The 60,948-nt window shown below is 39.5% G+C and overlaps 2 protein-coding genes and 2 long non-coding RNA genes across 4 annotated transcripts in view; all 4 read right to left on the bottom strand.

Moving 5' to 3' along the window:
• Positions 1-9,391: 9,391 nt before the first annotated feature.
• LOC134548767 (epidermal retinol dehydrogenase 2-like) lies at positions 9,392-19,453 on the bottom strand. Its single transcript, XM_063393788.1, has 7 exons — positions 19,317-19,453; positions 16,006-16,349; positions 13,301-13,432; positions 12,208-12,307; positions 11,266-11,410; positions 10,542-10,667; positions 9,392-9,988 (listed from the first exon to the last, which is right to left on the bottom strand). The coding sequence occupies exons 2-7, from the start codon at positions 16,324-16,326 to the stop codon at positions 9,895-9,897; spliced, it is 918 nt and encodes a 305-aa protein (XP_063249858.1). The 5' UTR covers positions 16,327-16,349; positions 19,317-19,453; the 3' UTR covers positions 9,392-9,894.
• Positions 19,454-22,185: 2,732 nt separating this feature from the next.
• LOC134548764 (uncharacterized) lies at positions 22,186-24,465 on the bottom strand. The gene is made up of 2 exons (XR_010079886.1): positions 22,977-24,465; positions 22,186-22,226 (listed from the first exon to the last, which is right to left on the bottom strand). It is a non-coding gene; the product is annotated as an uncharacterized LOC134548764 (long non-coding RNA).
• A 6-nt stretch (positions 24,466-24,471) lies between these two features.
• Positions 24,472-28,756, bottom strand: LOC134548759 (uncharacterized). Its single transcript, XR_010079885.1, has 2 exons — positions 28,485-28,756; positions 24,472-24,583 (listed from the first exon to the last, which is right to left on the bottom strand). It is a non-coding gene; the product is annotated as an uncharacterized LOC134548759 (long non-coding RNA).
• A 29,518-nt stretch (positions 28,757-58,274) lies between these two features.
• Positions 58,275-60,948, bottom strand: part of LOC134562159 (epidermal retinol dehydrogenase 2-like) — a 10,957-nt gene continuing 8,283 nt past the window's right edge. Inside the window, exon 7 of the mRNA XM_063419588.1 lies at positions 58,275-60,755. Within this exon, the coding sequence (XP_063275658.1) occupies positions 60,662-60,755 (94 nt within the window). The 3' untranslated portion in view covers positions 58,275-60,661. The remainder of the gene's footprint in view (positions 60,756-60,948) is intronic.

Raw genomic sequence — 60,948 nt, 5'->3', positions numbered from 1 at the left:
TGGTGAATCACCTGCTGAAGTGCTGAAAGTGCTGGCTTGGCTGCAGCTCCTCAAGCAACAGCGAACTGTCAAGGCAGACTGGCAAAAGAATAGTCTTCTGCAGCTGGGAGAATTTTTGTGACTGCACATCTTGATTTGCTGCTGTTATAGGTTGCACAGATATTATTGTGATTTCAAAAATGCCTGTTGAGATCTTGCTTGCTAAAAAACTTTCTTGTGCAACTGCTTATTCATGACAGGCTTTTCACAGGCATTGCTCAAAAGCTGTCTTTAAGAGACAATCGATTGGTGAATGGCTCATGTACAATGTAACTGGAGAAATGCTTGTGAGGGATGTTTCACTCTTTTCCTGTTGGTGACCTGAAAAGTACGGGAATATTCCAACCAGGGAGATTGTTCCAGAAAAATATGTGAGGTCTAGAAAATCCTTCTGAAATCTTGCTATTTCAAATTACTGTTTCCTGGATTGGTGGCAGTGGAGAAAGAAGGAAAACTAAAAAACACATGAAAAACTTTGCCAGGCTCTACAACCCTACATGTCCAACCAGCTGCTAGGGAGAATAAAATGGAAAATTTATTGTCACTATGTGGCAAATCTAAATGTCTTTTACAAACAGAGAGTCTTTGAGAGATACAAACCAATGTTAGTTTACTAAAATAATTTTAATGTGATCAATGTGCCTTTTTTACTATTTTATTCAGTGTTGGTATCTTCTTCACCTTAATAATCAAAGAATCACAGAATCTTTCAGCTTAGAAAAGACCTCTGAGGTCATTTAGTCCAACTTACGACCAAACACCACCATGTGAACTAGACCGTGGCACTGTCACATCCAATTTTTCCTTAAACACTGCCAGGGATGGTGACTCCACCACGTCCCTGGGCATTACAATTTCATTACAATGCTTAACAACCCTTTCTATGAAAAAGTTCCTCTTGATGTTCATCCTGAACCTCCCCTGGCAAAGCTTAAGGCTGCGTGCTCTCATCCCATAACCTGGGAGAAGAAGCCAACTCCCCACCTTGCCCCTTTCAGGTAATTGCAGAGAGTGATAAGGCCCCACCTGAGCCTCCTTTTCTCCAGGTTAAACACCCCCAGCTCCCTCAGCTGCTCCTCATCAGACTTGTGCTCCAGACCCTCCACCAGCTTTGTTGCCTTTCTCTGGAAATGCTCCAGAACCAAAATGTCCCTCCTGATCTGAGGGGCTGAGAAGTGAACACGGCACTTGAGGTGTGGCCTCGCCAGTGCTGGGTACAGGGGGACAATCCCTGCCCTGGTCCTGCTGGCCACACTATTGCTGATACAGGCCAGGATGCCACTGGCTTCTTGGCCACCTGGACACAGCTGGCTCATGTTTGGACGCTGTTGCCCAGCACCCTCAGGTTGTTTTCTACCAGGCTTCTTTCCAGCCACTCTGCCCCAGCCTGCACAGGTAGGAATAGTGTACAGTGTGTAGCAGTAATGTAAATGCCAGCTGCCTGTTCTCAGCACCAGTTGCACCAGCTGATGAGCAGACATTGTGAGGAGTTCATGCCCAAGCCTCTCTTGTGGCCCTATGGAAGAACCAGCATGTGGAGAAGAGCAGTGTCATGGCTGTGGTTTAGCTGGTTATCCAGGTCACCCTTTCCCAACAGATATTTCTTACCAACATCTTTGTCAGCATCTTCTAAGCCAAAACCCTCTTGCAAACCAATGATAGTTAAATTTCCTGTGATGTAGGGTGGAGAAAGCAGAGCCAAAAGGGATTATTCCAAGTTACATATCTGTATAACTTCTCACTGTGGCAAAGCCAGAGGGTTCACCACCTGGCAGGACCAAGGTAAATAAACAAGTCTATTTCTATCAATTCTTATTTTTGGAACAAGTCTGATGCTATTAAGATTTTTGTGAGGGACGATCTCTAAGGATGTGGCAGAATCCCAATAAAAGACAGGTTTGCTCATATAATCTCTCAATACGCCTTCAAACTAGTCTTATGATAAGCATATTGTTTGAAAAATAGATAGGGGATTTACTCAAAGACATTCCCTCACATATTTTCCCGTGAGTATTCCACATTAGTAATATTAAAAAATATTCAATTGTCGGGAATAGCCGACATTGGACTTGGCACCCTTTGAGGTTCTTAGACACAGAGCTAGTCATCCAAAACATCACCTCATGCAGAATGCAAATATCCATATATCTGCAGAGAATTAAGTGCAAGGCTGCACACACCTCTCCAAGTGCTGCCTACTCTAATCCCATTCCAGCCTCAGTGGAAAGCCACTGCTAAATTGTGCTTGCTTGGTAGCATGACAGCATATACAAATCTTAAATACAAACAATTATGATCAGAACTATACTGACTGTGATTTGCCTTTGTCTTTTTACCTCAATTCCTTTTCAAACCATCAGCCACTTTAGTGTTGGAAGTCTCCATACTACTAAAGCTAACTATTTACCATTATGTTAACTAAAATCTAAAGTTAAGCGTAACATATATGTGTGTAAGTTTATAGGTATTTATCTTTTTCTTCTAAGACAATTACTTTTGTTAAGCGACAATTACTTTAAGAGACTACAGTCCAGGTACAATCAATCCATTTTGCTAATCTCTAAAAATATCCAAGGTAACAGTAGTCAATTTATAGCAGTCCTTTCTCAATGCAGGCAAAATACAAAGGTTCTTAAAATTTTCCATCCAAGTCTCATTACAGTCCAGCTAGGGAGTGGCAATAGGATGAAAGCCAAGGAATTTCCAGAAATCTTAAAGTGCTACTAAGTCACTAACTGAGGCAGTGCCCTGACTATTTGCTTGATGAAAGATGCAGCACCATTCTGCCCCTAATTAGCAGATACTATCAATGCATCAAAAAAAAGAAAAAAATTCTCACCTGCTTACAGTGGGGAAAGAAAAAGGATACTTACTTCCCCATTTAGGAACAAACACAACCTTTTAGTACTCTTTGACCCTAGTCTCTGGAAAAGACTATTTTAGTTACCACATTTTCTAAGTCCCTCAATTCAAGTAATTCTTTATTCAGATTATAATTGGTTTATAATTTAAAAGATTAATGGATCTATTGATGTAAAAATATCTTTAAAAATATTAATAGGTGAAAATCTGGAGACCAGTCCCATGGCAGAATGTCTCCCAGAAGAGGTTTAATGTAATACACAGGGAGGAAGCCCTAATGAATCCTGAACTTCATTAGCCACCACAGAAGCTGTAATGGTTTACATGCAGGAATGTAAGAACAGACATTGTAGATTTCCTTGGGGTGATTTCCTGGATTTCAAAGTGGCAAGATCACGTGCTTTGTAGTTATGAGAATTTGTATATGGTGGTAAAGGCATAATTTATTGCTCTATTCTATCTCCTTCAAAATCCTCAGACAAAGAATTGGTGAGAAACCTGAACTTATCCGTTAGCTTATTCTCTTGATCTCCTTGGACTTCTACTGCTTCTACTTCTACTGCTTCTTTCTGGATTTTAAGACAACACTATTAGAAAGAAAAAACAAAAACCAAACCAAACAATCTATAACTCAGGTAGAGAACATGGATAGATATTCCTGGTATGTCTTTGTGGCTTTTTCTGCTGTAATACAACAAAACAGAAAAGCATATATATAAAAGAGAATAATACAGGACAGGCCTTCACAATGGAAATAATGCAACAGCTCTTCCTGTGAATGTGAAAAATCCATTGTTTCTGTGCCATGTTCTGCAAAATAATGTTTAAAAGGCTAGGCTTGTGGCTGCCTGAATAAAAATAAATGCTGTGAACGTGCCAGTGTCCTTAGTCTAGATTCCTAGCAGTCAGAGTGCTACCCCATAAAATGCTTGCTATAAGAGATTATTTAATATGACAGACAAGTCACTACCTGGCTTCAGAGGTAATCTCAAACCTGCTACAATATACTAAATTGCAAAAACTAGTTGAAAAGACTTTTAAAAGGGGATAGGCTTGGAAACCTTCTTGTCTCCCTCTTTATATCTCTGTGCAGACAGAATCAAAACAAAATCTAAACATTATACTTCACCTATGTATAATCAAAGCATGAATAGATATAGATAGATAGATAGATTTATATATATTCTATATTCCACTCTTCCAAAGTGCTTATCCTTTTTACAAAATACCTTGTTTGTGAGACACAATGCAAACCTACCCCTGTTTTAAGACAGGAAATTCTCTAGAACAGTAGAAACTGATCCAACCTTCAAGAATCCTGCGGACCAAAAGGAAGTCTTTTGATACATCCCATAAGGAGACCGCATACCAACTAATTACACATCAACAATATTACCCTCCTGTCTTTTCTTGCACTCTCCACATTTTTAGTGGACTCCTATTTAAACTGTTGAGTTCAAGTTCCTCACTTTTCTTATCCAGTCTTCTTTTCTAAGGTGGTTTTCCACTCTGGATACTGCAGTTCTTTTCCAACAAATGTAGTGCCTCTTTCCAAATCTAGGAAAGCGCAGATGTGAGGACATTATTTCTTGAATGTGAAGTGATTGTTTAAGTGCTCTCTCCTCTCCCCTCTGAATGTAGCTGAAAACGTGACCCATTTAGACAGACAGAGTTACAATCACGCACAAATTAAAAGCAAAGATACTTTGTTTCTTCAAATATCTGAATGCTAAGGACCAATCCATAATCCCTAAAATGTTGTTATAAATGTCATTGCAGATAAAATTATCTGGAACTAAAAGCATGAAAGAGGGCAGTCAGATATTTCATTGTCAATGTGGAAAAAATAAAGGTTGAATAAACTAGTTTCATAGCTGTCTTCCAAGTCTTTGGCTCAGAAGCAAGGCTAGAAACAGATTTCTGCCTCTTGCTGCCAGTGGAGATAATTGCTACAGCAGGGTCTAACTGCTTCAAATATTTTTATTTTCTTTTTGGTGGAATTAACTTGGTATTCCTTTTTTTAGGAAATTTTAACACAAAATTTTCAACTAGGCACCTTGTCAATTACTCCCATCGTCTTTTAAAGACTGACTAAATACCAGAGGGTAGAAATTACATACTTCCTGAAAGAAACACTTCAAACAGGCACCTCACCTGGCTATTCTAGCGATATTTGCTCCTTCTGGATACAACATCTTTGACGGATGTGATTACTTGGAATTGACAGCTCTCTCTTAATTTGTTAGAAGCTCCCCAAAACACAGGCAGGACATTCTGCTATAATTGTAGCATGATTCAAATCAGTTTTGTAACTTTATTAGCTGTGCATGGTGCATTGTGTGAGTGTGCTTCAGGGTTAATCTTTATCATGCCGGAAATATGCAGACAATAAATAATGCAAAGTGTGTTTTCCAGAGTTAATATAGAGAAGACCTTCCATGTTATCCTTCCAACAAGAATTCCCATTTCTGGGGAGCAATCATTGAAAACCACATGCTCAACAGATTCCTCAGCTATCATATATCACCTTGCACTAATCTCTGAGCAAGCTGCCTTTACAGCAATAGAGGTGATGCAGATACCTGCCCGGGGGGACTGCACCATCACCCAGGTTCCACAGCCTAGACCACGACACCTCCTAGGCCTGAAGTTTATGGTGCCAACAGGTCAAACCAGTTCAGCAAGAACCTCTTGAACTGCTGTTGGCTGCATGTGCTGACAGTGTTGCTGTTGCTGCTCCTCTTCTACCTCAGTTGATTCTTCTTTCTGTGCCAAAGCTGGGATTGCTGCCTGTGGACCCCAAAAAATGGACAGGCAAAAGTGTAACAATGAGAATTAGGGTTCTTCTCTCCTGGGCAGGGATTGTGGAAGACTACTCCACTACAAGTCCTGCAGAACAATGTTTTCTTCGATGTAGTTATGTGTGACCTTGGATAAGGGGTGAAATCTCAACACTGCTGTACTTTTGTTTTAATTGAGCAGTAACTACTCAGCAAATGCAACACTCCAAGGCACCTTGGCACAGAACTTCTGCCTTTGTCACTCTTTTGTCTTGAACATCTCTGTCCTGAGGATGCTCGTCCTTCCTAGTGTGATATTACCAAGGGCAAAGGAAGAAGGTATGATTTTTTTTCTGCCTCTCTTCCCTAGACAGAGCTATGTTTTCCTCAGCCATAGGCCACAGGTTATCTGTGAAGCTCTCACAGAACTTCAGGCTGTGAGCTTGGTGGCTTTGAAAGGCAGAGAAAATATCACCAAGCTGGAGACACCTATGACTAGAGACAAGGTGTGCCGTATGGTGAGTGGACAGAAGTCCCTGCTTGTAGTGCTCCCCCACCTACTGAAGCATTGATAACACATTTTTAAGTCTCACCTGAGATACAGTGATCTGGCATTTTCCTAGAATGTCTGATAACTGTGGCTCCAAAGCCATTTCTCTTGATTGTCACAGCAAAGAAAATGTCAGTGATGGAAGCTAAGTTATTTTGTTAAAATGCTTATTTTACAAAGCCTATGGCTTTGAACAGCTGCTTAGCAAAGACACTGGTGTCTTTGGAAGATCAACTGCTCCTAGGAACATTACCAGGGGCAATGCTTGGCTCCTTCCTAAAATGAAACCAGACCACCATGAACACCAGATTCCAAGCAGGTGCACTTAGCTCCTGGGTATGAATTCCAAATTCCCAAAATAATAATGGAGCTTGTATCTCAGCTCCTGTTTGTTTTGGGGTTTTTTTTCCTTCTCAGTATTGTTCAGAGGATTTAATCAAGTTAATTGTTCTTGGCACTATGTTCTCCATCTTTTGAAGCATTAGGGGACAGCAAGATTTCTGCTACTACAGGAATATGATCTCACACAGAAAAGAAATACAGCAGGCAATAAAACACCATGGGTTGCCTTTGAATCACCATAACCATGATCATTAGGCCAATGCAAATTTGGGACAGTCATTTTTGGGGAGAGACTATTTAAAATTTCAAGCAATGGCCATGAAACCAACAAGTCTTCTGTGGGATCTGCCAGGTTCACCATCCAGCATTCAGACATTACACTGTCACAGCTGAAATGCTCTTCCTTTTCAAGGTTTATCTTCTTGCTTGGGTGTCACAGTGGCCCATGATCTTCCATGAGTTTTCTTGCCGAGTGCAGAAGAAAACTAATCAGTCAAGATCATTGTTATGCTGGAGCTAAGCCACCTTTTATCTCAAGACATTTGTATCTCAGTTGAAGGTCCAAACACTCACTCCATGCAACCTCCTGAACACGGGGGAAGGACGTGTGCTGATTGACCTCCAGGATACAACTCCTCATCTGTCATGCCATCATAGGAGATGGGGGAGATACAAACCACCACAGGACAGACTCTTATCCTCCAGACACATGATGTAATTTACCAGTGACCATAATGTTTAATGTGGTAGCAGCACATTTATACGAAAGCAGTTATTTGTGTACTCCTACTAGGACAGCTAGCAAGCAGGGATTTTCTAGTGAAGCTCTGTAGGACATATTATGCATGTTCAGTCTAGTACAGAAATTGGTCTCTAAGAGAGATGAATATACTCCTAACTAGTTTTTGCATATACTCAGTGAGTCCAGTGAATGGCAGCAAAGATAATTAAGATACTGGACCACCTGCCATATAAAGAGAGGTTGAGATTTCTGGGACTGCTTAATCTCAAGAAAAGGCTCAGCCCCAGTGTTTGTAAGTACCTAAAAGGAAGTTTTAAAAAACTCAGATTCTTAGCGGTGTCCTCTAAAAGGACATGAAAAAGTACATTCCATCTAGACATAATTTTCATTTATTTGTTTTTAAACAGAGCATGAACAAACACTAGAACAACACTAGAACAGGTTACCCAAAGAGGCTGTGGAGTTTCCAATCTTAGAGAGATATAAAACTTAACTGAGCACAGGTCCTTTCCACAGATTCTGTGAAGTCGTAAAATCCCTTGGAGATGTATTTATCTGCCATAGATTATCAGGTAACATCCTCCTAGTGCTGTGACAAACATGAACCTGCTGAGAAACCCCAAATCCCATTGCCAGATTCACTGCTTCTAATTTTCCTCAGCAGAATGTGTTCACAAAGACACTCAAACTGAAAAGATACTTGTCCTCCCTAGAGCTGGAGTTTGATATTCATAGTGTTCATATGCATAGCTCACCTTTCCCCTTTGCTCCAGAACTCTGCATATCTGATACTTCATAGCCAGGAGGAAAAAGCATGTTCTGTTAGTATAAAAAGGTGAGGAGGCTGAAGACACAGAAACACCACACAGTTGTTAGTGGTAGAATTTGTGAACAATGCAATGTATGTATGGACTGCACATTGAGACAATCTCCTTTTTACTTGGTTAACTTCTGTTTCCTGAGGTGTACTGTAAAATTAGTAAAACTTTTTAGGAAGGAAAGCTGAAGATCTGAAAGGAGATTGAAACAAATCTCTTCTTCGTCAGTCTGAATCTAGCTCTCATCAATCCATTGTAAAGGTAAGGTAATTTTTAACACACTTGTTTTACTCAGTGTTTTTTGCTCATCAGTAGTGAAGTAGTTCTATGTGAACCTTTCCCTGCTAATAAATCTTACTATTTGTGTAGACAAGGGAAATGAAGGTAGTTTCTAGGCCATGATTTAAATAAAAAAGACTCCCCATTAAAATCTCCCCTTTTCTCCATACTGTTTCAATTGCTAGCAGAGAACTGTGTCATGAAGTGGACTTAGCATGCACAGAAGTGACATACACATAACCTTCCTTTTTCTTGTTTTGGATTACAAAAAGTCAAGGTAGCTTTCTAAACATCCATTGTCAAAAGGGCAATGCCTCCTCAGCATATGCTCAAAATAAATGGACAGTCCTAAGAGTAAAGGGAAAATAAGTCTCTGTAGACACCAGGCAACCTGTCACCCAACTCAGAGAAGCAGAACATCAAGCTGATACTCAAAGGATGGCTGTAATGATACCATTCAGTTCTGTCAATATAATTCCTTTCTGAAATAATCCCAAGAGAAACTCCTATTATAGAATCCAAAGCCTTTGCTTTTAGTAGTTTTAAGTTGTTGACAACTAAGTAGTTCTTAGTTGTCTCTGTCGGCAAGACATTGAATAGCCCACCTAGACTGGCAGTCTCATGCTTTATAAATACAAGTTTATTCTTCTTAGGAGATGACAATTTCAAATGGTTCTTAAAATACTGTACCTAAAAGATACGAAGATTTTGTTACAAAGTTGCAGTCATGGTATTAGCTTTTAAAATAAATTAGGCACAAAGTAGCAGCACAAATGCTTAATTTGCATAACCTTCCCTGTCCCTGCATTTAAAATAAATTTGCTTTTAAAATAAATTAGGCACAAAGTAGCAGCACAAATGCTTAATTTGCATAACCTTCCCTGTCCCTGCCCCAACATCCATTGTTATCTGTGAGTTGAGATATCACACCTTCAAAAATTAATAAATGTAATTGGTTTTCTTACCAACACAGTACATATTTTTATTTCACAACACTTTTATTTGTAAGAGTTAGAATCTGTTGTTTGAGGAAATTCTTGAATTCTTCAGCTTACCAGGGAATACTAAAGGCACCAGCAGTACAGCCCATCCTCATGGTTCCCTGAATGGCAGCAAGAAGTCAGATCCACTGGAGGCTTTTCTGGCTACCTGCTAAATACATGTGGTTTCTTGGTCTACCCCCTAAAGTTGCCAATTACTGGTTTGTGATGCAGGATCACATTTAAGGCATTATAAACCAAAGCAACTAAATTCAATTGATGTATTTTCATAGTGTGGTGAAAACAATTCACTGGACTAAAAAAAATAGTTCAGATGAAAGCTGTTGATTAGGAGTCAGTTAAAAAGCAAGTCTTAAAAATCTTGTTACTACAGAGAAATGAGGCACCCAAAGTTCACAGCTGCTAGTGAAGAGAACTTTTCCCACTACCACCTTTAACAACATCCACTTTGGAGCTGCTAGTCTCTGAATTTTGTGCTTTTTCACTCCTTCTTTGGTCGACCTGTGAAGGTATTCATGAAATCTCTGCTTGCAAAGTAGTCGAAAAGGAGAAGAGATGCTTTCACTGGTAGGAAGCTGTAAGGTAGGGACATGGAAACAGACGTCAGAAGCGTTGTGCAGTTTTATCACAGAATTACTTTAACCTGGCTAATACTGGCAAAGGCAGTATACTCTTTAGAATACAGACTCACTGGTGCTCTCAAAATATCCTTTACACTCATTTGGCAGCCTGAGTTATTAGACAGATCAGTATTCCAACCTGGCTTGCCACAGAGTCGAAAGTGCCTAAATGCTGGAGCAAGACACCAGATGGGTTCACAGTTGGACTCAGTGATCTTAGAGGTCTTTTCCAACCAATAATTCTCTGACATGCAGTTATGGAGAAGCAAGCCCAATCTTTACAGCCCCCAGTAAAACTGCACCCCAATGGAGTCAGCAAGGCACAGTTAGACGCTTCTGTCATTGTTCTGTGGCTTAAGGGTAGAATGAACCCATAGAAACAAACAAAAAAACCCTTCCAAAAATGTGCATAACTTAATGAAAATTCACACCAATAAGTAGAAGCCTCTTTTATACTTTAAGCATCCCTGGACAAAAAAAGAGAGACGGGAAAAGAAACATAAATTACCTTTTCAAAAAGTACAAAACATAAACCATGCGTGGTATAAACAACACTTCTTGGTTCTGCCGAACCGCGCTGATTATCCTGTCAGCCACATACTCTGGATCCAGATTAGGAAGCACATGTGGCCACCTGAAAAAGAAAATATTTATTGCTATAATGCAAATTGCTTTAGATTAACATTTTATTCAAAGAAGTCTCAATTTTACCTTATTCCACTAAAATAATAAATAAATAAATAAATAAGAAATAAAAAACAAGTCCTACGAACAACAGAATCTTCATTACGTTAGATTGAGTGGACATTGTTATTTTCCCCCAGTATGACCTCCCATGAGACAAAATCAGAGACCTCATATTAAGACACACCAGACTTTTATTTGGCTCCTAAACTTTGTCATTTTACATGCATACTGAGAAAAGCTCTGCTATCAATTTCAGGAGGAGAAAGAGGGTTTAGAAACCAGAGAGGACAAATGCAGCTTTGGAAAAATGGACATATTTGGCTTCTGCAGAGGAAAGGACACCAATATTCCAGCTTAAGTGAACAGTAAGGTACCTAGGCCTTTTGAGTTGCCCAGCCACTGGAAAGCACTGTTAACACCCATCAGAAGCCCTAAAAATTATACAAGCAGAAAAAAGCCTGGCTCATGATTTTCATAAAGGAAATAGGGGTGTATAACATGCTAAAAATGCGACTTTCATAAAAACCTCACAACAGTTTACTCACTTAGATTTAACACCATCAAACATTCCTGTGTTTATGACGAAAGGACACACAATTGTGGTTTTAACACCAGTCTTTCTCAGAACTCTCATCTCTGCATCAATTGACTCTGCAAAACCAATTGCTGCAAATTTACTTGCACAATAATCTGTAAAATAAAACATTAATTGCAATTAAATATTTAAATTTACAAATAAAACTTTACTGTCTAACATTAACCACTTCACATCAGAATAGGAATGGTTCAGGATTAGGTTAAAAATGGCTTTTGATGTGATTCACTCCCTTTCTTTCCTCTCCTAAATGAACTGTTGTTCTAGACTGGCAGACATAGGGTTTCTCATTAAATCCCTGCTAGCACTTTTTCACTCTCTAACGAACAATGGTAAATGAAATTATTTTTTCATACCATTTTTTCTTTAAATCCATGCACTCACTTATTATGCCTCAAATTCACATTGTAAAGACTCTCTAATGTGGTTTCAACTTGAAACTCAGTTTGTACTTATTATCACTCCCTTGGAGCTAGATCTCTTTTACTGCTATGTCACCTCATTTCATATTTCTCCCTCTCTGTATACATGTTCCAGAAATGCCTTCTGATCTTCCTCTAAATCTAAAGTGGCCTCTTCCCTACCAGAAACCTGCAAGTAAATTTTAACAACACTGAGGTTCTCAGCTTCCAAAGTTCTAAGTGGCTTCTAGATCCTTCTGCACCCTGGCAGAAAAACCTGTTTCACAGCCTTGCTGAGCTTCTGGAAAAAGCTTTGTGAAGAAATGGTCTACTTAAGGTCAGCTGTTTTGAAAGTCTGACTACTTGCTTTAACTATATAGAAAGACCCAGAATCTCAAAATCAGTTTGGTTCCTCCTCCCTCCAGGGATATTGACTGCAGAGTTTAAAATCAAACTAATTACCTCAATTAATATTAGCTTTAATGCACTACCTGAAACCTGATTGCTTCCACACAGGCCTGCACAGCTTGAAATGCTAACCAAGTGTCCATGGTTAGAGGCAATCATTGCTGGGAGGAAGGCTTTGTAAGTCTGCAAAGAAAATCAGAGTTGCAATGTAACATTTCACTAAGTAAGCTACATGCCATAACATTTTGAAGGTGTTGGTTGGTTTTAGAGCAATTCTCCCAAGTTTAAATAAGCTTTGCCCCTTCTATTATGGAAAGGATGTGTGTATGTATGTGGAGCTTGTTGTTTGAACACAAACCTTCAACAATGTGAGGAGTTCCCACCCTACCATACTACCAAAGACAGATGGTAACTTGATGAAAGGTAAATATATAGCTTAATCTAGTCATGAGGTTTCTTTCAAATGAGAATTAAGTGCTCACTGCAAATTTTGTGAAATAGCAAATATTTTAACTTCATGTTTTCCTTCTATTAAATTCATTAAATCTTTGTGAATAAATTTGTTTCTAAATAAACTGAAACATGATTGAATTTTTTTTTACAATTCTTTATGACAGAAGCACGATATAGGTGACCTGCCTTCACTGAAAGGAAGAAAAAGTACATGAGGTTACTCATTCTGGACAGAAGTTGCACTTACTATTATAAGAGGATTATCAGTACATGCAGTGTTTCTTATTGAAATTATCACAGCCACAGAACAACTAGAACACTAACAGAACTGAAGAACTGAAGTAGAATTGAACACTTCTCTGTTACTAGAGGCAGCAGCTATTAGGGTGGGCCTGCTTCATGGCAGTTAATAATGAGACTATAGCATATGACTAGCCTCAGATTTTATCAGATGGTGGACTTCAGTTCTTAAGAGAATTTCTAAATGTGAAGTGCTTCCACCTGCCTTCCACCTAGAGATTCCCAAAGGATCCTTTCTTCCACGCTTTTTTTAAAATTTTACAGATTCCAGAGCAAAATAAGTAATTTCTTGTATAATTTCTGAATGAACTTCCAAAGAGCTCTATATCCTTGTATGTTTTCCTCAGTTCCAAAAGGCAAAACTAACACTGAAAGCATGTTCAAAGGATGTCTTAGTATGTATATGCAAAATACAGGTGTTACCCAGAAGTGTGCCATTGTGTTCACTTCCATGGTTTTTTCCAGAAGTGAATCTGGAGAATCAAGGAATCTTTTCCCAATTACAATACCAGCATTGTTGATTAGAATGCTGACATCGCCAACTTCTTTTTTAACCTAAAACAAAAAGCATCAAGATAGTGTGCAATAAATACAAAACATTCTTTTTTCATTCTTTAACATGAAAACTTAAGATATATTACACATTTAACTATGTTGAACTTATGCTTGTTATGGATCCAAACACCTCAGGCTCTTGCACAGTGCACACATCTCACCTGATGCCTTTTTAAAGGTGATCTCTCAAATGGATTTTCTTCAGATTTGTGGAGCCCAACAGCTCCACATAAGCTTCTGCTTTCAGCACCTCTGTTTCAGAGGACAAATGTTCCAAATAAGTCTTTAATGCAGAAAGCGTAACTAATACAACAAATATTCTGCTACAGGAAACACATCTTAAAACTAAAGAGTAATTCTGGACTAGAATCTGGTACACTCTACCCCAGAAATTAAGTTGGCTAAGAAATAATACCTATACATTTAATTCAGTAAGAGGAAGTATAATTTTCATTTTAGCTCCAGACTGAGAACACTCATGAAGAGACTCATTTGAGAGAACTGTAGGCCAGCTGATAGCAAGATATTGTGTCAGCTCTCCAAAGGAGAATGAAAATATTTAATAAAGAATTTGAAGAATAGGTCATTGATCTGAGCTATCTGGGAAAAATGAAATGGGTACAACAGTGAAGAATCGGAGTAATTTATCACCTATCCTTTACTCTAGCTTAACTTCCTGACCTTCCTTAAGCTTCCTCCGATCTTGTCTATTTTTTTTAACTAAGCTACAGGAGTTGGGTACTTCTGGACTAGGGACATTAGAAATAAATTTTAAGCTATAGGTTTTAATAGCCAAAAAGCTGTCCTTCATCCTGTTGGTACAGAAAAGAAACAACGACCTGATACATCCAGAGCCTTTGAGTTTCCTTCTATCAAAGTAACTTTTTCATGTTGTATCTGTGTGGCTGATGAAGCACATAACAAAGGTTCTCATACATTTTATTTTGGCTTTAAGACTGTTTCATTGGGAGCAAAGTTTGCAAACACATCCTGCCCTGACAGCATGAATTGAGTTCACCACAGTCTTGCAAAACTCCAAGTCTGCATAAAGCTGAGTCATCAGAAGGGGAAAAAGGACCTGGAACCATGCTGCTGTATCTTGCAAAGGCTGATGCTGTACACTAAGAACCAAAGTCTACTACGCTGCAGGAAGTAAACAGTAGCACCGAGCACCACCTAACACTAAAGTCTTTTTGTAGCTGGTAAGACTGGATCATTCTACATCATCAGGAGGACGTGCCATTTCTGAAATAATGGTAGTAGGTTGTTTTCTTCTATGCAGATCAGCATGAGGATTATTAGTGAATCAGACAGTTGGTAAACTGCTGACAGAAGGTTGGTTATAAGTGAGGGACCATGCACTGGACCCTACTACAACTTCTTTGCTCTTGCCTAGCTCTTTTCATCATCCTGAACCCACATCGCACAGATCTACACCCTATTCTCTTCTTCAAATTTGGCCAGCATGGCTCAGCCACTGCTTTTCTATATGGGCCCAGAGTGCTAGCCATCAATTTAAATCCTCAAAACTAAAGGTTCATCTTCATCTGCTTCATTCCAGTATCCATCACAATACTCCTCCCCCAGTTCTCCCAGTTCAGCAGCAAGCACAGCTACAGGCCTGTGGAGAGACATGCCACTTTTGTGCAAGGACAGCGGATGTCCAGCTCAGCTGGTGTAACAGAACTGCAAGGGGGACCAAGGCTGATCAGCACTACTGGAATATAAAACCAACAGCACCAACCTCTAACAAGCTGCAATTCATGCACAAGCTTCACACGTCAGAAAGCTTGTCAAAGCTTCAATTTTTGCACAGATAGAAAAAGACAGAAGGCTAGAGCTTCTTAAAGAGCACCAAAACATTATTTCAGCCAACAGATGTTCCTGCAGATAGCTGAGATTTTTTTTTTTTGAAAAATTCATCCCCAGGCAACACTCACTGTGGAAACCTCTTAGTTCAACAGTTCAGTTTAGCAAATCTTAAGCGAAGGAGAACAGGTTCTTACACTTCAAACTGTTTAGCGATTTTAGCTTTTGGCAGTACTGCTAGTCTGCCCCAAATATCTAACCACATGCTATGTTTACAAAGCTCTTCTGAAATGAAAGAAAGAAATATTTAAGACATCAAGATACATTTATTAATTCAGATAAAGGAAATCTGCAAAAATCTCTTCACAGCAATGGAATGATTTGAAAATTGCCTAAGCAGTTAATCCTTTTTACAATGTATGGTCTTTTGGTAAAAGGCTGCCAGAACTTGAAATACTGCTTTAGCTTCAATAAATTGATTTTCCGCACTTCACGATTAAGTGCCCGCTCAGTAATTGAATGAATGAATGACAAGCTACCCACTTAAAATGAACTACTGAAAAAGAGAGCTGGCTCTTTTTATTTTTTAAGGAATAGAGAAACACAAGTCAACTCTAAAAAACAGAATTCTTGAAACAGATAGGAAGTACAATACATTCAGAATGAATTATTTTTGAATCCACAAGAAAACTTATTTGTGCATCTTACATCCATGCTTGCACTCTTCTTAGAATAACGTCAAAGCCACAAATAAGATACTTTACCTGGTCAGCTACTCTGTAGACATCCTGTCTTTTGCTACAGTCACAGATGTACGAGTGTACTCTTCCTGCTCCATTTTCTCTGGCCAGTCTAACTGCACAGTTGAGCCCCTCTTGATTAATATCCCAGAGGACCACCGTGGCTCCAAGGCTGGCAAACTTAATTGCTAAGAGTCTTCCAATGCCACTTCCTGCACCTGTTATTAATACAATTTCACCACTAACATTCTTCTTCCGTACAGGAACAACCAAGAACACCAGTGACTCCAGTGAGTAATAAATAAAAAGTACAATGAATTTTAATGTTTCCAGGAAGAAGTTCATCTTCAGGCTATTTCTTCAGATACCTGATAAAAAACCCAAAACATTTACCAGATAAGGTAAACCATAGAGAAAACGCCAACATCAACATTATAAAAACATTTTCAGATCCATTCTAAATATTTTCTGTAGCTGCTTTTGAATGTTGTTAAAAAAAAAAAAAAAAAAAAAAAAAAAAAAAAAAAAAAAAAGTAGGCTTACACCTGCATTTCTAATCCATTTCTAATTTGTCCTGTTTCTTTCTCATCTTCAAGTTGCTTCCACTTTCCTCCACAATGCAGTATACAACTCATTTACCATTCAGCAGCAGCAGGGAACACCTGCACTCATCTGCTTTAGAAATTCCTCAGCCCTCACGCCATGGGTTTCATTCTCTGTTCTGACAGAATGTGGACAAAAATCTATAATAAATAAATAGATACTAGTTCTAATAAAAATCTGCCCACTGAACATCTTAAACAGAAATGCATGACAATTACAAATCAAAACTTGTGATTTGATCAAAGAACTTTAGTGCTCACAAACTACTACTATAGGTCAGGAAAAATTCTGCTTTTCAGACCACAACTTTTTTGTTTTGTAGGCACTCCTTGTCACCATGAAATCATATGCAGAACAAGTCACAGTCACGATTGCACTGAAAAAACATGAGCATAAGGAGCTTATAAATATGCTTATAAATCTCCAAGGCACACTAGGTAAATAACTGTCACTACTGACTTTTCAGCTAGTTATACTACCATTATTGAGGAGGGCCTGCTTTTGCAGTTGAACACCGTTCTTTAAGAAAGCACTGCAAAACTGAGTTTCTTCCCTTCACCTCCCTGCATTAAGCAAATGTCAAGGGCTTGAATCATACCATCTCAGGTGTGTGTTTAACCTCACAATCTGTACACATCCCAGTAATGCTGACACTAACCAGGCCTTTAAATCCTTGGAAGAATGTTATTGTATTTCCCAGTATACAAAAGCTGTGCAAGAAATTCTCCTTGGTCAAAAATATTTTTAATCCTTGACTAACAACACTATGAAGCAATAACACCTCCTTTCTCAGCTAAAGGTAGAGCACGCTGGCACTTACACTTCAACCTTTAGCACTACATGCCCAGACTGATTACATCTCTTAGTTAACTTTGCTATCTATGTGTATAGGTAATCATGTTTGACAAGTGCCAGCAGATAAGTCACTTAGGTCTCTGCTACTCTGAGCAAAGTTCATTAAATTCAGCATGTGAACATACACGTGTTACCACGAGCCTCAGGTTTTCTACACGGGAAACTAGGCTGCTCTCGAAAAGAAACTGGCCTCTGCTACAGCAGAGCTAGTTATTTCAGAAAGTTTTGTGGCAGAAACATTGAGACATCTAAGAACTGTTCTGATAACAGAAAAACATTTGTCAAAGACATAGCGGGTAGAAAAACAAGTTCTTTCTGGCAAAGTCATGGGGTGAATGCTTTCTATTGAGTACTTTCTATTCTTCATTCTCATTAAAATGTGACAAAATGTGCACACAGGCAGTAACAGCAGTAAGAAATGAAACAAATATTAAAACAGCATTGGAACATTTTTCTAGAGCCAATATTGGAATTTCCTGCAATAGGCTCTCTTACCTATAGAGCTATTACAATTCTAAGCAAAAATAGTTATGAAGGAAAAATGTTATTAAATTTCATGTACACAAAAAAGTGCAAGTTTTTGGAAGCAGAAGTTCTTTGTTGAACCTAAAACAGATGCAACAAGTCTTTAAAATTAATGCAGTTACTGAATTTAACTTGATTGCACTAATTTAATGCACTTAACATAAACCCCTCTATTTGCATGAAAGAAGATGGGTGTCTCTGGCATAGATAAGGATGTTAAATTTAATCCCTATGGAAAATCAAGTGAGGCAATTGCCTTCAGAGGCAATACACAGTTTGACCTAAACTCAGTTTAAAATTTATGACGGTAATTCTTTAAGTAAAATATTCATAATATTAGGCTTGTATAGGTCAGAGACACATTAGATTTTTCAAAAAAGTATGAATTTCACTTAATGAAGTAGAATTGCTTATGCATACAGACCATATGAGACTTCCTGTTAGAAGACCAACTCTGCATCCTTCAATGAGATGTTTAATTTCATGGACACATCTCTCCCCTAACCCAGATTTGACTGGGCCTCTATTCTCACTCAATGCATTAGTATTGCTAATTACACCAGCTACTGTAACCAAGCATATCCATACAGACAGTGAAATTTGCCACTCACTTGGCGGATTTTGGCTTTTCAACTAAAGTGAGCAGGGATGTATTTACAGGTCAGTTAACCAAGGGGGCCTTTGGCACATGTAACATCTCAGATTACTTTCGATGCCTGGTATTCTTTTTTAGTATGCTCATGTCCACACAGACACAAGTGTGGAGGGCTTTTATGCGGTTCAGAAGTACCAGACAGTTCTACAGTGTTTTATCAGACAGATCTGAAGTGCCGATAACTTGGCCAGCAAAGGCCTGTTGGTACGTGTGCCAACGCTCACCACCGCCAGGCTCTGGCACATCTGGCAGGGTCCTAAAGACCATCGCTGCTCACGACTCACAAGGGCAAGGCTGAGGCTGGCAGCACACCACCTTTGCTAGGCGCAGGACTAAAGGTTGATCACGCAATCACCTGAGCAGCGTTGGGCAAGGATGAATTTTTCTCACTGTACCGGGAGAGTTGCGTGCCCACAAAAAAGTAGTAGTCCTGTAGCCAAGGCTGTCCAAGTGTAGCAGTGAATTTCCTCAGCCCCCGGAGGATGCTGGATAATCTCTCACTTGGCACAGCGCGTCTACCAACCCAAACAGCATCACAAGAACCCCCCGGAGCAGCGCTCAGCTGCATGCCCGGCTCACCGCCCCCTCAGGCCGCCTCCCCAGGACGCGCCGCCCGCCGCTGCCCGCGGGCCTCGATCCTCGCACCGCGCTCCCGCACACCCCGCCCCGGTCCCCGGAGCCCCAGAACAGCGGGTACCTTCGCCTGCCGGCCTGAAGGACAGACAGGGCACCTCCGCCTCCCGGCGTGGCGCAGCGGCTCCGGGCCGGTGCGAGAGCGGTGCGAAGGGAGCAGGGAGCACAGCAGGGCGGAGCGGAGCAGCCCTGCCTTTATCAGGCAGCCCGCCCCGGCGCGGGGCTGAGCGGATGCTCGGGGGCGGGACGGGAGGGTATGGCACGGCAGGGCAGGGCAGGGCATGGCAGGGCATAGCAGGGCACGGCATGGCAGTGCCGGTGTCCGCTCCGCAGCGGCAGAACGCCGGGCCGGGGCTGCGGCGCTGTCTGCGCTCCGCCCGGAGCCCCCGGGCTGGGATTCCGCCGGGCGGGGAGCGGGCCCGGCACGGAGCTGCAGGGTCCTCCCGGGAAGGAGAGAGAGCTGCGGCCCCGGGCGGCCGTGAGGACGCTTAGCCCCGTGGGCTCCTCGCTGAGGCCGGAGCAGGGTCAAAAGCTCAAAGGACGGAGCAGTTTGTTGGGCAGAGGCCCTCGGGAAAACTCCCGAACTCCTCCGCACTTTCCCTGGGTTTTTGTTGTTGTCGTCTGTTGGGTTGTGGTTTTTTGTTTTGTTTTAAAGAAAGTATTTATACACACGAGGTGGTTATCGCTCCGTGCTGAGACCTGCACCTGACGGCGTGGTTGATGTGAAGAGGTCACCTGGCCTGTGTGAAGCCATGCTGCTGGAAGGGGTTTCACCCAGAGGGAGCAGGACCCTTTCAGGGTGGCATTCTTTTGAGGGAATAAACGACACTTCAGCTTAAAAAATGTGTTCTGGCTGTACTCAGACTGGAGTCTTGGGTTTGCTAATTCAGTGAAATGTTCTTCATTTACTGCTATATATACACAAGTCCCTTAGGGCTGCAGTGTTTTGGAGGGTTTTTCTAACCATATGCTCATCCTTAGGCAGCAGAACTCTGAAACTAAGTTGTTGAACATTCACAACTTCAAGGAAAGTTTGTATGATGACAGAATGCTTAGCACCACCAGATAAAATATGACTGAAGGCATTTGCTTGGCAAATCATGATCATGATTGTTAATATGCCTGCTCTCCAGTATTATTGTAATAAAGCAGTACATTCAGGAGGCTAATGATAATCAAACAGTGACAGTGGCTGCTGCTTTCTTTTTGTGGATTGTATTGCTTAAAGTGGCTCCCTTAAAACAAGAAAGTGTAAAAAGCCCACCCTAATTATTTAATTTTAAAAAGATTTAAGTATGTGCCTTGCACTAATACTTTGAAATTAATAGCATTTAACATTGAGAATGACCTTGTGATTGGAGCTGGAGGCTAGAAGGTGGGAGACACATCCCCTTTCCCCACTCTGTATGAAGATTTTGGGCATGTAAGAAACTTGATGAATAAAACTTGCTGAAACAAAATTCACCACATCGCTTCACTTTACTAGTCTACATTACGAAAGACTAAAACTAGTTTGTAGAGAAACCATTTTTAGAAGACTTCCAGATTAGCATCTTTCACAGTTTGTGTCAGAGAAGACACAAGTGGAATCATTACTCTTGATTCCAGTCTAGAATTGGAACTACTCTAATTTGTATCAGATGAGGATACCTCCCTCTTGCCACATGTTACTTTTGGACTGATTTTTGAGTGCTGTCAGAATTCCAGGAGTGCAGAATTGGGACTGGTGTTTGTTTGTTTTGTGTAACATCCCACTGGATGTCTTCAAAGGAACCCAAGGTCATTCAAGTCATAAGAACATGTTTGAGAAACTTTATGAGTGCTGTCACTTCTGCTTGTCTGTAGTACTTACGCCGTGTAAGTGTACTGCTAGTCTGCAGCCTTTTTTACTGAGGGCTGTATTGTGTTTTGGCCTACTTTAACTTCAAGAAAATGCTTGGCATCTGTTGTTGGCTAGATATTGGCACCTCTGCTGGAACAGTGTATCCAGTAGCACACTAGAGTGCTGTTTATGCTTCATGTGAATCTGTGGTAGATGTTTTATTACATTCACCTGACTTCACCACCACTTAATTATAGATGTGTCACAAGAAGCATGGATAAACCAAATGGATAGTTAAGGTTGGTCTAAGCTGGATAAATGCAATCGCATGGTGATTAGCACAGTCATCCTCACTTTAGAGTAAAAAACCAAACAAGAATATCCTGTCATGCTGTTAGAGCCATATTCTCTTAAAGGTCTCATATGATTTTTTTTTCTATCAGAACACTCAAATGGCAATAAATATTTTTATATTAAAGCATCAGTTATCCGCCATGTACCCCAGCTGTTGAAGTGGAATAGTGTAATATGCTTGTAAACAGTTTGATCTTTCTGCTTTATTTGAATGCTTAGTGTAGAATTTTAAAATTACTTCATTGCACTCTTCAACATCTTCACAAGGGGCAGAGGGGCAGACACTTGTCTCTTCACTCTCATCACGATTCAAGGAAACAGCATGAACCTGAGTCAGGAGAGGTTTAGGTTGGATCTCAGGAAAAGAGTTTTCACCCAGACAGTGGCTGAACACTGGAACAGACTCCCCAGGAAATGGTTAGAGCACTAAGCTCAAGAAGCGTTTGGACAATGCTCTCAGGCACATGGTGTGACTCTTGAAGTGTCCTGTGCAGGGCCAAGAGTTGGACTTGATGATCCTGATGGGTCCCTTCCAACTCAGGGTATTCCATAATTCTGTGGTAAGTTTTCATTGCCAGTATCAGCTGCTTTAGCAATTGTAGGTATGTCACTGCAATTGCAGCCTACACAAACTTCTCCTTAGTCACATATTGCAACTTCTAAGAGAGCAGTGAGTCTTCATAGAAACCCTAGTGTCTTGCTCATAGAAGTCAGATGTCTCCTGTGTTGCCTCTGAAGGAAACAGGGCAGACGCTACTTTGCCAGAGTTCCTCAAAATTGACTTTTACTATTTTATTCCTGCAGAAGAACAACAGTTGGGGCAAAGGAGATTCCAGTCAAGAAAAAGGATTATTATCCTGAACACAGAAGACTAAATGATATTTTGAATTTTCATTTACTATGCACATTTCCTTTGAGCAGTATTTACCATTTAACGGAGGTTTATGGAATTCTAGTTCCCTCTATTAGCAAATTTGAAAATACAGAAATTGTAGAAGTGACGAGTTATTACCCACTGGTGCCCCATTCATTCTGGGAAAAGTGCCAATTCCTCTTTAGTGAGGGTGAGGGGGTGAGATGTGCTGCATTAACATCTGTTCAAAGCTTATGAACCACACAGCAAATATAACCAGCATCTTTCGTGTTCCTCAAACATTAGGAGAGGGACAAATTCTCACTGGAAGAGGAATATGACAGCACTAAATATCACCACAACTTAGCCACTGGATGCTCAGGTCCCATAGTTCACTGCCTGTTAAGATATATTTCCAATGTCAGGACCTGATAGATTTTTAATTCCCCAAGCATTTTCAGCAGTAACCTCATCAGAACAAGAAAATGTGTTGATACAGGCCAGCTCTGTGATGCAACTCATCGTATGTTCACACAGCGCAGAGGAATGTGTGGCAAGAGAAGTGAAAGCTTGCAAAACAAGGCTAACTTAATTTGGGTTCCAATGCTATAAGAAAGTGTGGTATGAGTGCTCTTGCCTCTAGCCGCGGCAGTGTTAGTAGTATTATACACAGGGTGTGAAATTATGTTCTTTACCCGTACAGGAATGCCTGTTGTATCAGTCTGGTAATCAGGCAGCATTGGCTGAGCTCCCATCTGCCTCCAGAGTTAACCCACTTTATTCAGAACAGCGAGATGAATGGAAAAAAAAAAAAGTGCATTCTAGTGTGAGGCAGAAATGTTACAGCATATGCTCAAATATTAAGTATGTGTCCAAGAGCTGTTACAAATCAGCTTTGTTCAGCAGTGTGTTTTCTGATCCCACACTAAGATTTTATTCGCCAATGTATAAGCTGTAACTTCGATGCATAATAAACACAGATAGTCAGTCAGCTGCCACAATCGGCTGCAAAGAGACCACTGCTATGCAGCTCTTTGTCAGAGCTTTTGCATGCTCCCCTATGTGCCCATGGTATGTTCTTATTAGCATGCTCACTTACTAGAGTACCTGCCTGTACTGCAGGAGGAAGTGACCCACAAAAGATTTTTCTCCCTTCTTCATAAAAAAAAAAAAGTATTTGTGAATAGTTACTGGAGGAGTCTGGGCTAAAACATCATTTATGATGTACAGGCTGTCAGGATGGATTTAAAGGGAGAAGTTGAGAAATAAAAAGGTAATTCATAATTCTCACTGAAAAGTAAAGAGGGTGAGGCAGTTTCTTACCATTTGGGACTTGGAAAAAATGCTTCCTAATAAAGAGTAATGCAAGGTTTCTGACCTGGAAAAATTAGAGACACAGCAGGGAAGCAAAACCAGAAAAAAAGGTTGGAGGTCTGGAAAATGAGGCAGCAAGGCTGATATGCAGTTAACAGAAAGAAAAGTTAGCAAGGTTTTAATTTATTAATAGAATATATATGAAAGCAGTGGGTTGGAGAGTGTGTTCTAGTACAGGAATAAGTAGGGATTGGAGGAGAACACAGACTGGAAACAGCAGGGTATAACCAAAGAACTAATTTAAACCTCCATGTGCTGGAGGGAAGACTCCAAGTGTGGCAGTCATGAATATCTCATCTGGGCTTGCAGATCTGTGCCCTGATGGAAAGCCAGGGCAGCCTTACATAACAACTGGGGGCTAGAAGTGAAGATAAATGATAGGGGGAGAAGGAAATGAATAATGGGTCTGTGCCAGACCTAATCTTCATTTCTCCGCTTTTCCTTCTTTTCAATTCTGTTGTTTTTTCTCTTGTTTTAGATGTTAAACAGCCTGGGGAGAGTGTGGTGCAGAGTTTCTAGTGTATTCTAATGCACTCTGTAGAGTGTGGCCACTAATTCTCTCAGGTGTTCAGCTTCATTCTGTATCTTTAAACCTGTAGGCTACCATGAAAAAAATTGCTCCTTTGCTCCTGTGTTTCTTTGTTTTTTACGGGCCTAAAGGTGATGGGAGTTTCCAGCTCTGCACCATACTTTCTAGGGTATCTGCTGATGTGATTAATTACCAGGATTTTTGCCTATTCTCATGTAAGTGCCTCTCAGTAAGGCAGAAAGTACCCTCTGTCCCACAGTAAAACTGAGTATGCCAGAATATACTTGCATGTCTCGTGATGGTTGATTTTGGCTTGCTGTGTATTTCTCAGAAGTTGAGATAATGCTGCTAATGTCTGTGAAGAAAATAAAGGCTGATACATTCCTCTGCATTGTTGGCCTGCAAATTGGAAAAAAATGATATGAAAGGAAAAATTGCTGATATTTTTATGCTAACTTTTATGTCCATGATATCATACTTAGCTGCCAGCTGCAATGACATTAACTCTCAAGTCTCTGTTACATGCAAAATCACAGCATCGTTTTGTTTTTGGGTTTTAACTTGCCCTTTTCTCTACAATTTTTAAATTATTAGGGTCTTCAGCTACAGAGGAAATCCACACATAAATATTTTGGTGAAACTATTTTCTCAGACAACATATAAATTCATGAACATTGAGCATGAAGTATTTACAGGAGTGTACTGGCTTGGACAAGGTTTCACTGTGTTCCACTGGTTACTTCAAAAGAGCCTCTAACCTGCAACCTTCAGAGTGATCCAGCTAATTTCTGAGGGACCAGAGATTAAATCACCTCTACTTTGCCAGGTTTGATTCAAACTTAAATGCACTCTCCCTCATCTACAAATCTGGATTACTGTGGGCCACTTACTAGTCCACTTAATATTTAAGTTGAACAACTCCCCAAAAGAAGTTCTAAGAGTTACAGGCCTGACATCCACAGTGTTCTAGATGTGCCTCAGTGCTACGTTTTTGTGCTGCAGGGTACGTGACACGACATGCTGTGCAAACTGCTGTTTGCAGCATGTAAAATTCTGATCTAAACTAGGGTGATGGTTTGTATTCAGGGTTTGGAGGTCTTGTGAGTCTATTGACCTATGTGGTACTCTGTAGCTTAGAAAGTTAAAGAGCATAAGAAAAAGACATTTCAAATCCTATAGGTGGAAAAATCCTGTCCAGCTCTTGTAGTCACACTTCTCAACCCTTTTTTAAGTAATACTATATTTTGCTACTGTATTTTATTACTATATTTACACTTTGATGATTTCATTACATCCATTTGCCTGCACATTTGAAATGTATACAACGCATTTGTTAATAATACATTTTCCCTAAAATAAACTGTTGTATCTGAGTATTACATGTAAGATTCCTATTTTAAATATCACTGTTTTCTCATTTCATCTCTGATTGTAATGCCTGCAGCTGACTATTGATGGATTAAACTGAACCTCATGTTGGTTGGTAGCAAAAGGTTGATGCATGTGATGCCACAGCAGCACAAAGTGGTATGAGGTAAAAAGTCTCAAGGAAGTTTGTGAAGAAAGGAAACCTGTCCAGCAGATCTTTACTCTCAGCTAACCCCAAGGAAAAAAAGTATCACTGCTTTTGTAGTCCTTTATCTTTCATGGTATTTTATACCAGAAATGAAAAAAATTAAAACTTTTTTTTCCACAGCTGACAGCATATCTATGGGAGATTTTGATTTTGTGATTTTTTCCCCAAGACACCACTTACTACCTCACCTACAGAAAACCCAAGAAATAATCTCAGTATTATAGAGATGGAACTTTTTTCCCCATTTTTGTTCCATTTGAATGCAGAATATTATCTGAGCACTCACAGTGTCACTTCTCATATATCTGAATATAAATTAAGTCCCTTACACTTTCTGAAAGGTCTGTATTTCTCACTATTGCTCACTTAATTTCTGAAATATTTGCCTGTACTAGACTTGAAATCTGTAACATGTTAATTCCATAGCTGAAAGCCAAAGAAAGCCGTTTTTAAAATGCTTCACTGTTGCCCATTTAATTTCCTGTGGTTGAAAGAGAGTTCCACCAACGTTATCTTCCTCAGCCTCCTTCCTGTTCCCTGAAAATTACACTTGAAGAAAACAAGACCACAAGACCACCTAGTTTTAGACTGGATCTTGTTTCAAACAAAATCTGAAAACTGCTTGCTTTTTAAACACAAATCAATGGTCGCTGAAGGAAAAGGGTTCGGAAAGCATTGGGAAGTATATCAGAATAACATGCAAAGTGACAGAATAGTTTTTCAGGGAAGAAAGGATAAGAAAATATAAAGCAATAATCACACCACAATGAATCCATCATGCACCCACATCTTCCATGCTGAGAACTGCATGTTCCCCTGCTTTCTACTCCCAGCTCAGAAAAGATCTAAAACAACTTGGAAGGTATGCCAAAGAGTGAACAGGCTGTCACACTCTGCAATAGCTTTTGCCTAAGAGACATTTCAACAGCTTGGAAGAATTGAGAGGGGAGAGGTGTGATAGAGGAATATAACATCTCAAATGGTGTGGATGAACTGAATGATTCTTCAGTTCCCCACAATAAACAAGTAGGTGATAACAACTGACTGTCATCGTCAAGGTGTAAATGAAAGAAAATAAACTGTGTTTTCCCTCTTCGCTCTTAGTCCTGGAAATCATGCTGACTTTCATAGTGAAAACTGCAATTATTTTATGCAGGTTGATTATAAAATGAATACATACATATGAAAAAGTGTATTAAAACCCAGTGGTTTTAGTGATTGCCTACTAGAAATCCCATTTCAGAGATTCAACAGTCTTTTATGTATGCAGTAAGTATTGGACACTTTGCAAAGTGATTGTGGAGAATGGTCTTACTGCCCAGAGCAGCAGTTTAAAGGAAGAAGAGGTTCATTTCAGAAAGTTAAATTACACAGCTGATCTGACACGACTGATACCTATACAGCACTGGCAGCAACATTGTTCATTGCAGAACGGCCATACTGTGTCAATCAAAACATCTATTTAACCTTGTATTTTACTCCTCATGCAGCTAGCATCACACATGTAGCAAACAGTGTAAGAACAGAGAAAGCAAACAAGTGCTCTTTCAGTGCACATGGACACATTCAGTCAGGGACTTCCTAAGCCACAGAAAACAATTTTGCATTCAATGTTCCCGATGGATAAATGGAGAAAATATAATTGACATGCTTGTGTACCTCAGCAGCTTCTGAATAATTATGGAAGTGTTGCTTTTATGTCTTTTGATCTATGGATAATGTCTGTGAACCTTCCCTTAGGAAAAAGACCTTTTGTATGTAAGGTGCATGGTTTTGGTTTGTGACATGTTAGTATGTCACACACCTATAATTAAAGTCTTGGGGTTTTATCTCACTTACCTGCCCTTGTAGGCATTAGAGAATAGGCACATAATATTTATATTGTGCAATTAGAGGAATGATTAATTATTGAAGGTACCACTGAATTGGTATACAATGTACATCTGCCTACATGTGGCATTTTCAGCTGTGATCCATGGAATCTTTTATTTGTGGATCATGCCCAACATATAACAACAGTAACTAAAAAAGTAAGCCTCTTCTCACTGGGCTTAAATTTGCCATATGGGGACATGTAGCTCCATTGGAAAATTTCTAGACATCTGAAAACTGAGATTGAAAAATATATTAGGAAGGGAAGGTCAGTAAGGCAGGTGGGAAAAAGCTTTCCATCATGTTCAACAGAGATCTCATTAAAAAAAAAAAAAAATTCTTTTAATTGACAAGTCACTTATAGTTCTTGAAGAAAAAGAGATCAACTTTCTGAGCAAAGAAAATGTACAGGCCAGCTCAGGCACCAGTTTTCAGTTAGAAGCAACCAAAACCAAACCTGAGCTTTAAAGATTCTGTTCTTATTTTCACGTTGTCTGCATTTGGTTGTGTGCACTCCCAAACACTGGTGGTACAGTTTTGTTTTGCATGTTTATGTAACCTCACAGACTGCTTTTTTACATCTGCCATAACACTGGGAAACAAAACAATGCTCAGGAAGGTAGGGCCAAAGAGATGGCCCAGATGCCAAGCTCACATTCCTGGTCTTTCCTAGCGAGGTGTACAGTGGTGTACAGCCCCAGCCTCACAGGGCCTGACTTGGCATTTGGAACAAACACCCACAAAGAGTCCAAGCCCAGAGCCACCACGATCCCCCAACAGCTGTTAAACTCCAGGATGCCTGCGAAGTGATTACAGAAACCATAAATTAAATAAAGGATTTTAAAGCCCGACCTCTGAAGTGCCACAGCCCTGCAGAGGAAGGAACCGCTTCCCCCGTGGAACCCCTGGGCACGGCCGGAGCCGCTGCCCGCCCCCCGCACTGGCTGGCGCTGCCGTTACCGGTCCCACTGCGGCTGAGGAAGCGCTGATACTTTTTTAGGCTGCGCAGCTTTCCCCTTTCGGCTTGCACCTACAATAAAAAACCCCAAACAACCCTTCTCTTCCTGACGCTCCGGAAAGCCAGGAGGCGAGGCACCGGCCCTCCCAGCAGCCCCAGCCGGGCCCGGCCGGTCCCCGCCCCGCGCTGCCGGGAAATGTAGTGCGGGCGGGGGCGGCGGCAGGGGCGGCCCGCGGGGCCCGGGGGCGGCGGGGCCGGGTCCGGGTCCCCGCCGTGCCCCTGCTCGCAGCCTCCTGGGACGGGGGGCGGCCGCAGGGAGCCCCGCGGGGGCCGCGGGAGCGGTGTGGGCCCGTGGTGCCACAAAATGGCACCTGCCGGATCGGACGGCGGGCACGGCTCGGCCCCGTCCCTCAGGGCGATGGGCCCCGTTGCCGCAATGGTGGCACTTGAGCAACGAGGGCTGATAGAGCAATAGGCACCTGATACAACAACGTGGCTCTCGAAATGTTTTCTCTGGGCCTCGAGCTTAGGTGTGCCCCTGTGACGACGTTTCCATGGGTATGAAACACACCTGGGCCCTTAACATGCGAGCGGCTTTCTACCCTGTGCTCATGTTTTCGTTGGTTTCAGTGTTACAGGCTGTGTTTCAACCAGACCTGCTTCTCGTGTCACCAGGTCTGGAATCTCTTTTCTGGATGTCTTTGATGCTAAAAGCTCAAGTCATCCACAATTACTGGCTTGCCTTATCTTCCCCACAGCCTTTCCTTTGGTGCTGGTGTGCTGTCCTCAACTCTTTTGGGGTCAGAAACAGATCACAGTCTCTCCTTTAGGAGAATCTTATCTAGTTCCACTAGAGGAGGACCTTAGCCAACCCATATTTACTACATATTGTAATCCTATCAGTCGCACAATTTTCACCTCTTTGACATTTGGATGTATCTCATGGACACACCTTTTTATGCCCAGATTCTTAGTTCTTCTCATCACTCCCTTTTTGTGCATTACTAACTTCAACGCTCCAAAAACTCTACTGTACTTCCTACTCAGCCAGCTGACCACTTTTATTCTTTCCACCTTTAACTATTCTCTTCAATTTTGTTTTTATTACAGCTCGTTAAGGCTTAAAAATCAATCCTTTACTTACTAGTTGCAACAGCAAAGTAGTATCTATGCTTCAGTCATTCCCCATTGGAGAATGTCTAAGGAAAGACTTTCCACAGAGGAGGTTGCCCAGACACTTGACTGTCAGGACACAGAAATGTGTAGAAGATTAGGAAAGGCTGCTAGCAGATCAGTTCCCCATATAGCAAAGCCAGAGAAGCTCTTAAGCATGAGGGATGTAAGAACAGAGAATGTGTTGTTAATGACCCATGGGTCTGTTTCTTTCTTCTTTCTGTGTTAGATCTGGAAAGCAGGGACAGGAGAAGCTCTGACGCACACACCAGCTGCTCCCACAGAGAAGCCTCATCTCTGAGGTGGAACAACAGTGGTCAAAGCTAGGATAGTGAGGCACATGGGAACGTGCTTTGCCAGCCAGGCTTACGTAGGCTAGGACTGCAATATAAGAGAGTTTCTGCTGCATGGGCAGAACTGGAGCTAGTGGAGAGCAGCAGTGTTATACTGGCACCTGTGCTCCTTGACTTCTTTTCCTTGGCCCTGGGAAGGTACTGGCCTGAATAATGCCAACTATGAACTAAGTTACCCATTGTAACTTACTAAAGGATTACTGTAAAATGCAAAGTTTCTCTCACAGGAAATTATGGGAGTACCTTGGCCACAGGCAGAACTCTTTCCAAACCCATACAAATAATGTCTGATTTAGATACTTTCTAGATCTTGCTGAATGTTCAAATATTGAGGTGTGTTTCCACAATTTGCTGTGTGTTGTGCATCTCTTCATCAGTTCTGTTTTTGCTGTATCTAACTACCACAGAACTGTTTCTGCATGTAATGAATTGTGAATGAAATTTGGTTTGGAAGTAAAGAGGTCAAGAAAATTCACTCAGTGCCGTGCTGGTTTTGTTTGGGTGTGTGGTTGGTTGGTTTTGTTTCTTTTACAGAAAGACACCTGTAAAAGTTGCTTTGTCTGCCAGGTATTTATTCTACCATCATGGTGATAAGGTATGATAGAAAGCAAAACCTGCTGGGTTTTATTTTGTATACTTTCCTGTAAACTTCATGTTTGGCAAACTTGCTTTGCATGTGGAAAATTGAACTGTAACCACTTTGAAACTGGGTCATCTTTCTAATTTTTCCTCTGAATTATTTAACATGCTGCATAGAAAATTTTATAACACTCAACATAATTTCCTGATGGCTCTATAAGTAAAAACAACCAACCAACCAAACAAAAACCAACAAAAACAAACAAACAAACGAACAAACACCTTCCTGAGTGTCATAATTCAGACAATAGTGGATGTTTGAAGAGGTGATGGCCATTATATATTTCTGGAAATTACCGGACTATTGCATGAACAAAGTTTGGTCCAGTACAGAGGTTTCAGGTTTAATAGGTTTATATGATTCTCAAAACAATCTCATTTTAAATTAGATATATTTATGCTAGTGTAGAGAAATTCCCTCTGTGTGTAATTTTAATATTACTGCTCAATTTCTATGACCATGAAATCTTAAGTGAAAAATGTATACAGTGGAAGACATTTGACTCCTTGAACAGTTGAGCCAACAGCTGACTGTCCTGAGCAGCTGAGTTCAAAGCAGTGATGCCTTGTTTTCAGATCTAATGCGCACACCAGTCAGTCCTGCCAGTGGAGCCATTATTTTTCTCGATCTTCTAATCTTTTTTTCACCGGTGTCCCTTTGTAGAAAGAACTTGAAGCAAATTTCTACATTTTGTGTCTCCTGTCTCTTCTTTATCACTATATCCTGTGAACTTCTTGTGTGTCCTGCCAGCTCCTGTGAAGATGTAATGATGCATTCCTTCATTTGTTTAGGACCTGTAGCAACCACAGTAAAAGGTACACACCAAGACATTTGATACACAATAAAATAACACCTTAATTTGATTTATTACCAAGAGAAATGGGACAGCTGTAATAAGGAAGTCCTGGGCTTTCATATTTGAGCAGTCACATGCATGTGGAATGGAGCAGGAACGATTGTCATCCTGCTGTGTTCAGTCTTACCTAACCTCACTACAATTCCAGTTGTTGTTGATGATGATCATCTCTCAAGGCCTGAAAGAACTGAAGTTGAATGGACAGCGGAGATGAGAAGGCTCAAAAGTAGAATATGAACTGGAGCTCACTATAGGAAGAAGTCAAAAGGCCACCTTAGATTTTAAACAGTCAGTATGTTGCCTCATACAGATAAGATAATTTTGTATCATCAGTGTGAACCTCATGAACCTCTCCAATTTGTCTATGTCTGTTCAGGTTTTGCTTTGTCTATTTTGCAACACCTAAAAGCACAATTTCAGGTCAAAACTAAAACGAGCACCATCTTTGCAAGATGTTATTTTCCACTATTCCACATCAGTTTCAAAATTTTTTAAAATCATAAATAATAATAATAATATTTCTTTTTATGGAAAGAAAATATGCATTGTTTGCACTCTACAAAATAGTTTGCATAGGTAAAATGCAAGCTTGTTAGGCTTATGAGTAAGTTTACATCTCATTATAACACCATCCATAAGCTCTTAAACCAGAAAAACAGGGCTAACACTGCATCAAAGACTCATGAGAGATAAGCTGTCTTAATTTTTCTGAACCTGAGGTTACATGACAGAAGAGAGGATTGCATACAGAAGGGTGAGGAAGAAGTGGCTGACCTTGTGATTTAACAAGCTTGGCCATTAGCTCAATAGTCCTGCAGGTTTCGCCACAGAAAAAAGATGTTACCACATGGTCAAAATTGTTTTGTAATGTCTCATGCTCTTTTAGGATGTGCCGTTCAACAACATTCTGATCCTTGAAAACCAGAGTGTGGAATCAAGGTACATGCTAATGTAACCTTAGCTCTTCCTCATTGAACAGGTGATAATAACTTGGAGTTGTCTGATGCTGTCCCCATCTTTAGATGGTGCTGAATTGAGGGGTTAGCGGATTAGCTGGAACATCTTGAGAAAGCTGCTAATTAGACATGAGATGATTCATCCTTCAGTACAGGACGGAGGATGAAGGTTCTCTTCTGGGCCTTCTCCAACAGATCTAATCACAAAGTTGATTAGAAGGAGGAAACATCTCTGCTATGGGGAAAGGCTGAGAGAGTTGGAGTTGTTCAACCTGGAAGAGAGAAGGTTCCAGGGAGACCTTACTGCAGACTTTGAATACTTAAGTAGCACTTGTAAAATAGGTGGGGACAAACTTCTTAGCAGGGCCTGTTATGATAGAAGGAGGTGCAAAAATTTTAAACTAAAGAAGGGTACATTCAGAGTAGATATAAGGAAGAAACTTTTTACAATGAGGATGGTGAAACACTGAAACAGGTTGCCCAGAGAGGTGGTGGATGCCCAGTCCCTGGAAACATTCAGGTAGGATGGGGTTCTGAAAACCTGATTGTTGCAGATGTCCCTGCTCATTGCAGGAGAGTTGGACTAGGTGACTTTTAAAAGCCCTTTCCAACCCGAACTATTTTATGATTATATGATCCACCCCATTTATATGGTCAAAAGAAGACAAGAGAGATTCCCAAGATTCTCTAAGCGATCCAGAATGGCTGGAGCCAAGGTTTATACCATGTATCAGTGGTGAGTTCCTGTGTTCTTGTCAGGGCTGCTGATGTTCAGGGGGTCCATATGTGTTGTAGGGGTCCATGGTAGGCTATGAAAGGATAACTTTGTGGAAGGGTTGGTGTGGCTGAGAACAAAATAACAGTTTATAAAATTTAACAGGGTCAATTCTGGGCACAAGACTAAAAGTTTGAGTGCACAGCTGTGCGGGATGCTTGGTTTAATATGTCTCATGTAGATGTGCTTAGATTTAGCAGTGAGGTGGAATCAATATCAGAGCCTCAATTCTAGAATATTATCTTCACAGGCAAAATATACAAATGTTAATTAAACTACAGATGCTCAAAGAGAGGAGAATTTAAGGGATTTTGGCATGTATCTTAACTCATTATTGCTTATCTTCAAAAGTCTGAGTGACAATGAACATAGTGCATGGTCGGTGTATGATCTTAGCCTTCCTCTTCCTGTACACTGCTCTATAGGAGAAGAGGGCTAAATACTCATACTTCAAAATAGCTAAAATATGTTTGGGTCAGTGAGAGAAACAAAAGATTTGGTTTAACTGCCAAATCGCTGTTGTACACTGGGGACATCCTTCTCCTTTCTGCTTACCTGCTCACTTTTCCCCCAAAGACATCAGCTTTATGCCAGACAGCATTCCAAGCTCACCCTCCTTAGTTCCTGTTGAAGTCTTGTAGGTGGCAATGCAAGTGTGTAAGAAGCTGATGCTTTCCACTTCACATTTGCTGTTGCTGGACACACCATAAATGTCAGTTTAGTTTAGGGTTCAGGAGTTCTGGGTTACCTGAGGTGTCTGATGTGCCTAGAGGCGCCTCTTTATAATGGTGAGATTAGCTTCATTATTTTTCTTTGAAAAGGAAAGGGTGAGACTCTTCTTATATTTAGCCTAGTGAATTTATACCAAGATCTGAAATAGTGAATGCATTGCAGCGTTAAATCACTATGTTGGTCAGGATAGGTCAGTGCCTTGGATGGAAGATGAGCCCAGGTCATCGAATCCTCTGTAGTTTATGCACAGCACTGGTATGTTAACAAAGATCTTGTGATTGCTATAGTCACCCAAATCATGCATAACCACATGGTTAAAAGAAATAAGAGGTCAAGATTATCTGGCAGCAGCTTCTGGAAGGAGCAGAGCTGAGATCTGCGATTTGCTTGTAAGAGCTTTATTTGTCTGTGAAGCGAAGAGATTTATTTAAATCTCATGAAAGTGGAATGTGCTGCAGTTTTGCCCTTCCCAGTCTGAGGGTTAAATTTGCATTTCCTTCAATGTCTCTCCAGCTAACATGAAAATAACTTCCATGTGTCACTTTTCTCCTTAAAAATAGTTGGAGTTCCTTCAAAATTATGTTTGGTATTCAGAATATACCCCCAAACTACAATTACCCTCAAGCACTTGAATGTAGTTTTAATTTCTTTATTTCAATGTGTTCTTGAGAGCTACAAGACCTACTCTGTTCTTTCTTCAGTGCTAAAACCAGCAGTATGCCAATGTACAACCATTGTCTTATACTCCCAACACCTTTCTGAGTTTTAGTTTTAATAAGCTCTTTCATGTTTTTGTTAATAGACAAAGAAATGGGGAGTGAGGTCAAGTTCCTTTGTAGGGAGCAGAGTGAAACTTGGTTTTTAGTATGTGTTGAGACCCGAGGACCCTTGTCTAGGAGCCTGGTTTGTGACCACAGTGACACATTACTAACCAAGATGTCTCCGCCAGTGATCTCATCAGGAACGTTTGGCAGAATGGCATAGAAGTTACATTTCCATACTTTTTGTGAAGAGTTGCATGAGAGGAGAGAGTTGAACTGAGAGAAGTGTAGGAAGAATTGAGTCATTGCCTGCTCAGAGGCAGCCAACGCTTGGCCAGTCCTCCAGTGTGTCTGAACAGGGTGCTCTCAGTCTCCAGCCAAACCTGCAGGAACCATGGAGAAGAGACTGAGCTGTGGAGAGGAGACATCAAGGGTGTGAACCAAATAGCCTCAGGTGGGCATGCAAGGGTTGACTGAAGGTGTGGCAGGGTCCTGCCTTCATGGGGAAGAGTTGGAAGCATTAGGAAGGGGTATGAGAGAGAGGACAGGGGTGCTGTGATGGTGTTGCTGGGGAGATGCAGGGTGCTCTGCAGGTCCCGTTAGTAGAGTTGCCCATGGAACAATTTGGGAGCTCTGATTACAACCGAGAGAAATAGATGAGAAGAAAACAAGGATGGCAGAGAGTAGTTCTGTTTTCTTTTGTGATGAAGTGGGGTTTCAGTGAAGGGTGCAAGATCACATTTAGGACCAATAATACAGCTTTGCAGGCTCTTTCACCAAGAATGTTTTTGTTTCTTTGAAGATGAGATTACATGATGTGGCAGAGCTGTCTGTCTCCATGGTAGTAGAGCAGGCTATGGAGGGAACAAATGCAAACTCAAGTTTTCATTTTGGCTAATGTTGTTTTCTCAGGGCTTTCCTGCACTAGGACACTTTGGAATGTTAAAATGAAATAAATTACTGCACGTATGCTAAGCTGCACTTAACTTCTGTATGGATGTTCTCAATCACTGTAATTTAGGTCATCATATCTTAGCCTACTAAAAAAATTAAACTGCCCTTCTTCTAAATGAAAATGTAACAAAGCCTTGCTTACATACATCATCTGGTTATTTGTCTTGACCTGACATTTTCCTTAGTGCCCCATATGAATGAAGCCTTAAGTGAAGACAGTACTGGAGTCACATTGTTGGGCAAGAAAGGTCACAACACACTTAGCAGAAAGTGGTGTTAGGGTATGATAGGACCAGAGATCAACTTCTCCTTAGGAAGCTCTTGTTAAGCTCTAAATCTAAAAATATCTCCTTCTTGATGCAGACAGGCACATCTATTATAGGACATTTCAATCTGCCTTTTTGAAAAAGTTTAAAGTGAGGCAATTCCAAAAATATTTGGAGGCTTCGTATTTCCTTGATCCCACCAAATTGGTTTCAGGCCTCATTATGGTAGGGAAACTATCAGACTGTCTGCATTATTAGCTTACTGGCAATTGTCAAAGATTGAGTTTACCCATCAATTATCTACAAAATCAGGTCAGAAAATTTGGGGACTCCATCATAGACAAATATACTTAATTGATAAATATTTTTCACAAAAGCATGGGCACTTCATTCAGTAGGAAGTCCCAGTGAAAATGTCAACTGGTCTTGTCTGCAGGATGTATTATACATGATGTTTAACAAGGCAGACTGAATACAGAAACTTGTCAGAGTAAAATATACAGAAGTGACCCCACTAACTGGCAGAGCTCAGTATTTCCTATTTTGTGATAATGGGTAGATACATGAATTTCAATATGCCTTAAATATTTAAGTGCAATAAGCAAGATAATTAAGTTGTTCAGTCAGGTTAAGAATTCATTCAACACTTTTTGTATTAGAAGAACTTCCCTTTCTTTATCTGAAAGAGTGTCCCCATAGGATTACATATGTAGGTGATACCCCAGTTGGGGGCTGACTGATTCCCAGAAGTCAATTATGTTCTGAAGGTGGAGATGTGAGAGAACCACAATACTCAGCAGAAGTTCTTTGAAAGATTCAGAGCTGAAGACTCTAAAGATTGCTGTATTTTTCAATCCGTATGTCTGTCGGGACATGGATAATACTCATATTTTCTAAAGAAAATGTTTCTCTGAGCCCCGAGGAAAATAAGGGATAAACACAGGAGATTCCAACTAAGATAAAATTGTTACAATGAAAAAGCAAGGCAGAATCACTGAAAGAAGAGTAAAGAAATAGATTATACACTGAGGCCACCTACTGGGTATTGTTGAATTAGCAGAACAAATGGTAGAAAAACTGCAGATTCGGCTGGCAGGAGTCCAAAACAAAACAGGAAAACTATCTTGCTCTTAAAACCAAAAATAAACAAACAAACCAACACACACACAGACACCAAAAAAAAAAAAAAAAAAAAAAAAAAAAAAAAAAAAAACACAAAACAAAACAAAACAAAAAAACCCACATAACATCAATATTTTGGAGGCTCTGATTTTTTTCTCTCTAAGAAATTTAAGAAAAAGAAACAACTTGTAATGAGATGAGCTCTTGGCTTTCTTTCTTTTTCTTTCTTTCTTTCTTTCTTTCTTTCTTTCTTTCTTTCTTTCTTTCTTTCTTTCTTTCTTTCTTTCTTTCTTTCTTTCTTTCTTTCTTTCTTTCTTTCTTTCTTTCTTTCTTTCTTTCTTTCTTTCTTTCTTTCTTTCTTTCTTTCTTTCTTTCTTTCTTTCTTCCTTCCTTCCTTCCTTCCTTCCTTCCTTCCTTCCTTCCTTCCTTCCTTCCTTCCTTCCTTCCTTCCTTCCTTCCTTCCTTCCTTCCTTCCTTCCTTCCTTCCTTCCTTCCTTCCTTCCTTCCTTCCTTCCTTCCTTCCTTCCTTCCTTCCTTCCTTCCTTCCTTCCTTCCTTCCTTCCTTCCTTCCTTCCTTCCTTCCTTCCTTCCTTCCTTCCTTCCTTCCTTCCTTCCTTCCTTCCTTCCTTCCTTCCTTCCTTCCTTCCTTCCTTCCTTCCTTCCTTCCTTCCTTCCTTCCTTCTTTCCTTCTTTTCCATCCTAGCTATCATCTATCTTCATCATTCTCTTTTGTAAAATCAAAGTAGATTGTCATAAAGGAATCTAGAAGACCATTTGTAAAATTATTGATTCTGTTGCTTTAAATTAGTCCTGTTCAAAACAGATAGTAGAGGGTATCTATGATGATATGTTAGAAAAAATGCATTTGTATCTCTTGAAATGTGATGTTAGAAATTATGACCCATGAAATTAAATGCCCATGTTATTCCTTTTAACTTATTCATTACAATGAACTTGGTATCTGGATTTGTTAATGGCAGGGCAAGGCAAAGTTGCTTTGGGAAGAAGGTGGGAGTAAAATTGGCATGCTAGTGCTTCTTAGGCTTTATAAAAAGGCTTATCTTATTCTGTTAAAATGAAATTTGTTTCTCAAATTTAGTATTTGTTCTTTGGCTTTAAGGTACCACTGTTTGTGAGCAAATTCAGCAGTCCATAAAAGACTTTGCACCTTAGAAATGTCTGTGCAGTCAAGGGAGTATGAATAACTAACACACTTTCAGCAATGCCTTCAGCAGAACTTTGTATAAGCATAGCCTGATGGTAAGACTGGAAGATTTATACAAGCTGAAGGTTCTCGATCTTTTCTGCCACTTCACTTGCAAAAATCTGTCTAAGAAGTGAGCTGTTTTTTGGAAGATGGAGTGCCATCACCAGAAGATACCTGTCTTTTAAGCACTTCTTAATTTCTTTTGCTTTCCACAGCCCTTTCCTCTGCTGGTATGGAAAAGCATGAATGACTAAAGAATGTATAGAAATTTGACCACTGATTTTAGTGCAAGATTCACAGTGCAAGATAATCTAAGCAGAAAACTTTTTCTAAGACCTATATTGATAAATTCTATAGCAATTAATTATTATAAATGTCCTACAGTAACACCAGGTTTTAAAGGAATCACAAGTGTCAGAGATGAGCTTTGTTATGTCAGAGGGTGAAGCAGAAGCAGGCAATGCTGTGTAGGTTTTGAGAAAATGGTTTTGAGTGGGATGGAAAGGAAGTTAACTTCCACTCTGGCCCACTGCTGAGTACATCAAGACAAACAAGGTGATGGAATTTAGAAAATAAATAGAACAGAACTTTGTGGAAAGTGAGAAATTCCAGCCTTCCTGACAGGGTTGGCCAAGGCCTACCTGGTGAGATTGCCCCAGGTACTGGCACTGGAGGGAGCACAGTGCATCCCCTCCATTCAGCCTGAACACACAGGTCAGTCAGATGTGAAAAACTCAATTCTGCAGGAGGACTTTCTATCCAGTAGGACAGGACAAGAGACCACCTGGTTTTCCAATAAGAACCTGGAGAGTTTTGGCCCCAGTTGTTATGATTTCTGTGTCTAGTTGTTTTGTAATTAAATAGAAGTGAAGAATACAAAGCTTAAGAGTTTATTTCACAACTTAAATATAACAACACAGGCATGTTACAGATGTGACTATATTGATGGGGAGAGAAGCCTGAATAAAATGCATACTGTCTGGACAAATGATAAGAGAGAGACTCCATTTTCCACCCAGAGTATTTGAGCAGTGTCCTGTGCTTGCTGATGCTGAAACATCAGAATCAGGGAAAAGCACTGTCAAGGCTCAAAGTCTGCTGTGTGGTTTTCCAGGCATTTCACTGCAGATTTATGGTCAGTAAGCTTGGCTGCTGAATTGCAGGGATGCATTCAATTTTTTTCCTGGCTTCAGTATGTTGCTGATCTTTTGTGCACTATTTTTTCTTCAGAAAATTTTCCAGTTCCTAGAGAATGGATTATGTATTTAAGTTCTTCTGTTTTCTTCCCTGCTGAAAACAATATGCTGGTCTTTGACTGGTCTGTGAAGATCAAGTCTAGCTTTCATCATATGTGTTACTTGGTATTTTCTGGAACCAATTATCAGAGTGAGAATCTAGTCAAAGCCTCATACAGTATAATCAAATATACTCACAATATCAATGAGTGGCTTTTGTCTGTCTGAATTAGGTGAAGCACACATTGTCATGTCAGGGAACAGCTATCTGATATCTCATAAGGAGACTAACAATTTGTACAGTTTGGGAATATCCCACTTCACACAGCTTATGTGGTAAATTCATTCTTTGTTTAAAAAGACAGTAGTAGAGCTGGATTAATATATTCCATGGAAAATCTTCAGAAACTTGGGAACTACACCTTGAAACTGCAACTAGTATTGAGTAAAAGTAATGCAGACACTTATGCAGGAAGATTTACCATCTAAAATATCTTAAATTAATGTTGTGGGTTAGAAGTTCAGTCATGGCAGTTTTGTTCTACTTTTAGTGTTTGCATTTGATTCATTATATCTCAAAATTATTCATGTTTTAGTTGAGAGATAATTTTCAGCACTGAAATATAGCATTTGCATGTCAAATATGAAGCCTTTTCATGAAATAAGATTTTGTTTTGTTTAGTAGTCTTTGATCTCACCTGTAATGTGTTGGCATATGCAGTCAGTTAAAAAAAAAAAAAAAAAAAAAAAAAAAAAAAAAAAAAAAAAAAAAAGTTGATGGAATCAAAACCTTTTCCCTGATACGAACTTATGAACTTCCCAAAATGTGCTTGTCAAAAGTAAACTTTTTCAAAATTCGTATTACCCTTTTTCCTCATGCCATTGGCATAAATATTTTTTCATGAAACTAGTATTTATTAGGCCAGCTTTCATGCATAAACCACAGAAAGTCATTCCAAAACAGGTTATGCATTTAAAAGATGAATATTGAGGTTGAAGTATTGTTTTCTTAATTTAAAGAAGAATCCCATGTATAAATAAATTCTAATTGATTTATAACACACATTATAATAATGTGTATTCTTGGATTAACCATCTTAAAATTCTTACAGGAATAATGGGATAGAAATAAAACTGTTAAACATGTATGATGTTATTCTATCTTACCATGCACTCTGGTGTGTATATATATGTGCATATATAGCATAATGCTACATATGCACATTTATATAAAATAGCATATGATTGATCATATCTTCCCAGGAAAATAAAATTCAGAGGTTTTGGTATTAGTGACACTGTTGATGACCACTGTTGGATCCCATTCATTGTTTGAATACGTGGTGGAAAAAGCAACCTGTTCTTTTTCTATGGATACAAAGACATGTTCCTCTGTCAGCAAAGGGATACTTAAAGGTTGAGTAGCAGTCCTGTTGCAAATTACCTGGGTGTTACAGGGGAGAAATAGGAGTCCAAATTTGTACCAAGACTCTGTTTTGGTGCACAGTAAGTCCACTTGCATAGTGGGCTTCACTGGGAGGAGCATTGCCAGCAAATAGTGGGAAGTTATTTTGCTCATCTAATAATAACATGCAATAATCACAAGACTGTGGCCTGGGATGTTCAGGATGGACACTAAGAAAACTTCTTTATTGCACTGGTAGTGCAGCACTAGAGAGTGAGTCCAGGGAGATGGAGAAATCTCTTTCCAGTTTTCAAATAGACAGAGCCCTGGTTGACCCTGTAGTGCTGAGTAGAAAGCTGGATTAGAAACCCCCAGAGCACCTTCCAGTTGATGTGCTTATGATTCTGTGATAAGTCTTATCAAAAAGAAATTTCTGCCTGCCTGAAATGAAAGCTGGCAAAGTTCAACTGTGCTTAGTACAGCCCATGAGTATTTTTCATGTGATTTAGGAATTATTCCAAACACAGTGACATCATTCACACAGCTCTGGATTGTACAATGGTTACACAGAATCTCTGCTGTCATTCTTTGGCTGTCAATATATGTCTATATGGCAAAAAATTATAACAGAAATATCTATGATGCCCCTACAGCCCTCATCCCAGGTAATTTGCAAATGTGTGATCCATAAGAATAGAGAGCACCTCTGTATTGTGTGTTTTTTAAAAGGTTCTGCAGCAAGTGGACCACGAGTCACAAGAAAAAAGTGATCAGTCACCACAGACTTCCCTGGCTCCCTTGGGATTGTAAGAAGATTCATCATATCCTTGGTTTTCAACTTCATCTATCAGTGTCTGCCATCTGTATTAGTAAAGAAAACAGCATCCGAGCCTGACCACTCTCCCATGTTTATCTGTGCTGTGGCATTATTAGTGGATTTTGTCCTTATCAGTCAGCCTTCCCCTAAACAGTGCATGGTCATGGTTTTGAGGACAGTACAGGCCAGGGGTCATTCACTGACACCAACCCATTTTTGAGAAGAGAATTTAGGTTTGTAGACTTCAGTGACTAGACATCCTACTTATTATTTGTTGCAACATAAAAATGTCAAAGATTTTATGTATTTGTCAAATAAGAGATTGAGGTTTCTCAGGTGTCTCACTAGACATAAAGAAGATTCAGTCAGTGGCAAACATCGAAGTGTTGCTAGTAAATTCATAAAAACTGCTCATCTAGTGTCTAAGATTATTTAAGAGCTTGCAGCTGTTCTTCTGATGAAAAGAAACTGTAATGATTTACACATTTGTATCTACAGTGGATTTTGTTGCTAGTACCATTTGATGTTTCCCAGATGTTTTAGTACAGATTCTCTATTCACCGTTTTCATGCCACCCTTGATTTCTTGGTGTCTCTTATATTCTCAGCTGTCTACTTACCAGGTTTATTAACCCTAATCTATTTTACCTCTTTCTTATAGGAAGGCCACTTTGTGGTTCAAAGTTACGCTTGCTAGGTTTCTCTCTACCTTCATTTTTGCAATGCCCTTTCAGTCATGGTCTTGGTATTCATAATGCTCATAATCGATTTTACCGAGTGGCATAATGACATTTTTGTCTTTTTCAGTATTAATTTCCTAATAATTCATAGCATTTTCCTGAGTTTTTATTAAAAAATCTTTATTCAACAGTGGTATCTGATGTTTGTGTTGATATTTTTATGTAACCATGTTTTATATCTATAAAATCTCTCTAGTAGTAATAGCCAAGTTTGGGTCATAATTATAATTAGATTTGTTTGCAAAGTTAGGATTGTGTTTTCATGTGTCATTTTACATTTGTTTACATAAAAGTGATTTCCTCCGATATTTTTGTACTTAGTCACTCAATCTCCTGAGGCTTTTCTGTGGTTCATTTTCAGGCCTCATGATGCTGAATAACCACATCAGCAGCACACCATGTCTCCTTCTGAGTCACACCTTTTTGTGGTCGTTTCGGATATGATGAACACTTTGGATCGGAACACCATGCAGTTTGTGGCCATTGGCATTTACTCCTATTTTTTTTAACAACTGTAATATCACAAGGAGTTTTTCTGCTTGCCCTTGTCAGTGTAATTTTTGAAAATCTTGTCAAATGTCTTTTTGAATCTGTATACACAGTGTTAAATTTTTCTCTCTTGTCTGTAGGCTTCTTGGTTACTTGAGAGATAAGTGTGTGATGCAGTTGCAGTAGCTCTGCTAAAGTATATTAAATTCTACATTTATTCTGTATTCCTGGTGTTAGTCATTTGAAGAAAACAGATAATTGCCTCCACTATGTACAGCTAGAGATACACTGAATGATATGAGTGGAAATGGACACCTGAAACCATGCAGAAAAAAAGATATTTCTGGAATATATAATTTACTTGGTTTGTTTGCACTGCTTTAATGATCTTCTGATAAAGTTGCAGCAATATGTATATTGCACATCTACCATTCTCAATTTCCTAAGCCAAGAAATATTGCTGGTGAAAGTTATATTTTACCATCAAAAATTTCCTGAGTACTTATGCAGAGGAAACTACTCATTAGTATAGAGATAGTATTACTTTTTTTCTACTCCATTGCAATGAAGATGTGGAACATATAAAGCAATACTATGGAAAGTCTATTTTGACCAAGCACTAGTTTGTTCTGTGGTGTGAATAAGAAAGTAAAGGATTGCCATGGAAAAGAATTAGGAAAAGGAAATACTGACAGACTCATTGTATTTGAGTACTAAACCTTCAGTCTTCATTATGATCAATTAACTAAAGAAAATGAAATGTCAGGCATTACAGAGCTAAGGCGTGCATGACATCATCTCCCAGTTCCCACAGGCAAGTACTTATCCTACAGAAGAAATAGGGTTACTTGATCTCAGGTCTGGACACTGACCTGCAGAGCTGTTGAGTTTGAGTGGCTAAATGTCATGAACATGAAGAGAGAGAACTACTTCAAGAGAGTTAGCATGTTCACACCCTCTCATATCCTTTCCACATCCACAGCACTTGAGATGGTTAGCCATGAAAATGAGTCGTTTCCTCTGAAAGGGAAGGATGCTGAAGAATGTATTAAGTTGCTCTGAGTCCTTTCTGCAGGCTTGCGCTGATGAATAATTGATAGATACTATCTGGCTGCTCACATGTGGTGTACAAGAAGGATGTCTCTTGGGTCTTTTTTATTATCAAGTGACATAAACTCAAGTACTAGAAAAAGGTAATGAGACACTGCTCTGTTACTTACTCCATACAACCATGCTGCTGTTTCTGCCTTGTTGGCTCTGTAGTTGGACAAAGTTAGCCCAAGGATGAAAAACATCTGTGTGAAACTGAACCCATGCAAGAATCATGATGTGAGGAAAGCCGTTCTGAAGAGTGCAGTCTACTTTGGAGTTAGTTGTTGCACATCTGTAATTGATCAGCTGAATCTATAATTTAGAAGTCCTTTTGCATTCCTTGATTGTGCTAAGTTTGGACATAGCATTACCCATGAGTAATGCTTTCTATAAGCTTTGATTGGCTAGAAGACCCCATCCCATGCTGGCAGATGATGACACGTTACTAAGTTATTCATGCTTCACTTGCTTCCTGGCTGGACTACAAGAGTCTGATGTGTTTGGTCACCAGGCTTTCAGCACTTAGAACAATTCACCTACAATAAAAAGCCCTCAGCCATTCTGTTTACTTTGAGTGTATCATCAGACCTGTCCTCAGCTGTCTACAATCTCTCCCACAAGAAGAAGGTTCTTCTCATCGCAGTGGGGTTTTTCCACAATGGCCAAAAAGTGTCTAGAGCTTGGTGTTGATAACTGGATTCATCTGTCCATGCAGATCATTCTTTTTGCTCTCTATCTCCACCTCAGTAGGGGTAAATTCTGTCATAAAAGTTGTCTGTCTAGAAGACAGAATGTTCCTGGAGACCACTCTGAGACAGTGAAATGAATATACTGGGATATAAGGACAGTCGCAAACCTGACCTTCCTTTCAAAGTTCAAGGCATACTTATTTGACTTCTAGCAAAAACACCAAGGCAACATAATTGTTTATATCCAAACCAACTCTACCAAATAGACGAGACTTCATTGCCCAAGCATCTTCCCTTGGGAAGAAGAGGAGAGAACAAACAGCATGCAGCAAGCAGGAAGTCATGCTGCTTAGTGTATTTTGGAATGACTTTCCAATGCCATGCTAGTGAGGTATAAAGAACTCTTGCAAAACTGAGTAGAATATTGTTCATAGCCTAGATCTCATGCTCGAAGCTTTTTTTTTTGTGAAACCTGGATACCTTCTTTTTTGGGCAACACATAAATGTCATTGAGGAGGTAAGCACACCCTTTTCTTCAAATGCATTTGGTTCTGCAACTTGAACATTTGCCATACTGTCGTGGGATGTGACATGCAAAGTTGGCATTCTTCTTTTGTTTAAGTTTTAGTGATTGAGGCCTAGAGCCTGCAAAAACACCCTGAGTTCTCTGTGCTCAGCCCCAGACCCCTGAACTTGACCTTTTACTCCCTCTGCCAGCTGCCAAATTTTTTGTTAAGCTTAAAGCTTTCCTATCCATGATGAGAGCTCTGAGGCTGACTTAACAAACACATAAACACACAAACTAAAAGTGTGATTATCATACTGATAGGAAGGTGTAAAACCAAAGACTAATAGAGCAATAAAACTAAATGAAGGTAGTGCCCATGTATTTGTATTCTGCCTTTATGATAGTTCATCTTCCTTCATCTTCTACTTCTTAAGAATTCAGCAGAAACCTAAAAATACTTAACACTTCAATTGTAAGACATGTTAGTGACAAATTGTGCACTCAAAAGAAATACTTGCAGTGGAACTAGCATCTTGGAAACCCTGTGAAGGACATTCATGCCAAGGTTTCATGGAACACATGAGAGTAAATTAATTTCCACATCTGATTTTACATAATATATAAATAAGTATGAACTTTACCTCTACAGAGACACTTTTTAGAGGTCATAGGTAATTTTGGCCTTTGCAGACAGTGCCAAGAAAACTCCAATTATAAATGACACCACATTTTCTCAAAAAATATATATATCTTTAAGTCTACCCACTATTAATTGAGGCTTATTTTCATTCAGACTCCTTGTAACTTCCAGATCCACCACTGAATCTTTTTTTTTTATACTTTCTATGTTCTTGTCCTTTCTCAGCAGGTCTCATTATGAAGCTTGCAGGTGCCTGATGTACTTGGAGCTGCTATCCCATACTGACCCAGTCCACTGTGTTTGCATGCCCTCTTGGCTTCCCAGCTTCTTCAGGTGCGGGAATGAGTTTGGGATGGAGAAGCTGAGAGGCATGTTAGCAAAAGGCAGGTACAGCTGAAAGGGTGCCTGCTGCCCTTCACAGAGTCAAGATTTTGCATTTTACAAGGACCATTTTCTCTAGACATCCATGGCTACTGTTTTCAGAGATCAATAAAACACCAAGAAACTGCAAATATATTTTAGAAGTTATCTGGGATGCTGGTTCTTTATTCTGGGATGAACTGTGCATGGCATTGGGATTGTGTTCAGTTACTTTTATACATCTAGAATACTCTGTGAGAGGAATTATCATTCTCTGGATTTAAATGTGAATTCACTCTGTGTATTAATTGACTGTATGCTTGAACCTGGACATATCTGCACACAATGACATGGAATTTGCAGCTAAATGCCATAATGCAAGGAATTCTTTTTGTGGTTTATTTGTACCACACTGTAATTCAAGAAATTACAAGTAATTAGAAAAACCCCCCCCCACATTTTAGAATACTCATTCAAAATAAAAAAAATATATGGGTAAAGCTAGGAAATTTCAAAACAGTAGTTTATTTTTGAGGACATACTTGTTTTAATTTGTTTTACAACTAAATCTATTGAGAAAACTAGTTTTTAGAGCGCAAAGAAATTAGACCTGCTCCATAATAGCATATCACTTTGTAAAAGAAAATAATTCCTCATTTAATTATAGTCTTGTTTGTATTCAAATATTTTCATAGCCTATAATTTGAAGGCAATTATCTAACACTCTTCACAGCTCCAAATGTCATCAAATTGAAGGTTAGAAATTATAAACAACAAGTTCCCAACTATTTACTGATGAATAAAACACAGTTTACAGAGTTTGCAACAGTAATGAAGAATTATCTTATGTGAAAGTACTTCCTTTCCTGCTTTACCGGCAATGTGTAAATGTATACTAAAACAACTTCTTTTCTTTTACTGCTTTATAAGAAAGAGACGATTTTCCAGCTAGATTTATTGTGAAATTCAATGTGTTATGTGCTCTTTAAAAAATAATGAACAGAACTGCATGTGTGAAAGAATAAAGAGCAATTTTCACAGCATCTTTTTATTGAAACGTTTATTTATTAAGAACAACATCCTGAAAAATCTTCAGTTTCATACAGAAAAGATGACCTAAAGAAAGATTAAACATAAGTAATTCATTAATTCTGCAAGTGACTAAAGAAAAAGTTTTATTCACTAGTAGCAATATTTTAAAGCTGTCTAGTTTCAGTCTTTCCTTTTCTGAACAATGATATTATTTAGGCAGTTGAAAATCCCAAAGTAATTAAAAGGAAATATTATTGTTTGCCCTGGTGCAAAAATGAGGTGGCAAATAGAGACTTCCTCTTAGCCCAAGGCACTGTATAAGTCACCTTCTTCTTCCTCATCCCAAATAAATCAATCTAAAATGAATGCAGTTAAAGCCATGGCCCATGGTGTTTCTCTAATTCTCTGAGACCTTTTTGTTAATGTTGTATTTGCAAAGTTGCTCAAGAGGCAACAAAAGTAGAAGAACCCATATGGACAAGAACACAGGGTAAATGCAGTAATAGAAATTATTAAATTGCTGGCATTTAAAATCTTCAGAGCCATTTTCTTTCATAATTTCTTTTTCATCACATGAACCTTCAACAAACTGAGTAATTTCACTCAGTGAAAGATTATGAGGTAAATGAACAATGTGAGCCTCACATTGGAGTTTTGGAGGTGCCAAACCAGAGACATTTCTTGTTAGGCCTGAAAATTTTTTATGTTGCCCCCACTAATGATATCTGAAAACCCCCTTTATATCTACAACCCTGCCCTCCACTCAATTCACAACATTTCTGTTTATATATAGTTATTACAACACTTTTTTAAACTATTATGGAAATACCATCTTGCATTTACATTTCCAACACTGCTCTTCATGACCTGGCTGACCTTTTCAGGCTGCAGATGAAGAGGGATCCTTACTTAAATTGTCCTCTGTAGCTGAGAGAACAGTCAGGGACAGAGGCTTCAGAAACTGGGAATTGCTGATTCCTCCTGCAGAGGGCATTTTGCCAGAGCATTCTGCTTTAGACTAATGGAAATTCTTGGACTAAACATATGCATGCATAGGACTGGAAAAATATATCTGAAGCATGTGTCTCTATAGAAATCCAATTCATCTAAAGCATAAAATTTGAGAACACATTTTCTTTGTGACTCAGATTGAAAATGACCATGAGCATGACAGTCTATTTTATTGCATGGTTTTATCAGGTTTGTAGTAATGGATATTTGCTAATCAATATTTGGCAAAGAGAAGAAAGAGACCATAAAGAAGAAAGACACATCCTTAAGTGCTCAAGTAAGAATGTGCTTGAGTTTTTCCACTTGAACTTCAAGCCTGATCTTTCTTACAGAGTACCCTATGTCTGAGTAGAAAATGAAAATGTGCACCTGATAAAATAAGAAATAGGGATTTAAAAAAAGGGTAAAGTTTCACTTTCGGCTTTTCTTGTTTTAAAGCAAATTATTTCAGTATCGATTCTCCAGTCTCACAGAGCTACCTCTCAATAAAATCTGTAAGAACAGCTGCAGACATTGTGAGATTTTAACAATGAATAAATAACACTTATTCCAGAGCCTGGTGAAATTTATAGGACTTTTTCCCACAGTAACTGACTTGTTCAAATGTTTACTAACTCATGCTGTATATAAATATCCAGGGTTCTGTGCCTGTAGATGCATGCCTAATCGAGGCCAGCTGACGGCGACTGCAGCTTCCTGCAGTGACATGGACCCTTCTCTGGGAAGGCAGACCTAATTCACTCTCACATGCACAAAGTGGGCTCAAAATCTCCATGGTACTTCAGACTGCTTACCTGCCTTCAGTCTCCTTCTCTTGGTCTTTTCCCTGGCTGCAAGGGGAATATGTGGCAGCAGTTCTGGTTACAGTTCTCAGCAAATTCATTAAATAGAATGTGTTAAAAGCTGAAGCTCCTGTCTGATGAGCTGTACTGCTGGGACAAACCTTATCAACATTTCTTGGGATATCATCTGTCTAGGTAACTAAAAAGGATGCCAGTGTTTCTGGGAAAGTAATTTTTTTCTTTCTTGTGCTCTGCTGCACTTCAGGAGTTATACTGTGAAATACTTGTGCTTTCCAATGGAAACTGAAGGAAAAACATGAAGAATTGCAATGTCATTTGATGCAGTGTTCAAACTGAATCTAAACTTGATGGAGGGAAAGCATTTACTTTTCAAAACTGAAGCTTATTGGGAGCATACAAAGATTTTATCACAAACGTGTGATGCAGTGGGTGTGTCTCTGTGCCTCAGAGAGCTACAGATTATCTGCATGGTCCCTCTGGTTTGGATGTGCCAGTGAAACATATCCACATGATGTGCAGGCTTTGCAGAGCCAGCAAGAGAGCTTGTGGGTTTTACAAAGTTTTTACACTGTTTGTCTGCACTAGGACAAATTTTTTGTTTGTTTCTGAGGTTACTTGCTGAGTACCTGTCCTCCACAGGGAACTTCATCCTGCTTCATGAGAAGGAGGACTAGGTCTTCCTGAGTGCCAGACCTGTACGACAGGGACTTGAGTCTTTTTTGACACTGCTCTTCATCCTGGATGTCCTCATGTTTACAGCAAGTGAAAAACCTCCATTAAGAACATCTCAGCCATGAAATACCAGAGGAAATCTTCACTGGAATGTGAAGGAGGGCAACTGTCTCCTGCAGTAACCTGCAAATACTTGACTTTTGATTGTAAATTAGATCAGTGATTTATTTGCCTCTTTACCAGAGCCTGAAGGACACAATTGCTATTCCGTGCTCATAACTGTATCTTCACAACTCTTAGTGTACCCCATTTGCCAGGATCCCAGCTCCCAGGATCTCCATCCCCAGCTCTTTGGCATTTTTCAATGTTCATCCTTCTCTTTCCCCATAAACATGGGACGACATCATTGGCTTCTGTTACTTCATGTTACCAAAGGTTCTCAAATTTGGCTCTGTCTCATATCTAGTCTTTTGGATACGGCAGTCTTCTGCATATCTCTTTTTAAATAGCTTGTTGTACTTCTATAAAAACTTGCTGCACAAATTTCACTTTTGTGCCCTGTGTTTTCAGTTGCCAGGCTTTCAATTATTAAGGTATTATAAATGCTCTTGTCAAAAATCATGAAGAAATGCCCCAGCATATGGATGACTACAAGATGTTTTAGAAGGTGTATATGGATTTTCTCATACATGGGACGGTTTTTTAGAGAAAAGGCAAAAAATTACTTGCAGTTCAAAACCATGACAATTTCTCTTAACTTTGAAATGTTCACGGCAAAATATTGCTTTCAATATACAGATGTTGTTACTCAGTAGAGGGCACTCGTGTGCGCACAAAGCTCATACGGCGCAGTGCAGTCAGGCAAGATCGGCTGGATTTAGGATCTCGCGCTTCTGTAACTGTGTTATGCGAGCCGGTTTCCTTCGTGTTTCTTTCTCGATGTACAATTCTATTGTGTCAGTGAAAGGAGGGCTTCTCATTCTGGCGGCTTGTGAAGGCTGGGGATAGAAGAAGGAAGTGAAAAGAGTGACTCTCAGTCTTCCCCAGCGGTGAATGCTCTCCCCGTAAATCCCACACCGCACTGTGAGCGGGAAATATAAATCCCCACCATCCCGAAAAAGGTAAAGAATAAAGCACAAGTACCCTTCTGCCCTTCAAGTTTTGCCGACAGGGTTCGAGGGGCAAGTGAAGAGTCTGTGAGATCGCCTCTTAGAGGTGCAGGACGGAGCTGCCGATGCTCCCCTCTCGCCGGCGGGTTCCCCGGCAGCGGAGCCTTTGTGCCGCCTGCCCGTCCCTCTTCTTCCTCCGGGGAACCAGTGCTGCCGCCGAGGGCCGTGCACTCGCGGCTTGGCCACCCTAGAAGGTTTTTCCTGTTCTTTCCAAATAGCTGACGAGTGTTGAAAATTATAGGTTCGGGGAAAAAAAAATAAAAATTAAGTGCTTTTATGGTGTTTCATTAATAGATGAAGTTCCTGGTGTGGAACATGCCAGTTGAACAGAATTTAATAGCCATGAGTGCGGTAATACCAAGCAGCCCGGGCACGGAGGAGCACAGGGCAGGTCGCCCCCAGCAGCAGGAGGGGACGAGCGGCTGCCGGGATTTTCCTGCAGGATTTTTTATTTTCCTGCAGGACTGTGGTCTCTCCTGTCCTCCGTAGCCTCGGGAACAGCTGATGAGCTGAAGGAAAATTTAGCGAGGACTGGACTGTATGGGAGATAAATCAGGGACAAGAGGAAATTGGAAGAGGGCCAAAAATTGTACCAGCGGAGGTTTAGACTGGAGATTAAGAAAAACGTCTCTGAATAAATAGTCAAGCTTGGATTAGGCATCCCAGAGAAGTGGTGGAATCACCATCCCTGGAGGTACTTAAAGAGCTGTACAAGTGGCCCTTAGGGACATGGTTTAGTGGCGGACTTGGCAGTGTTGGGTCAGCAGTAGGACTCAATGATCTTGAGGAATCTGTGAGGAATCTGTGTGTGTGTGATGGAATGCCATCGTGCCAGGGTGTTCTCTGCAGTTTGATGTACCTGCTGGTATGTGAAGCTGAGTTACGTCTATGTCCAAGTGCCAGGCTCACCGGGACAATGACACCTTTCCCCCTTTCCCATGTATCTCTCAGACTTATAATGGGTCATTTGTTTCCTCTTTTCTCCTGGGTTCTGGCCATAGTGCAGTTCACCATCCCCACAGAGTCATGCCTTCCGTGAACTAACCTGAAAATGCTGACCAGTTTTCACTTGGGGAAAATATGAAACTGAGATTTGCCTTAGTTTAACTGGTAGCTAGATATTACATCTGCTCTAGGGATGCCAGGGACACAAAGGTGCCAAATTAGAAGGGAGTGAAATAAATAATTCAAGTGTCCTTAATGTCATCAGATGATTTTGCTACTTCATCTTCTATTCCATACCAGTAACAAATACATGAAATGAGCACAGCCCACAGCACAGGTTTCCCAAACAGCCCACCTCCACTCTGGAAATCAACTCTTCTCTCTTCCTAGTTGTCCTTCCATATTAAACCTACCTTGTTTACCTATACAAGGTAGGCTTAATTTTCTGGTTGATAACAGCTTAGTTTTCATAAGTGAAAACCAGCTTTTCTAACTAATATAAAATCTTAAAAGGCACCCTGGAAATTTGCATGATAATAAAGAGATTAGAAAAATCAGAACTTGAACTCAAACTTCATGTCTACATCAGGACATGGTTTCCTTTCTGAAGCTGTGCGTAAGAAAGGGCAGGCAAACTTTTTAGCCAAGACCACATTCACAAAAGCTGCTTTAGAAATGGAAAGTACTCATTCCTAAACTAACCTCAGCAGCATTTTTGAGGATAATATCCTCTGAAGTGTAAAAACCTTTCACTCCACTTTGATCTCCATGCGGAATGAGTGTTGTGAGCCAGATTTTACCAGAAGAAGGATTTTGCCTAAAACACCAGTTTGAACACCTATTGCTAATTCAATAGCCATGGGGAAGACATCTGGTATTTCAATTGCCTGCTGCACTCAGCTCAGAATCCATTATTTCCAGCTTGTCCACTCAGTACAAGTTTATTGTGAGTAATAGCTAATCTATGAAGTGAAGAAAGAAGGAATAATCCAACATATCAACAGAATGATGAAGTTTTGGCTTTACATGTAGTTATAGTATATACATTATTTTTAATATGTTTAATCATGGTTATAAATGAGCTATATCCTTCCTGTCTGTTTTGTGATGCATATTAAATGTCCAAATATTTGAGCTGATATCACTAAGGATATCGGTTGAAATTCCTTTACCCCATTTTTAAGCAATTAAGTGGACATCTCAGGAGAGGAAATCCATCCAAACTTCCTCATCTGCGGGTGGAAATAAATTGCTGCTCTCAGAAAGCAATAAGCCAGTGAAATGAGTAGTTTGGGTCTGCCACCTCACTTCCAGATAACTAAAATTAAATGAGACAGATCACTTACTTAGTGCTGCAGGATCATTCAGGTGAGCAAATACATTTTAGCTTAAATAAGCAAGTGCTGCACAGTTCAATCTCCAGCTTAAAGTGTGCTGCAATTCTATGTAATGTGCTTTGAATTCCAACTAGCACCATCAGGAATAGTCATTTTGCTGTTTAGGCTCTGGAGGGACCATACGTGATAGTTGGTGATTAAAAGGAAGATATTCATGTGTAAGCAAAGCAAATGCCATCACTTTATTAAGAAGTGAAATTTAGGAAAGATTCAAATAGATTTAATTAGCATTGTTTATTCTGTGTTTTTTTTCTCTGAGGAAAAATAGGACATCTAGAAAAATACTGTAAATACATTTGAAATTTATTTATCAAAGCTGTTTCACAATGATCGGTTAAAAAAACCCAAAAAACCAAAACAACAACTCCCTCTGTAATTTTAGGTCAGTCAGAGAATTTTACTGGGAAGACAGCTTTTCTGCCTTCCTTAGTATTGTGAAGGAGTATTTTTCAGAGAAATGGTCCTTGTTTCTAAGCACAAGCCTGTCCTGTTTGTGCTAAGAATGGTGGCAGCCAACTTCGAACACACTTTTCCTTTTTCTGAGTCACCTACACTTTCCTTGGTTCCTTTTTTCAGGACGGGAAAAGTTAAGCTGTGGACTAGCAGTCAGCTAGGCATTTATCACACTTGTAGGAAGTCCATTTGCTTAAATGGAAATGTGTATTACTAGTGAAATAGCCTTTTTTTACAGAATATTTCTGCTGAGCATTACATTGTTTGGAGACACATTGTTATCAAGTACCTTTCTGATACATGTTTCTCAAAATGACTGCAAATTTCTCTGTTTTTTTACCTCACATTTGTGTGGAAGCAGGAGGTCACTGATATCTCAGATTTGTGATTTGTTCTGCCAATATCTACTCAAGATAAATCCCCTTTCTGCCGAATTTGGGCTCTTTCTACCAAAACTGTGACTCATGTCAGTAATTCCTTGCTGTCCTTTGCTTAAAAGCATGTTCTAGGGAAGCAATCAAAAATGCTTGCCCATGCCTGAGATTTTGCTTGCTGCTTTGGCACAGGTGGTAAAAATATTTTCCCATTTAGCTTTCTATTTTGTTGTTTTTCATTGGTCCTGTTGTGACTTATGGTTTTAGGCACAGTGGTTAGTTCTTTCTGACTGACAGGCTGAAATAAATATATCTGGAGATAAATGTTCCTTATAAGAAGGAGTCTTTGAAGTCTTTGTCTCTTGTAAACGGGCATAATTTACAAGCCATGAGAGTTCGAAAATGGATTTTTTCATTTTTGCAATCAGTGAAATATTGTTTGGCTGTCAGATTTGAGCAACATTTAGGTGCCAGACAGCAAAGCTGATGAGAAGGGTGGTAGAAGAGCCAAGAGAAGGCAGAGCATGCTGCATCTTTGTGGTGTAGCTGTGGTGACACCACAAGCAGAGCTTTACCCTTGTTGTGCCACCCAGCAGAAGGCAGCAGGAAGGCTGAGGGTCTGGGGGAACCTAACACTGTCCTGGATCCTGGACACACCCTGGAACCACAGCATACCAGGAATTGCTGCTCATACACATTTGACTAAACACACAGGGCAAAATCAGAGATTTCCTGCTCCTTTCTTGCTACCCTTTGGAAACTCAGCCAGACAAAGGGAAAAGCTTCAATTTTTACAGCTAATTCTGATCTTTGACCAAAGCAGTTAATATGTTTCATGGGGAAGCCTAAGTGAGGTAGGTTCCAAGGCTATTTATTACAGACACAGATTAAGTGTTTTTTACAACTTTGTTGTTGAATTAGAAAAAGATCCCAGGCCTGTTTGTTTAATCCTCTTTACATAATGTCACAATTTAATAAACATAGTTTTGGAAGATTTACTCCTTTAATGAATAGCAACAAATAAGCAAGAAATCCTGTCCTTCCTCTTGGTCTTCCTCCTTACTCCTGCAGCCCTATTAATAAGCAAGCATTCCTTACACAGAATTTTCTCCAGATAACCTGAGTTCCTCTTTTTTCTTTCTCTGTCAGTGACCCAGAGCAATAGGGTAGCTCCAACTGTGTCTCAGTTTAAGGCAAACTGCCTTTCATACAATCTGAAGTTCTGATTTTTCTTGGAAGGCGGTGGAAATAAGAATGATCCCAAAGCTTCAAAAACGATTCCCAGTGACTGAACTGTCTCTGAGACAATTTTAAAGCTGCACGTGAAAAATACTAAGGATTTTTAAAATTTTTAAAAAAGAAAGTGAAGAAACCAGAAGCCAAAAGCTGGAAACATAAAAGTACTAGGACAGAAAGAAGGCTTGTGCACTTAAGAATTAAACATGTGCAACCTCTTTCTTGCATGCAGTACCACCTAAGGTTAAATTCTTCTTTTTCGTATTTCCCCAGAAAAACAACATTTCCTGTTAAGAGTACAAGAACAACACAATGCTGCAAGTGTAGTATTATCAAATTCTTCTAATGGCAGACTTCTGCACTTCCCTTTTACATATTTTATCAGGTTATGTTAAGAAGTATCTGAATGCATCTGTGTTGCAGTAGTATTGAAGGAGTGAATATAAAGTTATTTGGCATGTGGTGGAACACAGACCACTGAAACAAGTTGTTGTCATCAGTGCCACTAGATATGATGCCATCTCCAAGATGAAAATGCCTTTCATTTACAGAGCACACATGACGAGAATTTATCCCAACGATGCACCAGTTGCTATTATGTGTGGTTGAAATAATTTAAGTTTTCCACTGTTGACATGCTTACCATGATTCTCAAATTATGGAGCTTGTTCTTTATGTAGGAATTCTGTGTGTTTCCTCTGCTGATTTATAAAAAAGTCATTCCTTAAATAAAAGAAGTCGTATTTATTTTTCTGATTCTTGCTTTAGTTATTGCAGTGCCTTCTGATTTTTGTGTAAAAGTATGTTCCTTCCTTGGAAAGCAGATTGTAAAAATGCAAATAGAAGGAAATAACTGATTGGAAAGTCATTGTAAAACCTTTGCAAAACAGGAAATCAGCTGCCATGAAGTTATATATTTAAGAATTATGTATATTAAATAAACACCACCAGTTTACCAGGTGGTAACCAGATGTGTGTAAGGCAAGCAGAGTTCTATGTAAAATGGATTAAATATTGAAGAGGAACAATTTCCTTCTAATTTCCATTCCTGCATGGTCCCACAGTGTGGTCTTTCATCTTCTTTTTTTGCAGACATGGTTAGAACCATGAGTCTTCTCTTAATTTGTGTGGGGACTCTCAGGTTTGCCAGTTTAGCAGCCAGGGCACTGATATTCCTTCAGCTTCCAGGGAAATCCAAGCTACAGAGAATGAAGGGCTTCAGACAATAAAGTAGACATCAGTCCTAGCCTGATTTCCTACTTTTAATTTACTTGCTGTCACATCCTAAGTAGCTTTCAAAGATCTTTTCAGGACTATCACACTCTCTGTCTTCTTTTCCTGTTCTGTAGGAGTATCTAATTCCTTATTTCCTGTTACCTCCTAGCATATCATCCCAGGCAGACAGGCAGCACGATGGACTCTGGAGGCCAGCTCTACTCAGCCCACTCAGTTGCAGAAAAGAAAGTACTTTCAAGTGTCTAAATGCACTCAAAATGGATATTGGAACTATTAATGTTTCATTTTTTAACTACATTTCTGGGAAAGAGCAATGGAGGAAGCAGCAGAGCAACTGCTAGGATTCCCCTTCCACAGCAGAGTGCGCTTGATCAGTGAACGCCGCGAAGCGAGGAGTTCATGAAAGCACTGAGCAATGCCTCGTGACTCTAAATCACTGCTACCTCAGGCACTGCTGCCAGCTGAGATTAGTTAATGAAGTGGAAGGCCACCCCACCATTTATTTGGCTTCAGCAGCAGTTCTGTGCAATGGTAGAGGGCAATTAGAGCTGTATTAATTATTTTTAAAATTACACAGTCATTCTTTATTAGCAGTCTGTAGCATCCTGAAGAATCTGAAGTATTGAACAGAGGCATTGTACTGACTGCAGAAAGAAACTAGAAAAATCCATAATAGTAATCAATGTAGAATTTTGATCTGTTAATAACTCGGCTCTTTGGATTGATTCAGATCTTTGTCCCTCATGAAATTGTATGAACTATTGAAAATCATGAGGCAATATAGAAAGGAATAACATTTCTCTACGTGTAAAAGTAAAGAGATAAAAATTCTTTTTCTGGTTACCATGAAATTTGCATAAACATGAAGCCTCCTTTTTTTATTATGAAAGACATAGTTTATGCAGCTTTCACTATGTTTTGGTTTCTCAAGGTCAAAGACAAAGGTAGTGACAGAGAAACAGGGAATTTCCAGTGCCAAATCTATCCCTCCACAATTGTCCCATAACCTGTGTGAACTGTGAACTGTGAACATCTTTCCAGAGAGAGACTGAGAAAATACAAGTTACTAATGAAAAAGGCTTAAAATATTGCAGGATTTGGAAATGCGTTTTGCATTTTAGTACATGAAACTAGCCTCAAATTAGCTTTGAATGTTCTTGGAGTGTTTTCAATAAAAGCCATTTTTCTAAAATAATAGAGGGTGATCAGGCCTTTGGACAGATGGAGGTTTTTATGGAATGCTTTCAAATTTAATGGGACAATGCCAATTCAGGTGATAAAGCAGAACAGGCTATGAGAGTTTCTGGGAAGGTCCAGTTGTTTCTATGATTGCTGCACGTTGCATCTCAGTGTCTCTGGGCTTTTATTACCTGCTTAGGTATATAAATGAAGAACTTGAGCATTCATGAAAAACTGTAATAATGACTTACAGGGAACACATAATGAATTTGGGTGGAAACATTAAACACTGAAGTAAAAGAGGACCTAAGTAATGTAGAAGAATGAAATTAATGAGAAATCAAAGTTGCATGTCATTGCTTCTAAGCTTTATTCAAAGATTTAGATTACAAACCATATCCAGAATAATTCAAACATTTCTTTCTCAAAATGCTTATAATTCGAATAATGTTCTCCATAAGATACTCAATACTACAATTTCCTTTATATGAAAAATGTGCTCTGGAGAGCTATGCTGTACCAATGGACATAAAACAAGAGCAAAAAACTGATGACACATTATCTCACTATTATTGGTGCAGCAACACAGGTCTTTCTTCATCAATTTTGCAGAAAACCAGGAATGAGAAAAAATTAGAAAAAAGTTAAGATAAATGGTATTTCAGTCTCATTTGTAGCTTCTATAATAACAGAATTTCTCCAGTAAAAATGTTTTTGTCACGGAGGAATTACAAATAAGATGAAAGCCTCAAAGAAAGCATACAATTCTCAGGAGTTGTTGATAACTGAGATATTTCTTAAGTGGCACACTGTATTTCAAAATATGACAATGATTTTCTATTCAAAAACACCATAGAAGACTATTCAAAGGCATCTTCTGAGCTTTAATAGGAAGGTTTTGGCTTACAGTTTTAGAATTGGATTACTGGATTTATCACACTTCTTTTCTATTTGAAAAAGAGAAACTACGCCCCTCCCAAACACCACCACCACCAACCAACCCCAAACCCTGAAACTATTTTCCTGGTATTTTCATGGAAAAGAGGAAGTTACGGATTTCTAGGACTGATAAGAAGATCTAACAGATCACTGTGAGACTTAGAAAGTATAAGCTTTACAAATTCCTTCTTGAGACAAGCAGATTAGCCTGAAAAGAATATAGAGCCAAAAGAGCCCTTGGCTGATGTTGCAGCAATACAGAATAAGGTTTTGCAGGGTGGCTGTGCAGAATAGGTGAAATATAGCTTAGAAAATAGGGTATTATTTCCTTTACATTATTCTTAACCTACTCATGTCCTGCCTATATGGTTAGTGAACTCAAAACTGCAGATGTAGGTGGTAAGGTTGATATCCTTTTGTTTGAAAAACAGAAAACAAGAAAGACATCTTGGAAAGTGAGCCCTTACAAAGAGCTGCTTGCCTGCAAATATTTCATCCTGAAACCTTTAACATTTAAATGATAGATAGTCCACCATATATTAATGTCACTAGCATGTGACACTACTTCAAGTGGGAGTCTCGTTTCAGAAATCATTTTTAAGTACATTTTTTTTCACCTCATGAGCCCTGCTCTCAAACTCTGCAGCAGCACCAGCTATGAAATTATGCATTAAGATGTTCAGGCCAACAATATACTCACAAACATACTGTCATGTCAATTTGCATTGAATCGTGTGATCACACTTTAAAATGATCATAGATCTAGAGCCAAATTGTAACATTCATGCAGAACAAGGGAATCCCAACACCCAACATATTTGTCTGCAATTGAGAGAATGATTGGTATTTGCAGGAAGAAATTTAGACTTTGCTGTCTCATTAATAAAAAGAGAAACAGTATTTAATTGCTCATCACCTAGAGAGTTTTGAACAAGAAAAATCAATAAACCTTGCTTTCCAAAGAGCCAAACTTCAGATGGCTTTTTCCTTCTCTCAGAGGAAAAATTTTTCTGTAATATCTACTGGTGCGTTAAGAAAGAATTCATTGAATGTATGCATACTTTGGAAACACAGGGATTTCAATAGTGTGTACTGTTATAACTAGTTGTATCTGGGAGCTTAGAAGTATGAGTTTATATACATTTAAATACAATGAAATTTTGATGGCAAATGTGGTCAGTAGATGACTGTTAAATGTTCTCTGTAATTCCTTAGGGTTTTATAAACTAGGCTTTGTAGATTCACTATTCTGCTATGCAGTTTATTTATTTGAACATTTTATGTTAGCATTTTCAGAAAATTTACATGAGGATTGATTTTAATCAATTAGATACCAGCACATACTTTGTGTAACTGATCTCCAAACTTCTGCTATTGGAGATTTTTTTTGTTCTTTAGGTCCTTTAGGTTGTAATTTAATTTGAAGACAGTTGGAAAACATGGGTGTGACTTCTCCCCAAATACAAGGAGAGATTTCACCCATAATTTTCCAAGAATACATGAGGTATTCCTCCTGTCTTTATTTTCCCATGATTTACAACAGAATTGTGTTCCACAGTAACACCTCATTGAAGTTTCAGTCTGAAGAGAGTACAGTCCATGCAAAGTTGTTGCTTGGTCACTCAACATAATACCTAATTAATTTTAAATTTTGGTGATTTTTCAAAAGTTTCTCAGATAATTGCCCAACATAAAGACTTAAAAGACAGTGGTGAAGAATTAAATGGAATGCTGAACAATGTAAAATAGCATAAAATAAGTAATTTTTTTGTCAAGGAATAAATATGATTTAAATTGATTTTTTACTGAAAATGTTCAATTGGATGGCACTTGAGGTCTTCAGAATACTTTTGGTTTCAATCCTTTTTCTTTTGACTGAAGGCTTCTTCCATGCTCTCAGGGAACTTAACATAAGACTCAAAGAGTAGCAGTGCTTTTCTAGGAACAAAACTGATGAGACAAACATTGAATTAGCCTTTTTTGTTGATGTTCAAAACAAGTACTCCATAAATAAAGACATGACAAATACTTTATATGTGCTCAACACTTCCAATGTCTGGCGGTGACACATTTGGCACTCCAGTGTTATAAATTGGGAAAACGAATGACACACCAAAACGTTTTGTGAAAGCCCAGCCTGCAG

Source organism: Prinia subflava, chromosome 1 (assembly GCF_021018805.1).
Source record: "Prinia subflava isolate CZ2003 ecotype Zambia chromosome 1, Cam_Psub_1.2, whole genome shotgun sequence".
Lineage (NCBI taxonomy): Eukaryota > Metazoa > Chordata > Aves > Passeriformes > Cisticolidae > Prinia > Prinia subflava.
This window is presented reverse-complemented; position numbering and strand designations above follow the sequence as displayed.

Excerpts from the sequence above, each read along its gene's own strand:
- LOC134548767 (XM_063393788.1), bottom strand. The coding sequence starts at position 16,326 with ATGAACTTCTTCCTGGAAACATTAAAATTCATTGTACTTTTTATTTAT. Across the intron at positions 13,433-16,005 it reads TCTACAGAGTAGCTGACCAG|GTTAAAAAAGAAGTTGGCGA; the intron begins GTAAAGTATCTT and ends TTTTTGTTTTAG. Across the intron at positions 11,411-12,207 it reads TGGAAGCAATCAGGTTTCAG|ATTATTGTGCAAGTAAATTT; the intron begins GTAGTGCATTAA and ends TTTATTTTACAG.